At 43.5% G+C, this 71,689-nt stretch overlaps 3 protein-coding genes across 5 annotated transcripts in view; 2 read left to right on the top strand and 1 right to left on the bottom strand.

Annotated features, from left to right (window-relative positions):
- GLRA1 (glycine receptor alpha 1) overlaps positions 1–14,459 on the top strand; it is a 91,818-nt gene extending 77,359 nt beyond the window's left edge. The window contains exons 8-9 of one of the 2 annotated variants that reach the window (XM_083728744.1): positions 1,923–2,069; positions 8,327–14,459. In XM_083728744.1, coding sequence (XP_083584870.1) covers positions 1,923–2,069; positions 8,327–8,617 — 438 coding nt within the window. In that variant the 3' untranslated portion in view covers positions 8,618–14,459. Of the gene's footprint in view, positions 1–1,922; positions 2,070–8,302 lie in introns of both variants that reach the window. The other variant, XM_083728743.1, reaches the window with a different exon arrangement.
- An 11,879-nt stretch (positions 14,460–26,338) lies between these two features.
- Positions 26,339–52,812, bottom strand: G3BP1 (G3BP stress granule assembly factor 1). Of its 2 annotated transcripts, none has more exons than XM_083726104.1 (12): positions 52,602–52,812; positions 39,399–39,512; positions 37,434–37,515; positions 35,825–35,998; positions 34,920–35,010; positions 33,094–33,187; positions 32,403–32,607; positions 31,151–31,252; positions 30,406–30,517; positions 29,891–30,016; positions 29,663–29,793; positions 26,339–29,228 (listed from the first exon to the last, which is right to left on the bottom strand). In XM_083726104.1, exons 2-12 carry the CDS (start codon positions 39,491–39,493, stop codon positions 29,022–29,024), a joined length of 1,419 nt encoding a protein of 472 aa, XP_083582230.1. In that variant the 5' UTR covers positions 39,494–39,512; positions 52,602–52,812; the 3' UTR covers positions 26,339–29,021. The 2 variants fall into 2 exon arrangements, with proteins under 2 accessions (XP_083582230.1, XP_083582231.1); XM_083726105.1 differs by having other exon boundaries at positions 29,663–29,772; positions 52,602–52,795.
- An 8,894-nt stretch (positions 52,813–61,706) lies between these two features.
- ATOX1 (antioxidant 1 copper chaperone) lies at positions 61,707–71,448 on the top strand. Its single transcript, XM_083728767.1, has 4 exons — positions 61,707–61,861; positions 65,810–65,885; positions 68,487–68,657; positions 71,204–71,448. Exons 1-3 carry the CDS (start codon positions 61,856–61,858, stop codon positions 68,609–68,611), a joined length of 207 nt encoding a protein of 68 aa, XP_083584893.1. The 5' UTR covers positions 61,707–61,855; the 3' UTR covers positions 68,612–68,657; positions 71,204–71,448.
- Positions 71,449–71,689: the final 241 nt, after the last annotated feature.

The raw sequence follows: 71,689 nt of genomic DNA, 5'->3' as shown, positions 1-71,689 counted from the left end.
AGCACTGTAATCTGGCTGAATGTTAAGATGGAGGCTAGATCATAAACAATTGACCACCACTAAATTAGATGCAATTGAGATGATAAGTGAGATTGAGGAAAAATCATAAATCTTTGGGAGAACTATTAGATTATATTCTAAATGAATGGGACATAAGAATGTAAACAAGATGATAAATTGCGGGCAAGAATTGACAATGATGTAAGTGGGAGCGGAAGACGTGAGGGAGTCCAAAGAAGTTAAGAAATTATGTTATGATATATGTTACATTGTTTATCATATTTGCATTTATGTTTAAAAATCTTAATAAAAATTTATTTTAAAAAAAAGGGATAGTGCCTAAAGTGAATGTGGGGAACCATTAGCCTCCACAGGTGTTGCTGAACTACAACTCCCATCAGCCTCAGGAAGAAGGGCCAATGGCCAGAGCTAATGGGAGTTGTGGTTCAGCAACGACTGGCGGGTCAAAGGTTCCCCACACATGATCCAAAGAAAAGGGCAGAATCTTGTTCTATAAGACAGTGAGATAAATGGACTGTAAATACTGGAGGATTTCTCAATGCCTGAAGAATGGTGTGTAAGACAGTAGGATACAGTTGTCTTAAGTAAACTAAGACAGGTATTCTGGGTGAAATGGGGTATGAGATGAAAATCTCTTTGAAATGCATGGGGCAACTTATTGTAAGACAAAATACAGGAGTGGGAAGTCCATTTCCATTGACATATTAAGAGTGTGTGTGTGTGTGTGTGTGTGTGTGTGTGTGTTACCAGGCTTTATATTATGTACCAACCAAATACAGTGGTACCTCAGTTTAAGAACAGTCCTGTTTATGAACGATTCAGTTTACAAACTCTACAAAACTGAAAGTAGTGTCCTGGGTTGAGAACTTTACCTTAGTCTAAGAACGGAATCTGAACGGTGTAAGGGCACCGGCGGTGGGAGGCCTCATTAGGGAAAGCACACCTCGGTTTAAGAATGGCTTTGGTTTAAGAACGGACAGATTAAGTTCATAAACCGAGGTACCACTGTATGATGTTTAACATGTTTTATATTCCTTCGTAAACTGCTTAAAGGGCTTCTATGAAGCAAGCACTATATCCATTCTGGTAAATAAATAAATACATTATAGGGCCACCCACCTAGCACTGCATGAAGAAGATGGATCTCCACCCTGTGGGATTGACAATACAGAAAACAGGCCCACCAAGGGAGATAGTAAAGGAAAGGCAGGGTAGTGGAACGAGGAGGAGACATGGGAAGAATCTTTGGCTATTTCAATATCTGTGACTGGTTACACAAGTTGCCAGTCTGTATGCATGGTTGAGTTGTTACAAATTAGGATCCTAATAAGCAAGTAATGGCTTTAACCCATTACTCCTCCCTATGGACCTGATCCAGATTGTAGGAGGGCATGCCTGCAATTTGCATAGGGGGAGGAGTTTCCAGAAAAGCAAATGCGGCGGGGGGGGGGGTCCAATGCAAATTGCAGGTGTGCTGAACAGGAGCAACAGAGGTCTGCATTATGGAAGGTCTTGAAAGATTAAAGCCCCCAACCCATTCCTTCGACTAGAGTCTCAATCCAGATTCACCTCCCCACAAAAAAAAACCTGAATATTAGTGCTTTGGGGAAAAACCCACCTCTTCCTACAATTAAAGGCAAAGCTATGTGGTTAGCAGAATGTGTAGATTGGCTTTTAGTTGTACTAGAGAATGGGTACTAGGGGAAATGAATCAACAAATATTGGGAATGTTGAAAGTGGCTGGGCATTTATGCTAGCTTTGGCCCTCCCTTAAGCAGAGAGCGATGCAACCGAACCAACCCAGCTGGCTAACTTGGAGCAGACTTTGCTAGGCTTGCCGGTCTACCTGGCTGGAGAGCGCCTGGCTCCAGTTGCCAACCTCATCCTCTCTTCTCCCCCAGGTGTCCTATGTGAAGGCCATTGATATATGGATGGCTGTGTGCTTGCTGTTTGTCTTCTCGGCTCTGCTGGAGTATGCCGCTGTCAACTTTGTGTCCCGGCAGCACAAGGAACTGCTCAGGTTTAGAAGGAGAAGGCGGCACCATAAGGTAAGCGATACGCGAGCCGACGCAGCCGTGTAGAAGAGCACAGCTGAAATGGACGGGTCCTGGGGCAAGGCTGGCCTGATCGAGAATGGGCACTGGAGACCATTTCATTTGGGCAGGCAAGATTGGAGCACGTCGGCGATGAGCCAATAAGACGAGCCCGGCAGCCATATTTGAAAGGGAGATTTGCATATCGTTTGGAAGGGGCCAGGAGCTACAGCCAATCAATGCTCTCTGGTGCATGATGGGCAGATGTAGTCATCTATTTCACTCCATCTCCCATCAGTTCCAGCCAACATGGCCAAAGATGGCAGAAGCTGTAGCCCAAAGACATCTGGGTGGCCCTGGTTTGCAGGCAAACACCTTCCCTTCAAATGCTGTGCTGCTCGCCAAAGGTCACCGTTATTGGAATTATAAAGCTGCCCACTGTGTAAAGGGTGAAACCTGGCCCATAATTAAGGTGGCTTGGGAGAAGCATTTGAGAATGGATGGGAAACTACCAAAACAGAAGGCCAGTGCAGTAGCTGCTTCTCTGACATTCAGCTTGCTCTCCCAGTTTTGCAAAAAGTTAACTCTACCGATTCAAAGAGCCTGTGCCTGTAACTGCAGCTCTCCCGGTCATGCTGTCCGCATTGCTTCACGTGCTGCAATATCATTCATGGGTCCATGCTGCTTTCTTTAGCTGGGTTGGGAGGCGAGGAATGGTCTCAGAACTGCACTGCTGAAGTAGCCAGTTTCCCATATAAAGGTAAGTAGAACAAACTCTCTCACCAGTCAAGCTCCCTGTTGGGTTTGCCGAATGATAGAATCATAGAGTTGGGGGGGAACCCCCAAGGGTCATCCAGTCCAACCCCTTGCAGTCCAGGGATCTCAACTGAAGCATCCAGAACAGATGACCAGCCAACCTCTGCTTCAAAACCTCCAAGGAAGGAGGGTTTTTAAGCAGAGGTTGACTGGCCATCTGTAATGATGCTAAGCTGTATGGATGCGCTTTGTCAGTGACTGGCCTCAAGCTGAGTAAGGTGAACCTGGTAGGCCTCCTTGTGCCTCCCCAACTCTGAACCTACTCCAAAGAAATGTTTTGATGGGGCAAGACATATATGAGACAAAAACAGCAAGTGGAGACTACAGCAGAACGTTGCAGTATATCCCCCAGCCCTTAGCATGCTGTAGTTCTACGCCAGTGTGGTGTAGTGGTTAAGAGCGATAGACTCGTAATCTGGTAAACCGGGTTTGCGTCTCGGCTCCTCCACCTGCAGCTGCTGGGTGACCTTGGGCTAGTCATGCTTCTCTGACGTCTCTCAGCCCCACTCACCCCCCAGAGTGTTTGTTGTGGGGGAGGAAGGGAAAGGAGATTGTTAGCCGCTTTGAGACTCCTTAAAGGGAGTGAAAGGCGGGATATCAAATCCAAACTCTTCTTGTTCAGGTTTCCAACCAGCTTGAAACAGGTGCTTTGTAGTCTTGTTCAGGCTTTACCAGAGAGGGCTGCAGGGGAGGTAAATGAAAAAGGATTGGATTTAGACCTCCTCTTTGGGCTTCATAGAAGCTAGAGCTGTGCGCAGAGCTTCCTCTTTATATTGTCATTAGCCCTTGGGCTCCGGTAACTTGCAAAGTATTTTGCAGGAGACAGCTTGTGGGAAAGGGTCGTAACTCAGTAGCAGAGCACCTGCTTTACACAGAGACAATTCAGTCCCCAGCATCTGTAAGTAGGGCCTGGAACATTCGCTGCCTGAAATTCCACAGGACTGCTCCTAGGCAGTGCAGATACTAGTGAGCTAGCTAGGGGCTCTGGCGGATTAAGCGGAGGAAACCAAGAGTGGGTTCAACAATCAAGAAGCCAGTTTCTGCAAGATGGTGCCAAATATATTGCTCTGCTTTCCTTTGGTCCACATCAGCGAAGCCGAGAGAGGGTTCTTGTTGTCTGGGCAGCCCAGGACCTCCATACACACTGCCCATGTTTGCACCCTGGAGAGGTCACTTTGGTGCTGCTAACACAGCAAAAGTAACACAGGAGGCAGCAGTTATGAGTTACCAGTCTCTGCAGCTACAGGAGGCGCTGTGATTCTCTAGTTGTTTTTCTTTCTCCTGGAGGCACACTCTATCGTCTCAAGGCAGATGGATGCCAACACTGGACCAAGGGTGTGACTCTCAGCATAAGGCAGCTTCTTGACGTGTTCCTGCTACCACTCCAGCCATTTGCTATTTGTTTGTTTGCCTGCCTCACTCATGGTGGGTTTGTGAGGCTGACTTCATAACAGCCAAAAGCAAATGGAGAAGAGGGAATAAATAGCCCACTGAGCAGCTGGAAAAGAGTGGGAATCTACTATTTGGCCACAAAAATTCTGTGAAGGTACTTTGCTTCTTCTTTTTTCTGGCGGCCTGTCGCCTTTCTGCAGAGGGAGAAAGGTTGGCTGGAACTACAAAAGAGAAAGAAAAGAAAGAGGCTAGCCTGAAAATGATACTGAGAAATAAAGGGAACTTGTAATGAAATGGAAAGTTGAACAATGTTATTTTTCTGGTATTTTTCTCTCAAATATAATTCAACCATTCTTCTTCCTCAAGGAATATTTCAATCAAAATGCACAGGGACAATTAATTTGAGTTATCATTTCATTAAAGTTCTGTTACTTTTCATTACCATCTTGAGGCTTGCCTCTTTTCTTTTCTTTGTTTTCTTTTCTTTTCTTTTCTTCCTCCCTCTGTCTCTTCCTTTTTCTTTCTCTCTTTCTTCTTTCTGAATAAGGTGGAGATTTAATATCAGTCTGTACACTTAGTCTCCTGAATCTTGTGCCAGAACACTGGACATGGCGGGCAGGCAGGCAGGGAGGCGAGAGAGAAAGCAGTTGTACCAGATCTCCTGGCTGCTTTTTCTTTGAAAAATATCAAAACTGGCTAGTGGGATGACTAGGTGCGTGGGAGTTTAATATTACAATGGGCTTCAATTTTACCTTCCCAAATGTAAATATACCCACCGTTTCCACATAGACTTTTCTAAGTCCTTAGAGCTGAGCTTCTACCCCCGTGAGTTTCAGAAGCCTATCTTTGTGGTATGGCTAAAATGCAGAATGTGACTCTTGGGATACAGATAAGTTTCTTGCTTCACATTGCTGCCACCTCCTGGCCAGAGCAAGATTTTATTCTTTTTTATTATTATTTTTAAAATAGAAAGATAGGCAGACAGCACATTTTTTTAAAAAAAAAACACCTTTGAAAAGCCCCCAAGTCATCTTGAGGTTAAAAGACTGCCTCCCGTCCCAATTCTTAACTCGCCCCTTCTCTTTTAACTGGGTGGTAATTTTCAACGCTTCATCTATCACGTAAATTAAAATAGCAAATTCCATTTAATAACTTGATAACCCACATTTGCCTGTGTCACCATAACCTAAATCTGCCTATTAAATAAATTGGAATCTCTTTTTATAGTTTAGTGCCAAAACTGTAGAAATAATAGTTCTATGAACTCCTGACTTCCTTTTATCTTGGTTCTAATTGAGGACAAATATTATGCATGCATGGAAACTCCCCAGGGGGGAGTAGCAATCAGATCTATTAAAGTACTTGAAAGCAGGCAGCACCTAAACGCAGTGCAGAACATTGGCTAGCACTGAGAGCAGCTGTTCTTGGCAGGCTAATGCTGTGATCTTTCCTATCTCTCTCCTTTCATCCATTAAACCAGCATAAGATCACCTCCCCTTTTCTCTCTTTCCCCAGGAAGAAGGATGAGAGGGTAAGAAAGGGGGGCTTTCTTAGACCCTGGGAATATTTTTTTCATCAGGATACATTCTTTGGACCATCTGGATGTTGAATGCCAGCATGGTTAAACAAGAGGATCAAGGAGGCCACAAAGCACAAGAATGATTCATTTGTGGGGAAAGGAAATCCCCACAAACCTACTAAAACAATAAAAAGTGCCACAAACCTGCAAACCAAATGCAAAGATACAATGAGCTGGGATAGCTCAGTTGCTAGAGCATGAGACTCTTAATCTCAGGGTCATGGGTTCAAGCCCAACGTTGGGCAAAAAGAGGGTTGGACTAAAGGACCTTTGTGGTACCTTCCAAGTCTGTGATTCTAAGGCAAGCCAGTAATAAAATTGTCAATATATGAAGCTGTTAGTGGTTTTTTAAAAATGAAAACAGGAAATGAGCCCAGGAGGGAGCAAAACCTCCAGATAGCAAAGGGGAAAAGACAGGGACATTTCAGAGATTTTCTTCCCTCGCCTAGTGCTGCACATCCATACGGTGTTGGACTTTTTTTTTAATCAACTTGCACAGCAGTTCCCTTTGCTTTTGAAACCCACACTTTCCAAAGCACTTTGTGTTATTTCTGCGCATGGGAGTGAAGGGAGTCTGGAAAAAGTTAAAAAAAAAACCTCAACAGGATAACTCTTTGAATACCACCTTTAGAACATTTCATAGCTGAGAAAGTGCACTGGAAACATCAAAACCAGCCTCTTGCATGGTGTCAGTTCAAGGTGTAAAAGGAGACATTGTGAACAGAGAGCAGGTAGCTAAGGAAGAGACCCCATGCTTTTGGTGTTGACTGTAGAGAGCCAGTGCTATCCCCAGGGAGGGAGGGGGGAGGAAAGGGAAACAGGGATGATGCGCTTACAGATCCAACCTGTTCCTGAGACTAAACGGTTCCATAGGTAAGTCATATGCCTGGCAGCGAACTCCAGACGAAGCAAAACTTCATTCAGTATTACTTGCTCAGATTTGCCAAAGCGCTCTCAACTCCATTCATACTTCCTTGCTGTGAACTTGTGGCGGTACAATTCATCCATACCATGCAAGGCCGCTCTTAAAAGATACTCTGCAAAGACAGGAAAAGGAAAAGCCATGCATAGGGAACTTGGTCTAAATTAAAGTCCATAGGTTAACTGATGGCAAATTTCACCATACCTTTTCCTCCAGCTGCTTCCCAGCATATAACTTGGAAAGGTCCTGCTTCACCCATGATATTGAATGCAGAGTCTTAAACTGGATGCCCTACTCTGTGTGTACTGATATTTAAGAAAGCTTGAAAAACAGAGGCTTCTATATGCTAATATCTAGGCCAGGAGCTCGTGGAATTGCTAAATGACCTTTGTGTTCAGAGCATCATCACAGCTGCTTCATATTCTGAATTAAAGGCCATCAGTTATTTGGCTTCTTTTCCTGGCCCCGACAAGAATTCTTATTTATTTAATTTACCGTATTGGCCCAAATATAAGCCACTCCCTTAAAATTCCGGAGGCACTCACACCCGTTCCATTTTACCAGATATCTGTTTCAGCAGCAATATGATAAAGGCCAATTTTTGTAAGGTCACAAATTTAAGCCGCACTTTAACTTTTAACGGTCGGAGTTTGGGGGGGGGGAGTGAGAATTATATTCAGGCCAATATGGTATTAAATTCGTCTGAGGAGCATAGGGCAGTTTACAGTATAAGATATATTCATACATCCTGTAGGTGATGTCTCACTATCTTTATTTATTATTATTATTATTATTATTATTATTATTATTATTATTTAAAAAAAACGAACTCTTTCGAAAATAGGCAGGTCAGTCTGAATGTAGCCTTTCTCCAGCTCATAGAAGCATAAAATATTCTTTATTGGGTTCTTAAGTTTAGTGAGGATGCCGTGAGCTCCACTCACATTCCCACAAGCCGGCAGAACCCAGTCCCAGAATCCCTTGCGATGACTGTCAGCCCAGTTTGAGCCTGTAGCTGTGCCTCTATGACCTTGAGGATCTCTGCAAGAGACTGGGGGAGGAAACAGAGTGGAAAGGGAAAGCCCCAAAGGGACAGAGAGGAGCATCGGCCATCAAAACTGATGCTATACGCAAGTATCTTTTAAAGGACGAGCCTTTTCTGCTCAAAGTCCATGTAACTCGGTAGAAATCCACATGGAACCACTTTTGCTATATGAGTTACATGGAGCCCACTCCTTCTGGGCAAGCCAAGAATAAAGAAGGTATGGATGGGGAGGAGGGGCAGAAGCAAAACAGGGGATATCTTGTTGAGGACAAGGAATGGTTCCCGAAGGAAAGGCAGGTCAACCCACTTTCCAATGGATCCCCTGCTTTGCATCTGTGCATTGTACTGCACCCATCTATAAGGCTGGTCTCTCCAAGAGGGGGTTGCCCAACTTGAGCAAGGCCTCACAAGAGGGACCTGTCCCAGGGACTTTGGAGCTGTGGTAGGAGAGCCTTATAGCAAGGGTGCACTGTCTATATCTTATTTGTAAGTAGAGCCCTATGTTTAATATATTTCAGGAGGACGACACCGGAGAAGGCAGGTTCAACTTTTCGGCCTACGGGATGGGGCCCGCCTGCCTTCAGGCCAAAGACGGCATCTCGGTCAAGGGAGCCAACAACAACAACACAGCCAACCCAGCACCGCCCCCTTCAAAGTCTGACGCCGAGATGCGCAAGCTCTTCGTCCAGCGGGCCAAGAAGATAGATAAGATCTCGCGGATCGGCTTCCCCATGGCTTTCCTCATCTTCAACATTTTCTACTGGATCATCTACAAGATCGTCCGAAGGGAAGATGTCCACAAGCCATGAGCTGGGGTGCAAGGTTCGTAGGTGGAATTCCAAGAAGATGAGGATGGATGGTGGTTAAAGGCAAGACAGATGGTTACTCTATACACACTACGTGCAATAGCAATGCAGTGATGCATGAATTTAAGAATGTGGCAATATCTATTTTAAAAAACAAAAACAAAGTGGGTGACTTTTAAAACAAAATATATGAACTGAGGAATATTACGGGGGGGTGGGCAGTGGGAAGAAAGCTTTCGAAAACTAGAGTGGGGTAAGATTACGGGAGGGGCAAGTTGTTTTACAGCACTGGGAAGTTTAGGATTGCTACGGCGGCAGTCCAAGCAGTGTAATATATTAAATATATATTCATGCTTAATTATAATGCAAAAATAAATCCTTTTTTAGCCTATTAACAGCTTAGATTCTAAAGCCGATGGAATGATTCATGATTCCATGTGCAAAGAGGATTGCAATTACGCTTAAACCAGACTCTTGCTCTGTAAGGCCATACCGGTTTCTAAGCAAGCACGCAAAAAAAGCAAAAAAAGACAAAAAAAAGACAAGCAAAAGAGAAAAAAGTCATATACTGTATACTGCCCCATGTTGTTCGTGTATGGTTTGAAGATGGAATGAGTTGGGCCAGGGGATTTGTTAAAAAAAGAAAAGAAAGGAAGAGTCAGGGTCCACTGGGAGAGATTGAGGAGTGCCAAAGTTGCATATTAGAAAGCAATCGTTTTATGATCCAAGAAAAAAGAACCTATATTATATAGATATATATTGATAGCTAGATAACAGTCCTATATCCTTTCAGAGAGTGGTGCAAATTCATGGCATTAAATCTAAAATTGTAACTTACATCCTTGAACATCCTTTTGGAGATGTGTCCATAGATTTCAGTGAGAAGCTGGTTGTGCCTCCAATTCTTAAATTGCAAGAGGTAGGAGTTGTGTTTTGGGGACAAAGACACTCAGTCACAACTCATAGCTTCAGCGAGATTCACCTCAGTGTGATCATGGAGTCATGATGCAATGTGGGTTTTTTTAAAAAAAACAAAACCCATTAATCTTAAGACGCTCGCCATGTTTCTTTAAATAACAAAAGCAAATTGTTACTGTGAAAAGCTAAGGCTTTAAAATGAACCCACATAAGGAAGGTATTCTGCACTACAGGAAAGAAGGTGTGTGTGTGTGGTGTGTGTGTGTGTAAATAGAAGTAACAGAAAATTAATTTTAATTGGTACACCTGGGGTGGGCTATGGGAAAGAATGATATATATCTATACAGAAAAGATGACCATTATTTTTTGACATTTCATAGCATTAGTAATTTTCCAGTGGGATTGCTAGCCCAACTATATTTTTGTAACTCTTTGGTGCTGCATTTAGCTTTCATGGCTAGCAAGACACGAACGAGATTTCCATTTGTGCATTTCTTCTCTTAACTCCCCGTATGGCTTCCATCACTGCTACGTTGCAGAGAAGAAGAAAAGGCCATGCACATTTACATGGACTGGGGGGGGGGGGTGACCAGCTCCACAGGGGAGGTTAAAACTGGCAGTGAGGAGCCCTTTGAGGCAGCTGAATGTTTAGTCAGTGTTTGAGGTGAGGACGGGTGAAAGAGAAGAGGAAGGATAGAGATACAGTGTCCTTCAGTACAGATCTTCCAGACACAAGCTTGCTGCTTTTGGATTAATTTCCCCTTTTCTTGCACTTTAGAAAGTTAACATGAAAAAAAGATTCAGTGAGCAGGTTCAGCGGACAATCAATTCGCATTCAGTGTTGGCCCTGTATTGGCAAAGAAGAATAGCCCAAACCAGGGGAGTTCTCCACCTTTCAATTGCTGTAGTAGACAACGCCAGTCTCTTTCTTGCATTGATGTCCCCTGTAGCAAAAGCATAAAGCATGGCCATCATTGACACATATGTGCAACTTGGATCCAGCGAGGGTTCACTGATGTGCTTACATGTGCAGACACATGCAGGAAACTCGAGCGCAAGGCTGGTTTTCCCCACAGCTAACTTAACACATGGAGCTGCTCCTAGAGGCATCTTACACACGGGGTCAAGTCTGCCACACACGGGATGTGTAAGGAAGAGACCCAGGAAACCTGAGTAGCGCACAAGTAAAGCATAGCTTTATTAAAGCATAGCTGAAATTGCTGAGAAATTACAGCCTTTACCCAGAAAGCTCCTTCCCATAAGCATATATTATTGCGAGGCTGGAAGAGGTCATGATGTGGCAAAATCAAGCACTTTGTATTTTCTTATTTTTCTCATGGCAAAGGCAAAATGGGGTGAGGAAGACCCGCTGATGCCCTCTTACTCAAAGAGCAATTAAATGCTGGAATGGGCCCCGTGGCTTGAAAGTGTCTGGTGGGAAATGCCGTTCTATGCAGGAGGGGTAGATTATAAGGGAAACCCAGGGCATTTGCAGGCCTCCCTGAAAGCCTGGTGGCAGGCTGTTCTTTCCTTCCTCTTCATTCAGAAAGCTGTCTTCCCAAAGAAAGCATGTACACATGTGCACACAAACATAAACATGTCCCTTTGAAATCCAAAGCATTATAGCTGAGCTGCTGTTACCATGCAAAGGGCTGCACTCAGAGTCTTGTCTACAGCCCACAATTGCCACTGGCGTTGAGGTTGCTTGCTGAATCTGCTGCAGCACATTGCAGAAGCTCTGGGCTCAGGAAGCCTGCTCGCCCCCTGGTTGTTGTCTGGAGTCTGTGTGCAGATGGAGTTCTCCTTCTTCCTCTCTCTGACATGAGGGCAGTGTGTACAGCTACAGCTACAGCTTCTCGCACACGTGCGACACAAAAACAAAATCCCTTGGTTCCTCCCCCACCGTTTATTCTTTCTCATGTGAACTGGAGTTGATGTTCACCTTGGCACAGACACTACAAACCAAGACACATGAAGCAATGGCTACCTGCCTGCTCTCCGTTCAGACTTGCTTGACTGGGTTTCTCTTTACCGAGCCAATTTTTCTCAGGTGTGACTCTGATGGCTTGACGGAAGGGCAAAGAATCGCTAAATCCTATTCTTTGACTAGTCATTATCTTTTCTTAGAGTTCTGCCACCCCACCCAAACCCCCCGCATTTATTTTGGGCATGGTGGGGTACTATAGTATGTTGCTTCCTTTTCACAGACCTGTTTCATTTTGTAAAATCTCTACTCATGCCAGACCTCCCCTGAGAAGGATGCCCTTTCCTTTTTCTTAATGGCTCCCTTGTCTGTGTAAGCAACTTCAGCATTCTAGACCAAAAGACTTTCTGAATGTCACTTATGCAAATGCCCTTGGATTAGTAGCATCACATTGCAGAAGGCATCCTGTTTCAATATAGCCAAAGCTAGGGATATGGGAGCAATTCAGTTCAGTTCACATCTCAAAGAGATACCCAATTCACACTTCCCAGAGCATTACTCAGGCCATAGAAACCTACTCCCAGGGGTCGTGGGGCTTCGGTCTCCAAAATAAAATATTTGAAGGGACTGCCCCCCCCAAAAAAAGTTGATGGGCATTCCCATTCAAATAGTGTGTGTGCACTGCGTCACATGATCAGTTATGTAGGGTGGGGCTTACCTGGGCCCCCACAATATTTTATTCAAGTTGGCACCCCTGACTCAGGCCAAAACACAGCCATCCTTCAAAATCTGCCCTTCTCTGAATTTTGTGGTACAGTTCTCCAGCCAAGTAATCCATTCAGAAATGTATATACGAGGGTGGGGTATGCATTTAAAAAGTGTTAATGAAAGCAACATACAAGAATGCATAATATTGGACCAATTTGCTTGCACACACACACAAAGTGCATTTGAGGCATATTGCATTCAAACAAATCTCTTAGGAGAAATTCGCTCTGAAATACTGATGAATTTCTATGAAGAAATGTGAAAAAGCTTAATTAAAATTGGAAAAGTGATAAACTGAGACTCACCAGAATGGACAGACTTGCCCATCCTTTGCCAAAGCCCACAAGTACCCCTCATCGCACATCTCTGCTGGACAGATCATTCTGCATTATCAAAGACTTTTTCGTTAATCAATTCAGATTTGGGCTAGGTTGAAATTTCTTAGAAAGGACCTAAAAGGGCAGGATGCGGCTTTATCAAACTCCTAGAAAAGTGGAAAATTCCAGATCTTCCTTGGAGACTGTTCTGGTCAAATGACTCCCCAGTTTCACTATCCACAAACTTTGGGTGCTACTGTGGATCTAATTTTAATATTGTTTACTTTTATTTTAATACTTTTGAAGGAGGCAGTAACCTTTACTCCTCCTCCTTCCAATCCTCCCCTCTTAGCCTATTTCTTTCTTCCATTCACCAATGTGAACTTACAATAGCATTTCATTCCACGTTAGGTGAGACAAAATTCCTTAGAAGAGAATTTTTGGAGGAAAACCTGTTGGATAATTTTACCCATTATCAGCCTCAAAGAATATCTGGCAATATCCCCACCCAATGCCTCAATGTTAGTACCTACAAATAGCTTAGAGAATTTTGGGAGGTCCTATTCACCCATCCTTTATTGAGGTAGAAGTTTGAATGCTGCATCCCATTCCTATGCCCTGAAGGTGGTGCACATAAAATCAGGCTTCAGAGTCTCAGTGGATCTGAAACTTGCCCCCTTACCAGAGTAGCAGCAGTCAGTGACCCTTCTACTTGCTGCTGGTCCCAAGGGAGCAGGTCAATGTGCAGTAAAGTTTTTGCTTGATGCTGCCAATGAAGAAGAGTTGTTATGTTCCACCTATACATGGCTTCCCAGGATCTGTTAGACTGGCCCAGGAACACTGTTATCAATGCAGCATCACACACTAGTTTTGATTATGAGCATCAAGCTGGCATTGCTTTAGCTAACGCATTCGTGCCCAGGACCAAAACGCTATTTGCACTGTGACAGCTCAAGCGGGTGTCTATAATCGAGGTGTTTTTCTTCTTTATTTCACGTCGTTTGCAGTGTTATTATGCCAAGACAGGATCATCCTCTCCAATTCAAATAAGCAACCATTATATGGGAACTTTGCCTAGACTGGAAGATATCCTTCCTAACCTGCTGTTTGTTTACTATTAAAAATCCTTCCTCTTTTTTGGACAGCCTCCATTCTAGCCAAAAATTATTGTCCCACTTTGCTCAACAGTAGCAGGATTAGATGCCCCTCAATGCACAAAGTCCTATTCTTTGGGTGCCCTTACCATTGACTAAAGAGAGTAGACGGGAAGAAGTCAAGGTTTCCACTGCATTTATCAAGCCACTTCATTATTTTGAAAGATAATTATAGCAATCCGTCATCCTTCAGGGTATTACAATTAGCCCTGAGACAGAAATTATTGTGCGGTCTTTTTTTCCTTTTCCTTTTTAGAGTCATTAAGGCATCCCTGGATTCTAGCCTAGGCCCATCATGCTCTCCCTCTTATCAGTAGTGTTTACATTTCTGGGGTTTGGGCATATCTTTTTCTAAACAAAGCCATTGCAAGTCCCATTGGAAACAGTATTCAATTCTTTGCTCATCTTCCTACCCTCACGCCACCAGGGCTGGCATCTATTTCCTTAGACCACTGGTACCAAAATGTACGGGAAACAGCCCTACTAGAAAAGTTAATCAACAAACTTAAACTAGCACAGGAACAAGCAAAGGAGGGCGCCTTCACCCCAGTGTGGCTCCCCTTTATCTCATATGCAGCAGAACAAGACAATTACCTATCCCCCCCTCCAACAGTGTGCAAATCAATATGGCTAGCCTGATCCAACAACACACACACCCCACACACATACAAACAAACAAACCACACTGCAAACAACTGAACTCAACCAACCAAGCTCTGGACCTGCCCCCCCCCCATCCTGTAATGCCAATAAAAATAAATAAATATATAAACAAAGGACCTGCCCACGTGACGCTGACACAAAAACCCTGCACAAACTCTCTACAATGGAACGAAATATCATTCTCCCTCCCTATCTTTCTCCTTCCCTCTTTCTCTCTCTCTTCCCTCTCCTTTCCCAACCACGCAGTGTCTATGACAATAGTGTCTCATACCGAATGTAAACGAACTGTGAAACGACTCTACGAACTGAAAGTGGAGGCTCTATATTTACTTTTCCCTGTTTATTTGTTTGTTTTGTAACACACACACACACAAAGTCATCCCACCCCCTCTTTCTTATCTAGACAGTGGAACCTCAGTTTTCAAACGTAATCCATTCCAGAAGACCGTTCGGCTTCCGAAAAATTCAAAAACTGAAGATCAATGGGCTGGCTGCAAAGTCAATGGGGGAAAATGAAAAATGTATCTCGGAAGCCATTTAACTTCCAAGGCAAATTCAAAAACAGAAGCAATTACTTCCGGGTTTTCGGCATTTGAGTTCCAAATTGTTCAGCTTGTGAGACGCTCGAAAATCTAGGTTCCACTGTATCTATATCCAGTATCCTCAGGCAGTCACTAGGCCCTCCAACACCCTAATAGAGCCTGTCCCTTCCCTCCCCTTCATATTATTTATTGACTTGGGCCCCAAGCAACTGGCACTAACCATTGTTTCAATTTCCCACAGTGTCCCAGAGCAGCCTCCCCCAGCCATGGCCGATGAGAATTGTAGTTCAAAACATCTGAAGGGCACACAGTTGGGGAAGGGGCCCCTTGGGTGATGCCATGCTGGAGGTGGCCCACCAGAGGATACTTTGCTGAGAGCACTCTCAAACATGTAGCTCTACTACCCATAAAAAACTGGCATTGCTCTGTCACAAAGCCATTCCTTCTGTGCCTGAGCCCCCATCTCACTCTTCTGCTTAGAAAAACCTGCAATGAAATTCAAATCAGATGCGTGATTCAGCGCAGCCCGACTATATTCACCTCAGAAAGAGTTCCAAATAGCTAATGACGAGGCTGACAGGACACGCAGCAGCTCCAGCCCATAATGAGCTTTTTTTGTGCATGTCCTTTTTTCATGGCATTACTCGTTATTGACCTTCCTCTTCTCACTGAGCTGTTTTATTGTATCTGTAAATGGTAGGGAACAATTAGATAAGAGTCGGCGGTACAAATGGAAATTGTTGGCAGACAGACAGAAAGGAAATTTCTCCTGTCTGCTAATCAGGTCCCTGGCATAACCATTGGCTTGCTGTCTGCGACTTCTGTTTAAAAGCTGAAAGAAGGACTCATCCTTCAATAGGCCTCAAACAGATCACGTTTTAAGAACAATGCTGATAACACTGGCGGTATACCAGTAGTAGTATGAATTTCCACGAAGAGTGTTTCACATGTTGAAGAAGCAGCAGAGTCGGTCATTGGCTCATAGTCAAATTCATGGAGAATTAGACTGTTAAAAGCTACCAACCATGATGGTTGTGTTCTCCTTTGTCACTGTCAGAGACAATATGTCTCTGAAGGCCAGTTGTTGGAAATCACAAGTGGGGAGAATGCAGTTGTAGGCAGGTTCTGCTTGCAGACTTGTGCTTGGTCACTGTGAAATCAGGATGCTGAAGAAGATGGCCTCTGGACTGATTATGCAGGGCTCTGCTTATGGTTTTAGTCATGACTGAATACTAAGAATAGTCCTTTTGGATTTGAGGAGCGAGAGTTTTGGTGATGACCACATAACTGCTTAAATCAAGTGAACAAAGCTAAAGCAAGACCAGGATTGCTGGTAGGCCATATTTGGCAATTGACTGAAATGAGGGAGTCTGAGGCTATATGTATGTGAAGTTGCAGGCCTAGGAAATCACTATCAAAAGGGCTTTTCCTGGGCAAGAGGTAGACGTGCAATGGGATTGCAAAATGCACTGCACGCAGTAGAGGAGAGGAGGCTACAGTGCATATACAGAAACATTGACACCCTGATCTAAATTTCACTTTTCACGGTCTAGACAATGTCATATTTGTTTCATTTATCTGTGGTGACTCAAAATGCACACTATTGACATTTATAATACAGATTTTTAGCCCTTACCATATATTTGGCCCAGCTTTAACGTGTAGCTCTACCCTTGCAGGAGTCTATCTGCATGAACATAAGGGTGCTGCACACACAAATAGGGGCTAATTCTGGGTCCGGTTCCTGTTTAGATAATCTCATTCAAAAGTTTTTTTTTTTAAATTAAATCAGGTGTGTAGTAATAATTCTCAGGAACCATATATAAATATATATATATATTCTGGGCCTCCTTAAAAGCAGAAATATTTTAAACAAAGATTCTAATGAACATTACTAACAGTATGATTGAAACCAGAACTTTTCTGGACCTTACGCTACTGTAGATCAAAGAAAGGCTTTTCCATCACAAGATGTTAAGAAATCTGTCACCCACCCACGTTCAGAAAATAATGAGTTGCCATTAAAAGCATTGGAGTTATTTTAAATATTTTTCTTTAAAAAAATATAATGTTACAATAGAACATTCTTGCTTTTCATGGGATCTACTGGTAGATCTCTGAGTGGTTTTCTGTAGATCTGGAATATTTCTGACTCCTGATTTTTTAACATGAGCAGCACAACAATCTATCCTCACCAAAATTAGGCTTCTGAAGTGAAGAAAGCTAACTAGGAGTGGAATTTTGTGGGATAGGATTGCGGCCTCAGTTCAGTTCTGATACTGAATAAAATGTCTAGGTTCAGAATATTTCCAGATAGGTGTGCTAGTAAAAAACAACAACAACCCAAAGTCGATCTAACAAGTAAACAGGAGCCCTCCCTCCCCTGGTCTACACTGCCAGCCCAGTCACAATATGGAAGGATTGTGCTTGTGCATGTGGGAAGCTAACCATCTTCCATCTCCTCTACAAATATTGTCAAGACTCTTCAGTCCTTCATTAAAAAATTCCTTCCTCACCAACATTTTTCTTTAAAAATTAGCCAAAGTTTCAATCTACTAATGGCAGTGTTTTTTGGGGGGAAATCTATGACATTTTATGTGTGCTGTAGAGTTATCTAATGTAGTTATTTTATCCAAAACGTAGATCCCATTTCAGAAGGAAAGACTGTGCTTTTCTGACTAATTTTGAGGGCTTAAGGCAGCCTTTCTCAGCCTTGGGTTCCCAGATGTTGATGGACTACAACTCCTATCATTCATAGCCAGCAGGGGCAGCAATCAGGAATGATGAGAGTGGTAGTCCAACCGCATCTGAGCACCCAAGGTTGAGAAAGACTGGCTTAAGGCAATGCTGCCCCATCCTTGGCCTTGAATACTTAGAGAATCTTGTCTGTATCTTTCAATGAAAGTAGAGAGTCAAATTAACTGAATTATTTCTATAGCACCACAACGTACATGGCACTTTGCAGAAACAAAAACAAAAAACGCTCAGTCGTACACAATCTAAATTTCCACAGAAGGAGGAAAAAGAAAGGAGTAACAGGGTAAAAATATGTGTCAATAGTTTCTGGTACTTAGGGTTAGTGTCAGTGGGGTGTCAGTATCAGATGGTGGCCAAGGACTTCAAGGAAGAGATTTTGAAGACAAGCTTGTAGGACAAGAGAGGTGGCATTTATTGGTGGCCATGACAGGTGGCCATAGACTCCCAAATGTTGATTACCATTTCCAAATGTTCATGCGTGAGAATAGGAGGGGGTTAATATCATTACTCTCACAGTTTGGCATAGATCTCTCATGCAGAAGCATGTGCACACTCGCACAGCATGTATCCAGGAAAACACCACTTAGAACAGCAGATCACAGCCATTCACTGCAACATAAAACACAAATTTTGATGCGAACGCCACACTTTGTGCTTAATAATTGAAGGTGTCCAGCCCTCCTCGCTTAAATAAGTTCTCCCTGTTGCTCTGGCCTATTATAGCACTGTCTGTCCTCCAGACAGAATCAATTTTGCTCAAGGCATATTCCCCTCAAGCTATACTTTCAAAGCACTCTGCGGACAGCGTCAGCAGTAACTCAGGCACAGCTCAGAGGCTCACAATTTCAAACTACGGTAATCACTTGGCTTCAGTGAATTGATTTTGTAGCTGTTCCCCTTTGCAGGCAGCTCTACCCTTTTTGTTAAACAACAGCAAGTATTCTGACTGAGTAGCTCCTGAAGAACTGAGAAAGGCGGGGGGGGGGGGAATTACCTGCCAGTTTCAAAAGAAACTAAGGGGAAAGAGAGTGATGCAGTAGACATACTCAGATAACGCCAGGCAGGGTGAGTCTGTAATTCTGTGTCACAGAACCTGCCTTTACCACAACTGACTTGCCCCATATCTGGATTTTGTGTGGCAAGCATCTCCAGATGAATCAGGAACTTTCTGGCCCTCCAGGTGTTGCTGAACTACAACTCCCATTAGCTCTGACCATTGGCCACGATTTCTGGGGCTGGTGGGAGTTGTAGTTCATCAACAGCTGGAGGGCCAATGACTCCCCACATCTGTGTTAAATCCCATATTTCCTAAACATAAATGACTTGCCTTCCATCCCCTCCGTATCCTTTTCCTGTTTCTCCTTTATGCAGCACTTAGCTGTGGTTCCTGCAATGCAAAGCATTGGACTATATGACTCTAAAATTCTGCAATTCTACTTACACAAAAAAGTATGGGGTTGGGAGTACTGGGGCCTGGAAGGCATCTTAGTAACAGCACAAGCCTGTACATATCTGCTCAGATATAAGTTCCGTTGAGATCAGTGAGCCTTGCTCCAAGGTAGGCAGATGCAGGATTGCAGTCTTAGTGAACCTTTTTCCGTGTCATCTACCTTGCTGCAACAGCGAGAATGAACCAGTAGAGGCTGCTCCACTAGGGTGAATGGAATACTGCCCAAGCAATCGCAGCTTGGCTTTGGTCATTCCCCACCTATCTGTCTTTGTCCAGTCACGTTCCTCCTTTGCAGTCTTCATATCATCCTTGCATTAATTCAGGAGGTAGATGGGGAGAAAACTAGAATGAGTTGGCTCTGCCTGTGACTGGCTCTGTCTCTGTCTCCTGTTGGCTTCTCTGCCTTCTACCCTATCAGTCCTAATAGACACTGGCCACAATTAGGCATCCAAGCACAGTATTGCATGATGTGCTCTACAAGTCCTGTTACTCCTAAACCAATCACACGCTTGCTTAGGGCATGTTTACATTGCACCATTCATCTGGTTTCATTGTCATGGCCTCCCCCTCCAAAAACATATGTAATCTGTGGGCACTGTTTTGTTAAGGTGCTGAGAATACTGTTAGAAATCTCCTGATCCCTTTATATAGCACCAGCACTCAGGGCTTCTTGAGTACAGAAGCTTGCTTTGAAATTGGTTTAGATTGCATGAATTGAGGCCATGCAAGGCAGCCTGCCTTTGCTAAGGAAGAAGGCAGATCCGAGAGGCAATGCAGTTTCATGGATTACAATCCCATCCACTTGCACCCTCTTGGTGATCTATCTATAAACTAGTTATATTAAGCTACTTTGTTTGTTTATTGTACTACCCATCTGACTGGGTTGCCACAGCCACTCTGGGCATATTCAGTTGAGTTACAGTCCAGGGCTGGCTCCACTATTAGGCAGAGTGAGGCAGATGTTAAAGGGCATGGAGTAGATACTGCTTTGAAAATCACGTGGCTTGCCTCGCACCTCCCAAGCTAGCATGCTTCCAGCAAAATATAGACACACAATAAAACATTAACAACTTTGCTATACAGGGCTGCCTATGTATAGAACTGTTTCAGAAGAGCTGTGAAATGAGACAGATAGGGCCAACTTTAGAAAGTGCAGTGTCTCCAGTAGGGCTCTCATCCAGGTACAGATAAGGTCCTTGTCTGCTTACTTTGAGTGATGCCAGTGCTTTTTTTTTCAACAGGTGTACTTTTTTTTTCTCAGGTGGGTACTATTGCCACTCTAAGAGAACAAAGGGGGCATTCATGGTTAGTTCTGGCACCTCTTTTTCTAAAAAAAAAATAGCACTACAGAGTAGTGACTGGGGCAACCCAGTCAGATGGGCAACATTAGAAATATTTTTTATATTATTATTATTATTATTATTATTATTATTATTATTATTATTATTATTCCCCACTGAATTAATTGAGGTTCAATTTGGAACAGGCACCCAGAAGGCTTGTTACTTGATTTATTGCTTGATTTAGGGGTTAACTTTTTATTTCCTGTTCATACCATACCTATTCAGTTATGGCATACTCCCGGCATAGGCAAACTCAGCCCTCCAGATGTTTTGGGACTACAATTCCAATCATCCCTAGCTAACAGGACCAGTGGTCAGGGATGATGGGAATTGTAGTCTCAAAACTCTGGAGAGCCGAGTTTGCCTATGCCTGGCATACTCAAAAGCTTTCAGGAGGAATTTACAGAGTTGAGAAACTCTCACAGCTGACTGGAGACAACTTTGATACCAAAAGGTAGGACAGTTCCAGTCAGCCCATCAAAAAAACCCAGCAACATAGGTCGCAATCTACAGTGGCATTGCATGAGTAAAGTTGTTGAGCTTTTTTATTTTTATTGGGGGGGGGTCAACCAAGATCAACCAGAGGCGCTCCGCAATCATTAGATCACAATCAACCTGTTGGACAGCCCTTAGAGGATTCTTATATTGGCTGGATGGTTTTGTTTTGCTTCCTTGTATGTTTATTCCAAATGCATTCACAGCACCCCTCCTTTACTCAAGCAACCTTTAAGACTCTAACCCCATGCACTTCAGGACCAATTCCATCTTGCAGCAAAATACGCAAGTCAGTTATGCAGAAACATACCCCTGCAAGGTACTGTCAGGAGCTCGTCCCACTCTCAAGTAGCATTACTCATTGTGCAGGATTACAGACTTGCAAGTTGTGCACTTTACAAGGCGTTTTGTTTATTTAGTGAACTGAAGCGGAGGGGAGTGGGGAGAAAACCCTCTTTCAATTTAACAGCTTTTTTCCTGATACTCAACCTCAACCTGAACTAGTTCTACTGCAGAGGAACTGTTAAGGTTCTGGGAAGAAGAGTGTGTTACACACCAATGTGAGACCTGAAATTAGTTTGTTAAGCAGTGCCAAATGTATAGCTTGGGAAAAGATCTCTTCCCTCTAGCACCATGTTTCCTCCCCTCAAATGAAGTGCCATATTTTATATAAACAAACTCCCCCTACTGATACTTCCATAATACATGGCCCAAGTCATTCATAAAAGAGGAGATCCAGTTTACTGAACAGGAACACATCACTGGGAATCCATAGCATAGAAGTGGTAAAGTTATCATGTGCCCCAAAGGCTAGGAAAACATTACAAAGCCTTTGCTGGGCAGTGTGGGGAAGCTGTGGCCCTCACAGATGTTGCTGGACTCCAACTCCCATCATCCCATCATCCAACTCCCATCATCCCATGCTGGCTGGTGCAGATGGGAGTTTGAGTCCACAGCAGCCAGGGGCCACCAGACTGGGGAAGTCGGGTCTCGAATGAAATGAAGTAGTTCAGCCCAGCTTTCTTATATCAAACTCCAGATTAGGTCTCCTACACACAAACAACACAGAGAAACATAGGAGCTCTTTCTCCTTGAGCCTGTCCACACAATGGAACCGCCACATGGACTGAGAAAACCACACAGATCCTTCTCACTCAGCCAGGACACAATTGGGTAAGAAAGATCCATGCAATGGTCCCCACCCACATAGCTATGATATGCACATTCTTACTCAGGCCACAGGGAATCTGCTCCCATGTATCTCTCTCTCCGTATGTGTGAAGTGCACCTTAGTCAATCCTATAGTCACGTTTAATCCATTAAAGTAATAGCAAATTGACAGTGCCAGTACACAAGTCCTGCCTATGATAAGTTAGCACTAGGCCAACTATCAGTTGCACCCAAAAATACGACTCAGGTGGGAAATAAAGCAGTGGGGGGGAAGTTTGTTTTTAATGCCAATATTTTCAATCTAGAATTGTTTGAACACTGAAAACATGCACTTTAGGAGGTATTTCCTCAACTGAAGGACCTTCCAAAAAAATGAAATCAAGTCAATGTGAAACACAGTCTGAGTAAACGATGTGGCTTATCGTTTTATAAGGAAGTGAAGGACTGCCCTGCCTTTTCTATGTGAAATTTGTAATGTATGTGTCCCATTGGTATGGCCTTAATGCTCCATTAAGGATGTGTTTTGCTACATCGGACCCAGAGAACAAAGCAACTGCTTCCTTAAGAGTAAACATTTTTACATCATGATAACCTGTAACTTATATGAAGTACAGCTTGCATGAACACACACAAGGAGAAAAAGAAAACATTCAGATATCAATGGCAGATTATTTTTTTGGCTTGTAAAAATAAATTTTAAGAGAAAAAAAATCTATTTCAGCAGTTTGAAGATGGAATGTAAATTTCTGTTAAGTGTATATAAAAAGTATATTTATTCAACCATACATTCATGCCAATTCCAATTAAAAACAAAAATAAACATTTTCTGACATTTTTGTTTGTTGTGTGTTACTGGCTGTGGTGGCGTCAGCCCAAGACCTAACTATGGTTCTTAAGCAATGTTCTTCTGACTTTTATAAATATGCTGCCTCACTCTCCACACTGGCAATCTCTATCCTGCCTTTTCAGCAGACAAAATAAGCATAAGGTTTGTGTTTGCTGCTCAACTTCAGACTTTCTTGAAGAAGACCCATTCCAGTCAGGCTTTCAGCCTGGATGCGGGACCAAACTGGCCCTGGTTGCCCTAACAGATTGTCTCCTCCAGGAGAGGTGGAGATGGGCTGAGACAGGGGATTGTCCTAAACCACTTTTGATACCATTGACAATGGTATCTTATTGGACAAGACCTGGTAGTTGAAAGCAGAGTTACAGTGGTTCTTACCTACAAGGCCAGTTCCAGAAGATTGCATTGCAAACATGTGTTCAACTCTGTGTCGGTTGATCATGGGGTCCCAGAGGATTCAGTTCTGCCCACAGTGCTGTTCAATCAATGTCTGTATGAAGCTGCTGGGCAAACACAACTAGGCTTTGGGAGCTGGGTGTTACCAGTATGCAGGTGCCACCTCACCTGAGGACATCAGGTTGTGGACCAGTGTCTGGCTGCTATAATGGACTGGATGAGGACTAATAAATTGAAACTGAATCCAGATAAAGAAGCAGAGATGTTGTGTCTCTTAGGTCTGGGAATCAGGTGAATGATTGTTCTTGACAAGGTTGCACTCTCCTTGAAGGAGCAAGTTCATAGGCCAAGACTGCTCCTGACTTCTACTGTTACTGGAGCCTCAAGTTTCTTCAATGGCATGAAGAAACTTTTTGCCAGTTTCCCAGCCTGGCCTCAGTAATTTATGCTCCAATTCCTGGCTGGATAGCTGCAATAATAGGATCTCCAGTATGGCACCCATGGCGCAACACCCTTAGACGTTTCCTGATGTCCACAAAGTCTCCGTGATCCTCTCACCACTCCCCCATTTATCATGTGGGGGTGAGGGTAATTATCTTCCCCACTCCTCTTTAAAAATACATGGAACTGAAGTCCAAAGAACGACACTCAGATTTCCCAATTTCTGTTTTGTGACTTCCGTGCTTCTCAAGGCTCAAATCGGAAGTGGAGTAACCAAAAGTGGAAAGGGGCAGAGACTAGAGGGTATGGAGCAACTAAGAGAGGGGAGTGGGGTGCTTCAGGGGGTGGGCCATGAAAATCTGAGCATCTATGCCTTGATTTGTGGTGCTGGCAAGTACCAGAAGTGATTTTTACAGAGCAGTGCCGTATAAAATCATGCAGATTCAAGTGGATCCATTTTAGTGCCACTGGATCACTTTGACTCAGACCCCATGGAAAGCCCAAGTGTGCACATGTGAGCACACTTTCTCACCGCAGGTGGATGGGGAGCGAAGAAACCATAGATAATGGTGCACATGGTACTTGCTCAAATTTCCCAGTTCCCACAGTATCAAAAACTGGTGACCCTTGCAATGTGCTCTAGAGACTACTTGGAAAATGCAGCTAATGCAATATGCAGCAGCACATAGAACCACTAGTAAAGAGTTGTACTACAGTAGTGCTTCAAGGATAGCACTTTGTGCCCGTATGTTTCCAGTCCAAAGTCACGGCTTTGTGAGTGACACAGAAAAGCCTGAACAAGTTGGGACCTTCTTACCTGAAGGAGTACCCCACTTTGGCTGAACGTTAAGCAGCTCCACAGTATAGAGGATGCATCACACAGGTGGGCCTTCCCCATGGCAACCAGTCTTTGAACCCCCCAAATCCTTGAATTCACACTGGCCTCTTATGTTGCTGTTGAACAGAGGCTTTTGGAAATTGGTGTTCAGTTAAGAATTATGTATCCTGTTCTACTTGTTCGTGTGATTTTTATTCTGCGGTACTGTTTTATTGAAGTGACTGTTCCCCAGAGATCGTGAGATTAAGGGGCACAATATAAGTATTTTAAATCAATATTTAAAGATGCCGTTAGGAGCACAGACACAGATACGGAGAAAAAACAGTTATGCACCTACGATGGGACGGCATCAAAGCAAAACAATTCTGCATTGCGGTGTTGGGGCTAGTCAGCCAGCTTTTGGTCCCAGACCTGAAGTTAACATTGCTCTCAGCTTAAAACAATTGGAATCCCTTGTTGCACCATAAAGAACTAGCATCAGTATTGCCAACAGCAGTTCGGATGGAGGCAGCTAGACGGTAGAAGGCAGCAGAAAGGCCCCAAAAAGAAGGGTGGTGGGTCAAATTATACAACGTAGCTTCCTTGGAACACTTAATCCATCAGAAATGTAGCTGAACAGGGTAATGTTTGATACGGTTGTCATTCATCAGCTTTAATTAACAGAATTAACACCTCCTATCTGTGCCCAATGGGACGCGAGTGGCGCTGTGGTTTAAACCACAGAGCCTAGGACTTGTCAATCAGGTCGGTGGTTCAATTCCCCATGACAGGGTGAGCTCCCATTGCTCGGTCCCTGCTCCTGCCAACCTAGCAGTTTGAAAGCATGTCAAATTGCAAGTAGATAAATAGGTACTGCTTCAGTGGGAAGGTAAACGACGTTTCCGTGCGCTGCTCTGGTTCGCCAGAAGCGGCTTAGTCATGCTGGCCTCATGACCCGGAATCTGTACGCCGGCTCCCTCGGCCAATAAAGCGAGAGGAGAGCTGCAACCCAAGTCGGTCACGACTGGACCTAATGGTCAGGGGTCCCTTTACCTTTTTATCGGTGCCCAGTGACTCACATTGTGCTATAGCGGGGATGGCTCTCGGTGAGACCATTGTAGTATTGTTATGAAAAGTATATACTTGGCAATTTCCAGTTGTGCCAAAGCTGGAAATCTTGGTAAGAATTCTGCCATGCTGCTGTTTTCTTAAAGTTTTGGCAAAAAAACCCAACCCTGATATAACTTTGGGGGGAAAGAAAACACAAAACTAAACAACAGAAAACCTTTTTGTTGCTTGTATGCTGCTTCTGTATTGAAACCAAGTGGCTTATGTTAAAACAGACAAGATAAAAAGTTAATATATCTAATATAATAAAGCCTGGCAGGAATTAGTGCAATTAAAATGACAGCAACAGGAAACGAACAATTCCAGCCAATGGAGCTAAACCCAACTGCCGGTGTTATGATGACTGAAACTGGAATAGATGCAGCCTTTGATAAAGCAGTGATCATAAGTCTCTAAGACCCTGTGTAGCACAGGTAGTTCCACTGGAGACAGGTCCCATGGTCCCTTATTATTTTTGGAGCCTCAAAATACAACCACGGTCAAACATTCTGGGTCAAAGCAGTCACTACATATTGGTGTGGTTTTGTTTTATTTTCAGAGGGGGCTTGTAATGTGTATCAGTTTGCAAATTTAGTACACAATTATTAAACAACGCCCTGAGATTTAAACATTTTTATTGACTAGTTAAAAGCATTTTGTTAATCCATCATTGTATTGTAAACACTGATAGTTCAAAACTGTCCTCTCTTATCACTAATCACATCCCATTAACTGAATGTACTAGATCAGATCCAAGATTATGAATGTCCTGTGCTGTAAGAAGCTAGAATAATTAACTACCGAGAGCAACTTTTCCGCTGTCTCACACCTTCCATATACTCTCAGGAACTAGCCAAACTCAGAATAGTACAGCTGGATTATATGCACTATACTGAACAGCTTATTAGATACAAAAGCTTTAAAGCTGGAGGAGGAAGTGATTAAGCATCTCCTGGAATAGTACTCTCAGCTTTGCAGAGTGAAATGCAAGAGAGACTATAGAGAAATTCAGATTCAGATAATCTCTTGAATCACACATTACGCTAGCAGAGTGAAGCTAGTGACCAAGAAGAAGTTATTTATGAGAGATCTCCAAAGCCAGAGGAAGTGGCTCAATAAATTTAGTTAACCCAAAACAATGCAAAGTTGGACTATTGGTCCATCCAGCGTATCATCAAAACTGAATGGCAGTGGCTGTTGGGTTTCAGACAGGACACTTTCCCCGCCATACCCGATATACAGGAGACTGAACCTGGAACCTAATGCATGCCAAGCACACATCCTACTCCTGACCAAAGGACCTTTCACAGCATAATAATAAAGCCCAACTGCGGCTTCAAGGTGGACTCATGAAGATTTATAAAAGTATTACTTCGTTTAATGAATTCAAGCTGAATTGGGATTAGCTATTCTGTATCAGCAGAACAGCTCGAAACACTGAAACCCACGCACATTTGTATAGCACATTGAAAAAACAAGTTACTTACCTTAACTGATGTTTGGGCACATTTGATAGTCCATGGTATCCACAAGTTAGTTATTTGAACTTTATAGTCAATTTATTAAGCAATAAAATACTCTAAACAAACTTTTGGGTTTATTCAAATCACACAGACCCTAATTTCCCATTTAAAAAATTCTAGTCCTTAAGTTACAGAGATGCTTGAAACAGTTTAACAAAAAGCTAAAAGGTTGACTTTTAACAGAAATGGCTTAAAAGTCTTCTGAGGTTTGGCATTTCTTCACATTATCAATTGCAGAATGCAAACACTGCATAATTCAACTGCAGCACACCACAACTGTGCCATCATATTTGTGTGAAATAGGCAAGTTTGGATTAAATGCAATTTAAAATTGTGGCCCACAACACTGACCCAATTCCTACCTACATCACAGCCAGAGTGCTCCTAAACTGAGAATCCCAGTTGTTCACCTAGATGCCTTGCACATTGCCTTGTTCTCATTAAATTGTGCGCAAGACCATCAGCAACTCCAACAGCTGCAATGATGTTTCTACATTTTATTTTATTCTGTATATACATTCAACAAAAACAGATGTTTTAGCTTATGCAATACCATGAATATATCACAGTGATAAAGGTTATCATCAGAACCAGGGTTTAATCATTTCACCCTTATTTGAATGGCATTTTAAAGCCAATGATGAGTAACATCATCGCAACATACTACATATACTGCATATGTGCATACTGTAAAAATAACGCACTGTAAAGATTTAGGGTGTCGTTTCCCAGTCACATATGGAAGGCACTCGCTTCAGAGCTAATGACAGTATCAATACATAGTTGGGAAGTCCTCAGAAAGTATTATAAAATGTTACAGAATTCCATGAGGCTATTAAAAAACAAAACGTGCAACTCTAGAAAACATATATACCCATGAGGAGACATGAAGGACAAACAGATCTCTTGAAAGACTTCAACATACTCCAAAAACTGGATAAAGCAAATCTAGACTTTTTTATTTTTTTTAACAATTTGCCAAGACTGGAATGAGAGATAAATAGAAGGCACAACAATTTTGTTTTCGTTTTAATACAAATACAAACTAAACATGAAAAAAACTTCCCTATTTCAATAAAAAAAAAATCACAAGTTCAGGAACAGTGTTTTAAAGAGTCAAGTTCTAGACATTTAAAACCTATCCCGCAATCCTTGTAAGTGGTAAAACAGTAGTGAGAATTCCTTTTCGTGATCATGTACCAAAAGAGAGCATTCTATTGATACCCTTTATTCCACTTTTACAGCGCCACAGAGAAAGGGTAATGTCAATTTTCAAGCGGCAACATCTCCAGACCAAGGTCCAACAGGTCATGTGACCCCACCTCCCCAAAGGGGTGACGGATTTCCCTGCCCTTGAAACGTTTGTCACGTGCTAGTTTTTCCTATAGGTTCCTGAACACATGCAGCTGAAAAGGTTAATTCCACTGACTGAAGCGCACCCCATTTCAGTAAGGAGGAAAAAAAAGCGCCACACATTCCATTAGGAAAAACAACAGGTACAAAAAAAAAATCCAGTCCACATGTCTGCAGCAAGCAAGGATTCAGTTCTTTTCTTTTTTAAAAAAATCCACTTTTCCCCGAAATATTGTTCCACAAAGCTGGAATCTGGGACAAAGACTAGAAAAAAATAAATCACGAAACCAAACACAAACAAAATGGGCCAAAATAGTATCAAACGTAGCAGTCTATAACAGGGTAGGGCCACATTCCAAGATACCCAAGGCTGAAATTCACAAATCTGCAGGAAGAAGGGTTTGTCTCATCATGTCATCCATTAATCACTGGCGTTGCCCGATGCCCCTTCCAGTGCCAAATCCTGGTTTCTGAGACATTCCTCCACGTGGAGGCCCTCGGATCCCACCTCCCAGCCCCCCACGGGGGCCACCAGGCCCACGGGGTCTGTTGTCTCGGCGATCACCCTCCCTGGCTGCTCGCGTTTTTTTCTCTTCCACATTTAAACGCACTTCTCCTCTGAACATGATCGGCTGGAAGAGAAAAAGTGGTAAAGTGGAATCAATGAACAGGTAAGTGCTAAATACGTACAATAATTCATTGAAGTGAGTTATGGATGGAACGGACATTGCAGAAAAATAGATCCTGATCTCCCAAAATGCAGTGTCTTTGTTTACTCAAGTTGTGAATTCTTTCAACCCTCCACCCCACCCATATTTGGCAAGGATAGTTGAGAACTGTTGTGTAGGCCATTATTTTTAACTGTAACTGCAAATTAATATTGTACTCTAGCCAAGAGCACCAACAGCTTTGTCTATCTATTCCCACTTCAGCTGCCACCCCCAAGTTAAACAAAGAAGCCATTCTAATTGGCTTCTCTTGGTTTTTTGTGTTTGCTTTATTTCAAAACATCAGTTTTTAGTACACTTCAGTATAACCTTTATCACTTAAATATCATTTAATGTACCCTATTGGCAAGGATCTTCTGAACGGGCTCTGGATCATCAAACACCACAAATCCAAAATTAGGGAGCTTTCCTCCACTGTTGATACGTAGTTCCACAACATTCCCATAACCTGCAAAAGAATTTCCAATTTCTTTGATCACACATTAGACTGTTCTGTAGAAATAGGCATGTACTTTTAGACACAACCCTGAAGCCCCACCACTAGGCAAGCAATATTCGAGACTTACGTTGGAAGAAATCCTTTAGTTCTGCCTTATCCACATCATGAGGGAGATTCCCAACAAACAGCTGGTGACTGTCTGGGTACCTCACAATACGCCTAGTTTCCATGTCACCTGGCTCTCCTTCCCGCACTTAAATTAAAAAAAGATAGATATAACTCATTCATCATCTTTTGCTTTCTATAAACACCATCATAAGCTTTGCCTACTGGAATAATGACAGAAGTCAATAGACAATAAAGCTTCAAATAAAAAACAAGAAATGAGTGAACTTGGTGCTCCCATTCAAAAGCCTGTAAGCAGACTGAAGTGTCCACTTAAGATTAAACTGTGGCACTTCAGATTTTGAAAGCATCTGGTTTAATTTATTCCCAAATTCTTTCCAACTCTTACAACACACTCTTATTGTATATAGTTTAGCATCTTTTGATTATCACCACAAGAGTTGACTTTATCTGTTCCAACAGTGAGCGCTGCTTTAGTAGCTATATTGTTATTACCAAGTACACCAGATTTCTTACTTGGTCTAGGGCCTCTTTGTGGTGGGATATTTGTCCGTTGTTCTCTCACCCTCTGGTCTCGCTGAGGTCTCTGCGGTGGAGTCTGGGATTCAGGCTTTGATTCAGTACGGGGCTGCAAAAATGTACCAGCACAAATGTAATGCATCTAAGTCATGGGTAGGCAAACTAAGGCCCGGGGGCCAGATTCAGCCCAATTGCCTTCTAAATCCGACCCACAGACGGTCCAGGAACCAGCGTGTTTTTATATAAATAGAATGTGTCCTTTTATTTAAAATGCATCTCTGGGTTATTTGTGGGGCACAGGAATTCATTCATTTATTTATTTTTCAAAATATAGTCCAGCCCCCCACAAGGTCTGAGGGACAGTGGACCGGCCCCACTGCTGAAAAAGTTTGCTGACCCCTGATCTAAGTCAAGCAAAGCTTTGTGTCAGCATCCTCATACCCTAACCATTTTAAACCTGGGAACCCCAAGGAAAAGGAAAAACACAAATTTAGATGCCAGAATAGAGGAAGATTTATCGGCCCTTTCACTTGAAATCACATGCCAAGCAACAAATTTCAAGAACATTTCCCCTGAAAAGGATGCTTTTGCAGAGAAAGAGATGACTGCATCATCAACAAAAAACGAGCATGTCCTAAAAAGTAAAAATAATGCTCTACTGCTTGAAATACTATCAATTTGCAATTAATCTGACAGTTGTTGATCCTGGTTCAAGTTCATTAGTTGGCTGGTATATTTTTACCTGTGATGCAGGTAATTTGACAACGTGAGGTGGTATGCCTGAAACTGGAACAGCTCCACTAGGTGGGAGATTCTTACTGGTTACAGATGCCCATGAAGATGTCTAACAGGAAAAAACAAGATTTCATTATTTCTGAGTAACATCAGGTATCTGTGCTCTTCAAAATTACAAAGTTTCTTGCACACGTACAAATTTTGACATCTTTCTTCAAATAATTCTACAGCCACAAATGTTTATGTTAGAGACAGCATGTGGGCAGATTGCACCTTACTTAAAGGCTTTCAGCAGATTTTGCTGTGACTGCTGAAACTGCACCCCCCCCCATCAAATTCATGCCACCAAATTGTGCCCCTCACTTGCATGGCAGGCTGAAGGGAGCACTGCTTTCACAGGATGGATCTCTCTGCATGCCTTAGGAAACTACATTTTTCTAAGCCCGAACGGGTTTTTGGTGGCCAGGGGGAGTGTGATTATGTCCGTGAGGGATATCCCTGATGTGTTCCTATCCTTGGAAACTGCACTCCCTCAACCATACTATTTGGCATGCTAAGGAAAACCCCATATCCATGGGTGGTTGGAGCACAAAGAGCCCCCAAAAGCCCACGGCCCGTGGCTACTAGAAGAAAAAAAGATTGCCCATTCATTTTTATGTCTTTAAAATATTTATAAACTGAACTCACACAAAAATAATTAGAAATGTACAAAAAAAAATCAAGAAAGCAGAGAGGCTATTTATAGAGAGCCTTTATATAAATAGCATTTCATCCTTGGAAATTAAGGTTCCTTTCAATATCTGGAATGCAAACTTAAGGTGTGTCTTACAAACTGTCCTAAAGGTCTACAAATGGCTAAACCTACACAATTTATGAATGGCTGCTATTGTCAGGCTCTTTTTGCCAGCAAGATACCCAACAGACAGAGTATTCTTCTAGATACTACTTAGAGCAGTTATGGGGAACAAAAATAGAGAGAGGCTTTTTGGACTTATACAATTCTTATGCTACAATGTGATATAGGGAATGCTGTAAAGACTGAAGCTCTACAACTACAGTACAGTCTGATAACCTTCTTGTTATCAAGATAGCAGCCACTGACTTTATGCTAAGATACAACTGCCTTTTCTTCAACCAAATGTGAGTACACAGGAATTATCTTGAACGTCTTGACAGCTCTTGTAATCATTCTCACTTCAAACTTAAAAATACACATGAGTAAATGTGAAAGGGGATATCATTAAAATCATGCATGTTACCCTTGAGTCCTCTTGCACTACAGGAGCAGGGTCCACAGGGACTGGAGAAGGACTCTTCTCTACAGTCTCTTCAGGTGCTGCTTCCTCCAGCGCTGGCTCAGTTTTTTCTTCCTGAGCCTCTGGTTCAGGCTCCTGTTCAGGTTCAGGTTCAACTTCTTGTTCCGGCTCTGCAACTGGTTCCTCCAAATGTTCCTCCAAGTCATTGCTGTTGGTGGAAAAATATTTTCATTATGGTAACAATGCATTTGCAGAGCTCAAGCACCAGGACCATAAATGGAATCCCAATATTGTGCTACTTCAGTACCAAGGTTACAAACATCCATCCAATCTGAACCCTCATGCAACAATACTTTGTTAAGTCAGCAATGTTCCCTTTTTAATCAGTATGGATTATACTCATTCACGTCCTCTCTCACGCACACACACTCCCCTAGAAATCTGAACTTCAATGCTCCCACCTCAGGAAATTTTAAGAAAGGGCTGGTGGACTTTTAATTATGCAAAAAGACTGCAGCATTGTTGAGTTTTTTGCAGTAAAGTCAGCACTGATTCTGCAGGAGACCATTAGGTTTAGCCTGAAAAATTAGTATTCTGCAGAATACCTGACTCCTTCCTACATTTCAGCCAGCAGTTATAGGCAAACTGGTTAGAAGCAGTGGCAGAGTTATGATTGCAACCGTGTCTGAGTTACCTGACAGACTGCTCATAGTAGGCTGCTGAATCATCAGCAACTGCCTCAGGAGTCTGTTGCCTATCCTCAGGTTCCTCTGCTTCCTCCTCAGATTCTGGTGAGGGGGGAAAAAATAGATTTTACACTGATTAAGTACAGGACAAATTTCCACATTGCAGTCAGAATGTACACACAGTGGCTGCATTCTCATGTTATAGTAAGCCGTGCTAATGGTTGACCACGAACATGCAGACTGCTTCTATCTCGCTCCTCTCCACTAGCAAACAGGACATCACTAGCACACCACAATGCTTACCTTCATGTTTTGTCAAAACGGGAGACTGTTGCTTGTTTCAATCAAACAAATTATGACTGGTAAGCCAAGAACAAGCCTTGGCTTCAGATTTGGTTTGGAGTGAAACAAACTGAAGCCCCCAATCTGGACATTAACACTAGGCCAAGAATTTTGATTCGTTGCTCCTGCTCGCTAGCAAGGAGCATAGGAGGGACAAATTCTGCATTCCTGGTCAGCCACTTGCAAATATACTCAATGCTTTACATATTAGGCATGGGGAAATTTGATTTTAGTTAGCTGAAATATCCCCTTACCTTGACATTAATTAAATATTTAAGATTTATAGCCTGCCCCCCTCCAACTATGCTAATACCAGGCCAGGTACATTATAAAACAGAGTACGCAACCAAATATATACATAAGCAATAGTAGAATGCTAATAATCTAGTTGTTCACATCATTGCACAAACAGCTGATCAATGCTCAACACATATTTCAGAGGCACAGTTTTGACTGAAGCTTCTAAACTTCAAGCAAGTACACAGCACAGGGTTACAAAAGGTATGAATGACAGCTGCTAAAGTTAAGAACTGGTTTTAGCCCCTTAAACCAGCAAATATGCTTCTATGTCTTGGCATGGCAATTACAGGAGACTGAAATGCTGAAGAGAGTAGTGAATCCCAGTAGTAAGCCTAAACCATAACCAGCAAAGGCCATACCTCCAGTGACGTATTCACTATTTTTCCCCCTGTTTTGCCATACAACTTATCAGTCTCTTCATATACAGCTCCCACCAGGAGCCATCTTAGATAAGGCGAGTGACAATTTATGGATGGGATTGAAATTACATAAAAATGGCAGTGAAACTTCTCAAGACTGGTCTTAATCAGTTATTGATGAAGATCAAATTCCTACATTTGGTAACATTAAAAACTCTTAAGGTAAAGGTAAAGGTACCCCTGCCCGTACGGGCCAGTCTTGCCAGACTCTGGGGTTGTGCGCCCATCTCACTTAAGAGGCCAGGGGCCAGCGCTGTCCGGAGACACTTCCGGGTCACGTGGCCAGCGTGACATCGCTGCTCTGGCGAGCCAGAGCCGCACACGGAAACGCCGTTTACCTTCCCGCTGGTAAGCGGTCCCTATTTATCTACTTGCACCCGGAGGTGCTTTCAAACTGCTAGGTTGGCAGGCGCTGGGACCGAGCAGCGGGAGCGCACCCCGCCGCAGGGATTCGAACCGCCGACCTTTCGATCGGCAAGTCCTAGGCGCTGAGGCTTTAACCCACAGCGCCACCTGCGTCCCGTTAAAAAAAACTCTTATATAGATGTAAATAAAATTTGTCTGGCTCAAGTTTTCGCACTGCTGCTATTAAGGTTTTAACGTGTTCTGATGTTGGCTCCCAGTCTGGGGAAAAGGTGGGATATAAATATATTAATAATACTAAGTTTATTATTTGTAAGCAACTTGAATTAGACTGGGCAAATCGTGTTATCATTTTTTCATCACAGAGAACTAATTTAGGAGGAAAACACATTGACAGTCTTGGTACTTACCCTCTGGAGGTTCAGCATCTAAATCACCAAAAACTTCATCCTGATAACGGAATATGTCATTATGGACATAAAACTTGTTCGCAACAGAACCCTGAAGACAACACAAGGAGAAAAGGAAGTTTAGTCTACTGCATTCAGTACCAGTGTACTATGAACACGGTGTTCATGTTTAATCTGGCAGCACAAACCCACTTTGCTTATGTTTGAAACAATCTAACCCTGCTTTACCTACTTGCACTATGCTACAAATAAAGAGGGACACTTCAATTGTTACATGAACATTACTTCCTGAAGCATCTCAGAAGTACGCTCTACTCAACTAAAAAGCATTCATTCAAAGTATCAATGATCAGAAGAAAGCTAAAAAAGTTTTTTTTAAAAAAAACATAATAGCTATTAATGGATAATTTATTTATTATGGTTTACTAAATTTATACACATCATGATAAAGGATTATTATGGAAGCAGAGATTTTTAGTAACCAACTAAACAGTGAGACCTCAGTATTAAGACAATGAGTCAAGGCCAGCAAAAATTTAAGGAGCCGTCACACTCATACATTTAGAGATTTCTTATTTATAAATTATTGGAACCAGGCCTTATGACAAATAGTGCTTTTCAGTTATGAACGCTGATAATGATCCCTTTGCCTATGGTATGCAACAAGAACAGAAAAAGGACTTAACACATACACAAATGCTAGGCTTATTCTGGCAGAGCCACATATCCAAATACAAGTGCATCACAGTTGTTAATGACTCTAAAGTAAAGAAGTTCTACAGCCAATGACAGAGGGGAGCCAACTGAACCTTCCTGGCATCCCCAATCCCACTGCACTGATATAAAGTCACACACTGATGTTGGGCATACTGGTTCACAGACTAAGATTCCCACAGGCCACATACCTCAGGAGCAAGGACAAAAGTCTGCATGAATCTCCGCATTGGCTGTGTGTTATTGGAGAGCTCACCCATGACCTGTACAACAACACCATCATTCAGAGTGGCATGAGCATCCACGTGGTGGATCTTCGTGCGGCAATCCTTAAAATTCAGCGACAAGACCTTCTTGTGGATATCCTACAGAAATCATATTGAAATATGTATGAGCTACTTTAAGGATTCAAGCAGAGATGAATTAGAAGTGTCATGAGTTTAGTACTGTAAAGCAAAGAATTTTTTAAAAAACAAAAACCTGAAACATTAACAGGCCCAGACTACCTGCAGTCTGACTTAACTGAAGTCTTGCCCTTCTTACAACAAATAGTCTTCTATTTTATGAAAGCTTTCTTCATTTAAAAAGGGACTTAATTATTAAGAACATAAGAAGAGCCTGCTAGATCAGGCCAATAGCCCGTGTATACTAGTATCCTGTTCTCACAGTGGCCAAACAGGAAGCGGAGCATAGCCATCATGGCTAAAAGCCATTGACAGACCTCTCTTTTAGGTCTAATCCTCTTTTAAAGCCATCCAAGTAGGTGGCTATCATCGGCTTCTGTAGGAGCGAGTCCCATTGTTTAACTATGCACTGCATGAAGAAGTACTTTCTTTTATCTGCCCTGACTCTTTCAACATTCAGCTTCATTAAATGTCCTCAAGTTCTAGTGTTATGAAGAAGAAAAAACTTTTCTCTATCGACTTTCTCCATGCCGCATCACTCCTTACTCGCATTTTCTCTAAACTAAGAAGTCCCAAAAGCTTCAACCTTTCTTCACAGGGAAGTTGCTCCATCCCCTTGATCATTTTGGTTGCCCTCATCTGAATCTTTTCCAACCCTGAAATATTCTTTTTGAGGTGAGGCGACACAGTATTCCAAATGTGGTTGCACCATAGATTTGTATCATGGCATTATGCTACTGGCAGTTTTACTTTCAATTCCTTTTCTGATTATACCTAGCATGGAATTTGCCTTTTTCACAGCCGCTGCACACTGGGTCGACATCTTCATCAAACTATCTACGATGACCTCCCATTCTATGACTGCTAAGCTTACTCATGAGTCTTTGTTAAGGCACCTTGTCCAAAGCTTTTTGAAAGTCAAGGTACACAATAACAACTGGATCACCTCTATTTATAAGTTTGTTGATACTCTCAGAGAATTCTAATAGGTTCATGAGACAGGACCTGCTGTTGCAGAAGCCATGCTGTCTCCCACTTCAACAAGGTTTGTACTTCTATATGCTTGATTATCCTATCTGCAACAAAACTTTCCACCAGTTTTCCTGGGGCACATATTAAGCTAACCAACATATACATTCCAGCATCCGTTCTTAAAGACTCATGCCACCTTACCTGAAAATACATGACCTATAGAAATCTAGCAAATATCTACTTCAATCAAAGTCCATCCACTGAATATCTTAGGACTAAGAATTCAGATAGCTGGAACAGAAATCTGATGCTAGTTGCCCACCTCCTCAAATTCTATTTTCTAATTTGAAGGTATTTTTCCTCACTTTACACTGCATCTTGACTGTGCCTCAGTCAATCATAAAACAATTTTGCAAATGCTTACGGACTGCCCGTGGACTGCATCAGCTGGTTTTCCATTCGAATCCAAGCCACCATGGACATAAGAAGAATTCTTTCCATAGAACCTGTGAAAGAGCAATTTACATCCATTTCATCAATGTACAATTCCATCACATGGTCCTTTTCAGCACTAAAATGTTAGCCATATTGTTGACTTTAGGCGTAAGCAATCTTTTGTTTTGATGTGGGCTGATGGAAAGCCAGCAAGTGATCAAACCAGTTTCTGCAGCTGCTCGTTGTCAAAAACAAGTCTTTTAACTGTCTGTCTCCAAGGAACACAATCCCAACTTTATCACGATTATCTGGCCACCACTGGTAACTAGAAGTTCCCTGCAGGTAACAATCTACATACTGGGGGCACTCAGCTCCAAATCACTCCTGGTGACCTTATTCCCCAGTGCCATAATATTGATGTTAAAAAGCATGGGGGACAAGATGAAACCCTGCAGTATACTACAGCCAACTGCTAAGGAGTTGAGTAGCAGTCCTCTGATGCCTCTTCTCTGGTAAAGGTCCTAAAGGTCATCAGCCTGTGCCTCAAGGCTCTTTCGGTTCTGATTTTAGGCCCGAAGTCAGATTGAAATGAGGCCAGATAATCCTTTTCCTCCAAGCACATCTGAAGCTGACCACCACTCAACAACCTTGCCCACCCACCCCACATGGTTTTCTCAATGTATAGTTCCGTGCAAGTGTCAATAGTTTGCATAGTCACTTAGGCTTCCATCCACTGCAGTATTGCAAAACAATGCGTTTGATAACAAATGGATTTGCTGTACCCTGTTGGTTGTTGTTCTGAAGTAAGGTTCCATGTGATTGTGAAGCACCGTGGCAACACTATGAGCTATGACTTGCTTACTGAATTGTACTGTTTTGATTAATTTGTTGCTGTTGTTTGCTTTATTTATATGCTATACTGTTTATTATAATGAATGCAATGTTTAGAGTTTTAAAAAATGTTATTGTGATTAATGTGAGCCACTTTGAGCTCAACATTTGTTGTTGGAAAAATGGAATACAAATATTAAATCAAATAAAAAACCAGGTTTTGAGATTGCTTAAATTTGCCACCTGAGTCCCTTGTTTTGTTAGCAGCACTTTCACATTAGAAGCCTCTTGTTGTTTGCATAAGAGCTCTGTTGTATGTAGAAAAGAGCTCTGCTTTTTGTGTAGTTCACTGTTCAATAAATTAAGATGATGCAGTCCACATATTGCCTGTAGCCTGATGTGGTCTTCACAAGGAATTCTCATCTCAGGCATAGGCAAACTCGGCCCTCCAGATGTTTTGGGACTACAACTCCCATCATCCCTGACTTTTTAGCTAGGGATGATAGGAGCTGTAGTCCCAAAACACCTGGAGGGCCGAGTTTGCCTATGCATGTCTTATCTCTTTATATTTGCATTTCATTTGCCCGGAGGCTGGGTTATAGGGGAAGATAAGACTGAGGTTTTGCTGATCCTCCAGGAGCTACAACTTCCATGGAAGAAACCAACCTGGAAACTACTTTTGTATGTAGTTTTATTATTACTATTTTAGGGCAATGCAAGAATAGTGATTGACGAGAAGAATGTTAAAACTCCAAAGATTATAGGCAATATCCAACTAAATCATATTCAGAGAAGACTCAATGAGATCAATAGGCTCAAGACCACTGATTTCAAGGAGTCTTTTCTGAATATTACTAACACTGAATATCAACTTATTACTTTACAGTGGTGATAGAAGAGGGAATCTGGTCCAGGAGCATATACAACTCCGGCTCAAATTTAAACTGCGGGGAGGACAGAGAACAGAAGAGATGTAGAAGTTTATCTGCAAAGTCTTCATTGCACCCATAATTTTTGTTTTGCTTTTGACAAATTAAACTTGTGAAGAGGAGCCAGTATTTCTGCACAACAGTGCCCCTGATTCTGAAATATTATTTTAATTAATTCAAATAGGAGACTTTACCTGTGCAAGAAGTCTGGTGCTTGGTTCAGCAGAATATAATACTGTCTTACGAACTCCCGCCCAACCAGCAGGGGACTTGGCTTCTCCATCACCATTTCTTTGGTCAACTGAAAACTGAAGACCAAAACATTTGTGAAAATATATCCAATACTCATCCTCGCCAAGGAAAGCTTATATAAACTATAACCAATTTCTCACACAGTTGCCAATTTACTGCACACACTGTTAAATTACTTGAAATATTTCAATGGTAGGGAAAAGAAACAAGACAATAATCCAAATATAGCTTTTTGAAGTGATTATATAAAAAAATACAAGTGCCCAAAATTTCAAGTATAGCAGCAGAAAATTAGTGGTGAGCAAGTAAATCTTCTTGTAGAATTTAAGAGGCTATATATGGCTGTACTAATTCCCATTAACCTTGTCTGACTTCAGTAGCTGAACTGAAAGGCTTCAAGAAAAGGTGCAATGACCTTTAAGTTTACATACAGTAAGTCATCTAAGCAATAAGCTGGGACATGATACCTCTTATCCAGGAACCCAATTTTTTACTTGACTGGCTCTCCACCCACCCATTTTGCCAAACTCTTCGCGCGCATACACACACCTCACAAACAACCCCCCACAAGAAAACAGTGGAGTCCAGAGCAGAGTAGGGTAAGGTGCACAAAAAGGTTTTTGCAGTAGCAAAATTTGGGCACCATCATTCCTTCACCCACCTTTCAGTAAGCTGGAATGTTGTATTTTTTGTACACAAACAATGCTCTTCACTTGAAAACACATTATTTTATAGGAATGATCATTCCCCTCCATAACAGTACATCTGTTAAAGTCAACTATTCAATTATTTTCCATTGAAAAACAGTAACTTCACAATACAGTAAAAAGGTAAAGGGACCCCTGAGCATTAGGTCCAGTCATGGCTGACTCTGCGGTTGGGGCGCTCATCTCACTTTACTGGCCAAGGGATCCGGCGTACAGCTTCCGGGTCATGTAGCCAGCATGACTAAGCTTACCTTCCCGCCAGAGCGGTACCTATTTATCTACCTGCACTTTGACATGCTTTCAAACTGCTAGGTTGGCAGGAGCAGGGACCAAGCAACAGGAGCTCACCCCGTCGCGGGGATTCAAACCGCCGACCTTCTGATTGGCAAGTCCTAGGCTCTGTGGTTTAACCCACAGCTCCACCTGCGTCCCTCACAATACAGTACACATATCCTAATGCATAAATTTGAATCCTATGCTCTTTCAGCCCATGTGTAGTATGAACGCAGAGGGAAACTTGATCACTCACTAGCCCATCCCACTGCACATTCATAAGAAGCCTAGCAAGGGCAAATGTATTCCTGCAGACCATGTTCTTATCTTCATCCAGCACAGAAGGAACCTGACCAGCCAAAAGTGAGAAACAGGGCTTTCCTTTGTCAGGAGTGGGGTGGGTCTTTAAAAGCTGAACTGCCATTGGAGCTTTGTCTGTAAGAAGGTACTCTTGATGACTGAACTGGAAAGACAATAATACATTCACCTTCATGATATTTGGCTGCAGGAGTTGCTGGAAGGAGGTGTACAAGGTGCCATACAACAGTCTTAAGGACCCCACTCCGTATTTGCGTAGGGTTTGCTCCTTAGCCTTTTCTTCTCCCAAAGACAAGGCAGCTGCTGTTTAGGATCAGTGTTTCCCTTCTCCTAGATGGGCTACCTTTCCAGGTTGACAAGCCCCATCTGTCCCTCACTTCCCTGTACAGCAAATGCAGAAACCCCCTGTTGACAGCTAGACCCACTATTTGTCTGATCCACTCAATCTGCCACAGCCTTTATTTACATGCAGAGCTGAGTGCATTGTGGGGACCAAAGGTTGGTGAACTACTTCGAAGGAGCAGTGTCCCCCACCAGAGGTACTACCCCCTCCCCTAACATCCCATACATCAGTAAGACAAATACCAGTAAAACAATTAAAGTTGATGTTTTATTGTCTTATGGCTGTATTGGGAGAAACCCTGTGATCCTACTTGGATACAAAGCAGTCTAAAAGTGGGGGGGGGGGGAATAAACTGGCTAAAATAAAATGAAGATTGAACCTTTATCTCTCAGCTACCAGCTAAGCAATATATCACAAACTTGGGGAAAATAGTGGATATAAATACATCAAATAAATAGATATCACACACAGATGTTGTGGGAAGAGTCAGAGTGGCCTAGTAGACAAGGCCTTAAATTTGGGCACACCTTCCATGTTCCAAGAAATATAAACATATTGGTGGTCTTAGAAAACTACAAGTCTGAGTTTTTAAAATGGAAACAATCATCTACCACACTGAGTTATCGCAAGGAGTGATATTAGTCTGTGCGCATATTAGCAGCACAACAAAGGTCTGTGACCGATAGAGCAGAGCATGTCATTTACTTCCAATACATTACTCAACACTTTCACACAGCAGTCCAAGGCATGCTGGTTGTGGTGGTGATGGGCAGGAGGGGGGATTTTTTCAAGATAAAATATTGCAGACTTGACTACTGCAGTGGAATCAGAATATTAAGCCTTCCGGATTTCTGGATTTTTCAATGGCCTGGTCTCGTCTTTACAAAACAGTCAATATGTATGTTAAGTTTCTCTTTTGTTGAAGAAGAGTTATCCAGGTTTGGTGACTGTTTAATGTTTTTATATGTCTGGAATTATTAACACAAGCAACTCAGAATTGTGGAAAACTAGTATAATCTCTTGCAGCAAGGAAATAACACCTATACAAAAACACATTTAAAGGGAAGGGCACGCTTTTAAAGAAAAGCACATGCTTTCATAAAATACAGTAGGTTCTTGGTTCAATACCTGAATCTCCAGCTTGGGAAGGAATCCCATGAGTGGGCCAATGGGATGGACCATCATCTGACTCAATTAAGTTAATTTCCTATGTACCTACTATGATTCCCAACTATAAAGAGCCATAAATAAAAGCAGAGTAAGAAAAATGTGTATTGCTGTATGTGGCTTCACAAAACAGTGGCAAATATCAAGCTCAGCGAATCCACTGACACCCTAATGCTTGTTTCCTCAGTCCCCATTGCACATCTGCCAAAGTCACCTTACAAAGACCTTTTTTCCAGGCTAAAAGAGGTCCAGCCATTTAAGCCCTTCCTATTATAGACTGAGGAAGGGGAATCATGTGATTGAAGCTGCTATATTTGAGCTCATCTCCTTAAAGGGAGATGAGCAAAGTCTACAACTCTTCTTGTACAGTATAGCCATTTTATACCCAAATTACCCTACTACAAACTCAACAAAAAACCCTGGAAGCATTCATTTGTTTCACAGCTACATTTCATTTCAGTCATGTTGCAAACCGAGAAATATCCAAGAATCCTTTATTTCTGTCACCTATTAATGAATGAATCAGCTGGAAGCTATAGAGGGTTCTTATGACCATGCACACTTTGTACGATTAAATTTCACCCTACATGTAAGTTACAGAATAGGGCTGGGCGATATCTGGTTTTCCACATTGTGATATATCACCAGCTAAACATCACGATATACTGAAATGTCACGATGCCTGAAATAAGGATGGAACTATGTAGTCATTGGCTGGCTTCATGGGTTTTGCATTTGATTTTTGCATAGTGCGTGCGCACACGCGCGCACACACACACACACACACACACACACACATTAAGGCTTGGCAACGTATTGATACATAGTCAACAAATCGGTTTAAAGTCCACATTATGGTAACAGTTTCATAATATTCAACATAGTGATATATTGTTAATCACGATGTGTGTGCTATGTAAAAAAAATTGTGATGTGGGAAAAACCGTGAAGCCAATCACTGCTTCTCTCATGATTCCTGTCACTTTGTACTGTACTATAAAATAAGTTGTAACAATGTTACAGGTAAGTAAAAATGTATCAATTTTAGACTCCTAAATAGTAGCAGTTGTCAGGACATTACCTCGTGCACCTCTACCTAGTTAGAGCCTTATTTCAGACATCGTGATATATCGGTATATTACAATAAGGCTGGTGATATTTCACAATGCTGAAAGCAAAACGTTGTTCAGCCCTAACACACATCATGATTCGCAATACGCGAGGTCAAAAATTATGAAACTGATATATGGACTTCAAATTGGCTTTGGATATATCAACATATTGCCCAATGCTACCAACCTGTCCTACTACAGCTACCTTTCCTAACCACATAATAACGGAAGACCTCCTCTCAGGGACACACAGAGGTTAAGTGCCCATGCTGTTTTTGGCAGCATAAGTACCACTTTACACTTAGGTGCTCACATGGCACAACTGGTCATCATCTCTTGCATTCAACCAACTACAATTTGTCTAAAATTTGTGTAACATATACTTATCTACAAAGCAAGAGAGATATGACTTCCCATATTCAGCTACTTCTCATTCATTCTGCTTTTCCAATCTCCCACTATTAAGACAGACACTATGAGCAACCCCAGCCAATATGAATAATTCTGGAGATCTCTTGATTTGGACCTACTTCTGGAAGCTGGAACAAACTGTTTCAGTTCTGCCTCCCTTTTACCACTCTTGCACCTTGGGCTAAATGAAGGACACTGGCTGATGTACAGAAATTCAATCTTTACGTGCTCTGTAACTCACTAACCTGGCTCCAACAGATACTCAGAACTGAAGGTCACCCTTTTTTATGACGAGCCTGATTGAGAGAACATTTCACAGTCTAGCAATTACTGCATACTCAAGACCTATTATATTTCAAAGACTTACAAACTAAATTGCTTAATATCAAATAATGATGCTATAACCACATTAAACATTTCTTACTGCCTGATTCTCTGCATGTTTACTCAAAATGAAGGCCCACTGTGTTGGATGAGGCTTACTCCCTTGTAAGTATATGTAGGACTAATCTCAGGCTGCAGTTGAATACTCACCCAAGAATTAGCCCCCTTTAAGTCAATGTAGCTGAGTAGACGTGTACAGGGATGGCACTCCTAATCTCTGTGTTTGTGCCTGAGACTTACACCATCTCAAACACCAGAACTGATTTTAATTCATTGGAAATATTGTCTATTTTCTCCAGAGTAAAAATATTGTCATTTAAATATTGTCGAATCACTGTACACCAACTTGGACTAGTTGCACTCAGAAAATAAAGCCCTGTTTTATGTCCCCTTCATTACCTGAGGTATGATATCCTGCAGCTAGAAGCAGAGCACTTGCAGCAGTGGCTGTGCATGTATGGAGCCAAGTTCACATTCAGACCTGCTAAGACTAAGTAGTGTATCTGTCCTGATCTTTGTATGACTAATCTTCTGGCAGGCTTTTGAATGAGTTTAGCTGCCATTATATAATGGTTGAACTGTGGATTTCTGGATTTTCAGTGGCTGTAAGCATCTTCAGCTGCACATATCAGTATTGCACTCAAAGTAAAAACCTCTCTTAAGCCAGGGTTAGCTTAAACAATTGCTACCTAATAAAAACAAGAAAGGAAGCAATACAACTGGATTCTTTTGCTAGCTCAGACCTTGATGACCAGAAATATGTAGTCATAAAGCAGCACATATTTACGTAATAAAGAAAATGTTTGCACATAGAATTCTAGGTGCTGTCTTTTGGGGGGGGGGGGGAGAAGCCAAACAAGTCCCAAGGATTGAACAAAGGGGAATGCATCGCCCCAAAGCTGCTGCTTTTGTAGCCAATTTCGCAGCCACCTTATTTCAAGGATAACTTGCACAAGTTAAACCAACATTTTCCCTCCAGAAAACTTTACATGTACCGCTGGAAAGAAAACATATATGGGAAGAGGAGGCACATGTCCATATGTTCAGCTGGTATGATTTCATGTACAGTACTTTGGTTCAACTATTATTTCTGTAGCACTGACCCAAGCCCTCCCATGTGCTTAGTATACACAGTGAAACTAAAAGTACTGTATCAGGACCAGTTTAAACAAAATCCTATCAAACTATTTTATTATATTTGAGAAGCAATTCTACACCACAAGCTTCATCCTCTCTTCTCCTACATGTTGAAATAGCAGCATCCTATTGAATGCAAAGAGATGGGTGGTGCTGTGGTGTAAACAGATGGCGCTGTGGGCTTGCCAATCGGAAGGTCGGCGCTTAGAATCCCCGCGACAGGGTGAGCTCCCGTTGCTTGGTCCCACCTCTTGCCAATCTAGCAGTTCAAAAGCTCATCAAAGTGCAAATAGATAAATAGGTACCGCTCCAGCAGGAAGGTAAACAGTGTTTCTGTGTGCTGCTCTGCTTTCACCAGAAGCGGCTTAGTCATGCTGGTCACATGACCCGGAAAAACTGTCTGCAGACAAATGTTGGCTCCCTCGGCCAGTAAAGCAAGATGAGCATCGCAACCCGAGTTGTCCGCGACTGGACTTATGAGGGGTCCTTTACCTTTTTATTGAATGCAAACTAGGAAACTGTAGCTTAATCTCAGGCTACAAGATATCAAACCAGGATCAGATTATGGTTTGAAAACAGATTAAGCCAGTTTCCCAGTTCAGATATAATGGAAGACTATGATTTAACAAACCCCAGACATTGTCAGCTGCGACACACAAGAGAAAGGAGAGCAGAACAGAAGCACAAGGCTCTCAGTCAAATAAACCATGGTTTACTGGGCAGAGATCATTAGAAAGCTAACTGGGCATCAGTTGTTCCCTTCATGTCTGAAGAAAATCAGAAGATAGATGGGGCTTGTTAACCTGGAAAGGTAGGCCATGTAAAGACCTTAAACTCTGACCTCAAACCTCTGCCGCCATGTGGCTATACTCATTCATGAGAAAGGCTTCAGGAGTAAACTCCCAAGGAAAAATCCTTATACACTACCTTGTGGGACATCTCCAGGAGAAGGAAAGGCTAAGGACTAAACCCTACACAAATCCAGAGTCCCCAAGGCAGTAGGATGGCACTTTGCTCGCCTCATTCTGGCAATTCCTGCAGCCAAGCTAGTGCCACACGTACAGTTTTGCTTTCCTTTGAACTACATCAGCAAGGCTGGGAGTGGCAGAGGTGGCGTTGTCATCTGGACAGCTGAGAACTTCCATATACGCTGCCAAGACTTCTACACAGGAGTTTTTCAGATGGTGCACTTTACTGTCTCTCAAGACAGATGGATGCCAACAACGTGTCTTACTGCTTCCCATCTTTCACACATATTAGCAGAATAAAAAAATACATACATACCCTATTTATTCACAAGTACTAGAAAACTAACAGAAGGATTTGTCCTACATCTTCTATCCATCCCAGGCACAGTAATTCTCAACAATGGGCAGCACTGATGTAGTTCTTTATTTTTCTATGGCAAGTGTTCTAGCCCTAGGCCGGTGGTTTTCAACCAGTGTATTGTGGCACCCGCGGAAAACACTGGCCTCTGTCCCTCTTTCCTTCCCTCGTTCCTATGATGCCCTCTCGTGTGCCTGCCTCACAAAGGCTTGTACAGCTGTTTATTGCAACAGCCCTGGCTACAGGCTCTGCAGGCAAATGGTGCCTCTGGGAAGCACTGGGGGGGGGGGGCGGGCAGTTCAGAAACCAGGGACAGCAGCAGCAGCTGTCTGGAGGACTCCCAAGGAGAAGGGAGAGGAGAGGACTGAGGGAACACTCCACCAAGGAGGGTGTTCGAAAAAGGGTGAGAGGCTGCCAGCTCTGCAGGCAAGATGTGACACAACTGGACTTCTGAGCCCCACGGGGGTGTCACAGAAAGAATGTAGTTGGTTAAGGGAGCCATGGACTTAAAAAGTTTGAAAACCTCTGCCCTAGGCATCAGAAAACTTTCCAGCAAACCCACATCACTGTTGTGCAGAGAATCTTGAACTTCCCGTTGGGTATCAAGACTGAGCTACTACCAGCATGCTTTCATCCCATACTCACCTTTAAGTCTAGAAATGGGCTCACATCAAAGAAAGCCATTTGTCAAAGTTCGTGTGCAAATACGAATGTTTTATTATTCTGGCATACCAATCTTGATGCCACAGCAGGTGCAGTGTTTGGAACTCCCATTGTTCTAGGCGCATTTTGAGACAGGGAATTTCATTAGCACGAGCAGTTTCTGAGCGCAGTATTGTGCCTATGATTTCAGATTAAAACTGCATAGTGGAAGGGAAGGTGGAGCTTTTTCTGCCTCCCCACTTCCAGCTACTCTCTGAAGACTGGAGGAGACCCTCTTAAGAATATTAGGGAGGGTAGGCAGGGGGAGGACTAAACCATGTGAAAAATGAACATATTTTAGCTGAAGTTCATTTTTAGCTTTGTATTCTTGATATTAAAAAAAACCTATACGCGCCTATTACCTAGGTTTAAGGCGCCATTTAGCTCCTAGCTTTCATCTCTGTTTCTAACACTGAGCAGATGTGATAGATATGCAGCAGTACAGATGTTAGAGACTGCAACTCTCACCATCCCCAATAACTTTCTGGCTGGGGATGATGGAAGTCACAGTTCACAAACACCTGGAGGACCACAGGTCCCACCCCCGGGGGCTTGCAAGGTTGTAAAGATGTTGATGTAACATGTAAGAAATACTTTAAACGTTAAATGTAACTTTCCTTAGGTAATGTTAACATTTAAGGTGCTGAAAACATTCAATCCTTAAAATTCCTTATTTTACCTAAATGTAAATAATAGAGGTTTTCAAATAGTCAGAAGTGAAATGCAACTGCTAAGCTGATTTGCACCTTCTGGATTTCACTCAAGACTTATTTTATAGCGTGCATAAGACCCAGTAAAGTGTTTAAACTGCCCAGTCTGTACTTAAGTGTGGTTTTGACTTAAACATCACTGAAGGTGGGTGATATCACATTTAAAACACAGAATAACATTTCAGAAATGAAACTGAATCCAGAACTATGAATTTGAATAACTGTCACATGCAAACTGTTTGGCATGTGGGGAGAGGTAAAAATGTAGTTAATCCTAAACAGTTTTATGTAAAAGCTTTTTCAAACTCATATTTCACAATTATTTCTTCAACAGCAGGTTTGCCGTTTGGGGGTGCTTCTGGATCCAGCTCTATCTCTGGAGGCTTAGGTAGCCTCAGTGGCTAGAAGTGCCTTTTACCAACCGCGGCTGGTTTGACAGGTACAGCCATTCCTGGACCAGGAAAGTCTTGCCACAATAGTTCATGTGTTGGTTACTTCAAGACTGGATTACTGCAATGCGCTCTATATGTGGGGCTTCCCTTGTGCTTGATCTAGAAGCTGCTGCTGGTGCAGAATGCTGCACCATGACTACAGAGTGACGCCTTGTCAGCATATAACACCTATGCTCAGAAATCTGCACTGGTTGCCAATTTGCTACTGGGCAAAGTTCAAGGTGCTACTATTAGTACATAAAGCCCTCAACAACTTGGGACCAGTTTACCTACAAGATCACCTTATCCCCATGTGCCACCCAACCTCTTCAGTCAGCAGAATTGACACTACTACAGGTGTCGCATAATGCCCATTCCACATTTGTAAGAACTTGGTCACTTAATGTGACACTCCCTGCACTTTGGAATTCACTGCATATTGAGATCAAGCCGACACCTTCACTGTACTCTTTTCAATGCCTGCTAAAAACATTCTTGTTTAGACATGTCTACCCAAATCCTTAGAAGGTTGAGGTAATTTTAATCTGTTTTAGTATTTTAACTTTTGTATGTTTTAAAGTATGGTTGTGAATTTTATTTTACTGTTTAATCGTTTGTATATCACTTTCGAGATTTTTTTGCAATCAAGCGGTGTATAAATTTATTAAATATTTCCTCAGCAGCTTAAAGTATACTAATAAATTTATGTATGTATAATCAAGAACATGTATGTATAATTAAATGTATATGTTGTTTTCTAGTTTGAACAGGAGTATAATTTTCAAACCTACTGTAATTTTGTAGCTGCTTTTCCAGGCTATCTATGGATTAGCTATCGATCACTACAACCCTACATTTCCCCCAATCTTAAAAAGCCAATGTCAGTTTAGTGAAGGGATAGGAAACCTTATGCCCTTCAAATGCTGATAGAACTTCAATCCCCATCGGTTCCAGTTAAGTATTACCAGCGCTCAGAGTTCTGCAGTGTAGAGGGTAGGGTCACAATTTTATTTACAGTGGTACCTCAGGTTACATAGGGCTTCAGGTTACAGACTCCGCTAACCCAGAAATAGTGCTTCAGGTTAAGAACTTTGCTTCAGGATGAGAACAGAAATCATGCTCTGGTGGCGCGGTGGCGGCAGGAGGCCCCATTAGCTAAAATGGTGCTTCAGGTTAAGAACAGTTTCAGGTTAAGTACGGACCTCTGGAACGAATTAAGTACTTAACCTGAGGTACCACTGTACTTTATATAGAAGATCTCAGGGCAAATTACAATTTAAAAATAATAGGCCAATAACACACAGTTCAAATTTTCCAGTACAATTCAACAATACAAGGATCTGAGATGGGATAGTAGAATGTAGTTATACGTAACTTGGATGGCCTGGAAGAATATAAAAGTTCACTCCAGTGGTTCCTATCCAAACCTCAAGGGAAAGGATGCTCTATAATGGAGCTGCGTTGCCAAAAAGGCCTTCCTGGCCACCTTATGTATCCTCTGACCTCAACTCAGTGATGGCACTGCCAGAAGAGCCTCCTCTGATCTGAAAGCCCATACACTTTGAGGAAAGTAGCTTCTTCAGGTAACCTGAGCCTAAGCTATTCAGATCTTTATTTGTCAAAACCAGTATCTTGGTCTGGAATGGTTTGAGTCCTGGTTCAGCAACATCTGGAGTACGACAAGTTTGTCACCCCCTAGTTTAGAGCATCACAACTCTAAAATTCTACTACAACTTTCAAGCAGCAGACTATGAGTGGGTAAATTTAGCGAGCATTAATCCACCACTAAATGGCCCATCAAGGCATTTCTCTTGTCTTCATGCTTGTTTTATTCCTGGACTTTTAAAGTCTAGGTGAGTAAGCAGAAGTACATCATAAGGAAATTTATCCGACTACCTTATTTTCTTAGTTTGTCTTTGTTAAGGTATCCTTAGCTTAAATGTCAATAAGCCAGTAGCATCATATCTGAAATATGTAAGTCTTCTCCATATAAAAGAAAGCAGAAGTTTGTTTCATGTAGTTTGTCTTTAAAAATGACCTGTAGGGAATACCTATTATTAACTCCTTTAAATTATTAGCGTATGAACAACCAAAAAAGGAATCTGTTAAATCCAACATTTCATTACCCAAGACCCTATTGATTATACATATACAATCTAAAACTCCTGAGATTGTTTTATTCAATACAAAAAGTTCAGTACACCAGGTGAATATTTTAGTCTAAAATGGATTCTACCACCAGGGTCTGCTATTTTTAGATATAATAGTTCAAGCAGCACTTCCAGTTAAGTACACAGAAGAGCATGTCTGGACAGCACAATGCAAACTTTACCATTGCTGTTTTGGCTGCTACAAACAGAAGTGCAAAAAAGATTTGATGCCAAGCAATTGATAAATTCATTTAAGTCTCATTTATGGATTTAGCAAATTTGAAATGGTTGGCATCTTTGTGAAACCTTATGGGAACACATGATGGTATTTTTCCACTTAACCATACAGAACACCTTAGCAGTGGAATTATCTTTTACTCAATGACTGACCAGAGCCCTGCAAGTGCCCCCAAAACAGTAGCTCTTAATGGGCATTTTTCTATAGCTTAGTAGTCTGCCTGCGTTTCCTAAACCTAGCACTATGTCCATGGGAGAGGCAGACAAAAATAGCACCAACTGGAAACATGGCTACTTGCTACAAATACTCCGCAATAGATTATGACACGACCAGATTTCAATTATCAGAAAAACATGCCCGTGAACGATTCCCATTAAAGCTATTTCAATAGTTTTTAGTAAGATCCTGGAAATTACTAGAAGCTCCAGGCATGCTTAATCTAGTTTCTATGAACACGTCGAGACTGACCTTGAGAAAGTGTCCTTACTTTTCTGCCTTTATTACTTTATTTTTTACAGGCAAAAACTTGTTGGGAGGGCTTTGTTTTTTGGCTTTTAGGCGTCCACAGCACAGGGTTGTTTAAAACACTGCCGCTCTCATCTCTCAAGTGAAAGGCTACGCCACTTTAAAACAAAGCTACTTAGCTCTCTATATTCCAGCCTAGCCTTTTTTCCCCCTGCGCACTAAGGAAAAGCAGGCTGCGTGCGGCAAGGGACAAAAGCTTGCAGCTCCGTCTGCCTAGGCTTGCACAATGAAGCACAGCTCACTTCCGCGGCCCCTTTGCACAAGCGTCTGCCCCACTGAAAAGGAGCACCATTATGCCCCGGTTCCTACGCAGCTACTCCCGCGGACAAGTGAACGGAGCGGCGTCTCGCACCTCCCGTCGCTTTCCTCCTCCTCCTCCACCCCCTACACCGGTGGAACGAGCACCGTTCGTGCATTTCCGCTCTTTCACAAAGCTCGCGGGTTTTTGTTTGGTGGGGTGGGTGGGAGGTTCTGGAGGCGCGAGAGAAGCGCGGGGAGGGCGGCAACGGCGCTTCAAGAGGGTCCCGTTACCCCCGCCCACCCTTTTGTAGGCCCCTTTACAGGCACGATCAGGAACCTTCCTGGTTAGTTATTCATAGCGCGGGGCGAGCAATCGAGTAGGGAGGGAGAGGACCGCGCGGGGGCCAGGCTGGGCGCCGCCTCCTCCGCATGTCAGAAAGGAGACCCTCGTCGTTAAGCCAGCACCGAGTTCCCTTCGCAGGCCAGCGCAGCGACCCGTTAACAGCCGCCCAGCCGCTCCTCTCTCTGCTCACTTCTTCTAGATCACGCACTTCCCCGCACGGGCGGGTCCAACTCGCCTCGCTTTTGCTACCCAGAGGGCTTGTTAACGACTCAGGCTCGGCCACGCAGAGGGAGCCCCGCTCGCCGCTCCCCGTTATGCCCCAACCTCCCCTTTCTCCCCCCTCCTCAATATACCGCCAGGCCGGCCAGGCAAACGCCCGCCAGCCCCGAGCGCCCCCTCGGCTCAGCGGACACCCCCATCGCCTGCCCACCCGCCACCGGCGTCCCGCTCCCGTCCCGAGGCTGAAGGCCGCGGGGCGAAAAGCGGCGCGCGACAAGGAGGGGGAGGAGCGCCGCCGGGACCCCGCGTGTCTATGGCGACGGTGGCGGCGGCGGAGACGCCACAGGGGTACGAAGCCCCCTCGACCCCCGTGAAGGACGTGACCCCTCTGCGCCCCTCCCGCACCAACCTGCGGGCGAGGCGGAGCTGGACGCGGAGGAGGAGGAGGCGGTTTCACTCCGTACGAGGCGGGCAGGCAGGCCGAAGGGGACGAGAAGCACCTCACGCAACAGCGTGCTCAGCCACCGGCTAAATATACCCGGCGCGCAACCTAACGTTATGGCATGCCCGCAGCCAGTTAGGAGCCGGCTCGATGCCCAGCTCGGAGAACGATAGGCCGTAAGGGAGGGAGGGGAGGCGGTTGACATCCAGAGAGGCCAATCGCGGCACAGCAAGCGCAAAGCCGGTTAGTAGGACTGACGTCCGTATTAGTCAATAGCTGTTGCGGAAAGACTTCTGAAGGCGGAGATGGTCATCGCCGATTCGGACGAAGACCAATGAGGCGACGCTCCTTTCGTTATTAGGAGAAAGGTTCTGTGGAGGTGTGGCTACTTTGCCCGCCAAGGATAGGTGCGCTGCACAGTAGAAACCCTGGAAGCTGAGGCCTAGAAACCCCGTGTGAGGAAAGGCGTGGCTCCAAGAGCGGCACCGGGCAAACAGTCCAATTACGAAGGACGTTACCCTATGACGGGCAGGCGAGGAGCTCGGGCTTGTTAAAGAAACACACCTTGCCTTAAAAGAAACAAAAACCCCTTTCTTCAAGATTCCTCTTAAACCTCTCAAAGCCGCATTGCCCACTATAATCCCCCTCACCAAACACCACTAATTACCCAAAACACACACACTCTAAAAATAAGTACTTGAAATCAGCTGCCTTCCTTAATAATCCCATAATTAGCTCCCATAAAGGAGATGAGCCCTGCAACCCCAGAGTCGTCTGCAACTGGACTTAACTGTCAGGGGTCTTTTACCTTTACCTTTTAATTGTCATAACATGAGTATCTTCAGTCACATTGGATTAGATCAGTACAATGCACTGTATGTGGGGGCTACGATTGAATACATTTTGGAAACTGCAACCACTATTGGCACGTTTACATTGGCTGCCTTTATCAATCAATCAATCAATAATTTCATTTGTGTGTCTCCTTTCCAAAATCAATACCTTGCTCAAAACAGCTTACAACATATGTTTGTAGTTATGTTTAATAAAACAACACAAAAGTAGTCATAATAAACAAAACACCAAAAAGAACACAACTGAACAATTTCCACATAAATCATAAGATACAAAATAAAGACACAAAAAATTGACCGCAACAACAACCCTTTCCCAACAAAAACCTCTAAATAATACCCCAGCCCAGGATTCTGGTCAAGAGCCTCAGCTTTTGTAGCTGGAGTCAGTCAGGGCCTCACCCTCCCAGACCAGGTGGAAAAGGTGCTACTTTACTGAAATTTGGCAGGATTCATCCCCTCAGAAGGAGATGCTCTGCTTGTAAATTGGATCTAATTCTGCTAAAAACAAGAAAGTGAGATTGTTCTTTTGTTAGAAGAGGTATAAATTTTGGAAGGTGTCCATTAGAAAAAAACACCCTCTGGATCTATTTGTCTATAATTTGGCAGGTCTTACCTACTAAGGAGATGTCTGTATACCTGCTAACCTCATCCACTTGTGTCAAAAGGAAAACAAGGGATGGGGATATTTTTTTTCAGGATAAGAGTTAGAGGTTGTTCCTACGGAACCTCAATAATATAGATTTAAAACAGTGAGCACTGAATCCCAGATAAAGGCAGCCTGTAGGATGGAAATATTGAAGCCCTTTTACAGTACTTTCCCTTTTATCCTGGAGTAGCTCTCTAAAGGCGCCTTCTCCCTGTGTCAAGAGAACTGCAGTCACTAAACTGGCATTTTGGCATTCTCAGATTTTAGTCCTCCCCTCTGCCTAGCTATTTAGGAAAGTGGAACCACTGTGCAAGCTGCCAACTCATAAATCAGCGGCTTAGGCAAAGCTTTTGTAGAACTGATATGAAATAAATGACCAAACAAGAGAGATTCTTTTTCAGTAAGCCAACTCCCACACCCAGCTAGTCTTCCAGGAAGAAACTTATTGCACCCAGCCTGAAACAACAGCCATGGTGACGCACACAACACATTCCCTGCTCTTGAACTAGTCATCCATAATTCCAGGGAAACAGTATCTCCCTACACCTCTCTTTAGCGGTAGTGCAGCTAAACTGGGAGAGGGAGGAAGAGATCTGGATGGCTTTATGAATTAGCTGAGCTAGCAAAGGCTAGCAGAGAAAGAAAATACTGATCCCTGCCTGTTCATTATGCTTCTCCCTACCCTGCAGATGAAAATGATTTTCCTTCTAAGGGAAAGTTGTTACAGCAGGAAAACTGGGGGGCTCACTAACAATTCATTTCAGGCCAGGTCAGAATCCAATCTCAAGGCCCTCTGAACTAACACAATGCTAACACAATGGCTCCAGGTTAAATATAAGAGGTGCCTCCCTTTCATGGAGAGCTGTTTTACTGGGGTGGGGGGAAGCACACACGAAACTGTCCCTGGCACTTTTGCCGGGGGGGGGGGGGGAGCATGACATAGATTTCTGCCTGTCACGCAGAAGTCACAATTTCTCTGAGCGAAGATGGTGGCAAGCCTAGACACTAGAGTCAGCAATGTCTCTCATGCAAAATGAGAGACTCTTAGGGAGTCTGGAACTACCATTTAGAAGACAGAGAAGCAAGGAACAAAATTGATATTTTTGTTGTATGCGTCTGCCTGTACTGTGTTCTGTTCTGGTCGCCTCATCTCAAAAAAGGATGTTGGGGAGCAGGAAAGGATAAAGAAAATGAGAACTCAAACTATCAGGGGGCTCAGCCATCTCCTGTAAGAGGTTACAGGTTACAATGTTGAGGCTTCTTAGCGTAGAAAAAAAAATGAATTTAGGTGGGGGGCATAACAGAAGTTTATATAACTGTCTATGGCAGAAAGAATGGGGATAGGGAGAACTTTTCTCTTTCATAAAATTTTTACCAACTGGAGCTATCCTGTGAAGGGTGAGAGATTCAGGACAAACAAAGGGAAGAACTTACAACAGTACATACATAGGACTTGTCCACATCTGAGCATTATTTAGCTATAAATCCCGTCCCCCCCCCCTTCAAATTCGACTGGAGTAGAACACACCAACACATTATTTTGTGTATGAGGAACAACTTTGGTATTTCCTATTCATACTAGTAGCTTTCCCTTTTGTGTTTGTCCATGCCTTCTAATTTGTTGAATCTATGATACCAACTGAATACCAACTGTGTATGGGACCAGATAGGTGCGTGTGCACTTTGTTTTTTAAAAGTTTCGATTCTACCAAAAATAAATAAAATTGAGAACAGTAGAACAGCTCAAACATGCAAACTGGTCATAATATAATATATATGAATGTTGGCATCTTTCTTGAGAGACAATAGAATGAGCCTTTGGGAATGAGGTCAAACTGCTGTGCTAGCAGCACTGAAGTGACCTTCCTAGGGCACAAGCTTGGGTGGTGTGTATGGAGGGGCTGGGCTGCCCAGACAAGAACCCCCTCTTGGCCTCACTGATGTGGACCAAAGGAAAGCAGAGCAATACATTTGGCACCAGCCTGGCTGCAGGAGTTGCCAGAAGGAGGCATGTAAGATGCCATCCAACCATCTTAGGGACTGCACTCTGGATTTGTGCAGGGTTTACTCCTTAGCCTTTACTTCTCCAGAAGATGTCCTGCAAGGCAATGGAGGTTTAAGATCAGAAATTTCCTTCTCGTAGATGGGCTACCTTCCCAGGTTGATGAGCCCCACCTGCCCCTCAGAATGAATGAAGAAGAAAACTTACACACCCAACATGTTAATTCCCCAGGTTTCTACCATCACTCGCTTACAGCAACTGAAGCTGTACTACCCAGGACAGGATGGGGTTTTGCAGAGTTGTTAAGGCAGCAGAGAGCATTGTTGGCTGCCCACTCTCCACCTTAGAGCAGATTTATGCCACAAGGTGCCATAGGAAGGCACTGGACATAGTAAAAGATCCATCGCATCCTGGTCACTGTCTCTTCGAGCTCCTGCCTTCGGGACGGAGATACAGGACGATGAAGACAAGAACGAGCCGTCTTAAGAACAGCTTCTTCTCCAGAGCGATCTCGGCCCTGAATGGGAAGCCTGGACTTTGAAAGTCATCTAATCTTCCTTGCTGTATTATATTGTATTGTTTTAATTAGTGTTTTATAGTTGTTTTGATTTTGTGTGGAGTGCCCTACCTGGGTGGATGGAGCAGCCAAGTAATTTCGTTGTCCCCAAGAGGGGGCAATGACAATAAAGATATTATTATTATTATTATTATTATTACAGATCTAGAGTTAGTGAATGTTAAAAATTAGTAAAATGGTAGAATTTAGATAATACTGTATTTAGGACATTGAAGGGAAACTACAGGCTGCAGCAGCTCTCCTGAACTGTGCCAAACATGGGAATTCCTGGGGTTAACCTATGCAAACTAACCTGGCAGGGCTAGCTGAGTGCAAGCCATTATGAAACAATGGTCAGTCATTAACACATTAAAGAAGCACCTTTGGGACTGGGCAAAACAGAGTTGCCTTGGTTACTGTGGAGGGAGAAAGGTTGGGAGGAGGCAGGCAATGCCCACAAGGAGAAAAAATGTCCTTTTACACAAGAGCAATGCAACTGACTTCAATGATATCACTCCTAGTACACCATTAATTACGGTAACTATGAAGTCTGTTTTTCCTTAGCATAATTTTGAAATGTAACACCCCCCAAAATAAATATTATGCAGGAAACATAACCAAACAATATAAGAATAGTCAGAAAATAAGGAAGGACAAAAATTTCAGGAGTTCACTTTCGAACCATTGGCATATCAGGCAAAAGAAAATAAGGATACATTACAAAATGCAATGTTATATTATAAAGCATAATAACCAATATTTCAATCTCTAATGAAACCAACCACCTGTCTCATTGATCCTTGCCCATCCTAGCTTATAAAAGCTAGCCGGGAAGGGCTGGGCGATGGGCTTCGCGGGGTGGTGAATGCCTCTGTCTATGAGGGAGCCTTCCCAGACCCGCTGAAAGAGGCAGTTATCAAACCGCTTCTTAAAAAAACATCTTTAGATGCGGCCACAATGGCCAATTATCGCCCAGTCTCAAACCTTCCATTCTTGGGCAAGGTGATTGAGCGAGTGGTTGCTGAACAACTCCAGGCACGCCTGGAAGAAGCGGACCTGGAAGAAGCTGGATCTCTCAGCGGCTTTTGACACCATAACATCCTTCTGGACCGACTAGAGGGGCTGGGAGCTGGGGGCACTGTTATACAGTGGTTCCACTCCTTCCTCCTGGGCCATGTTCAAAAAGTGGAGGGGGGGTGAGTGTTCAGACCCCTGGGCTCTCACTTGTGGGGTGCCTCAGGGTTCTGGCCTCTCCCCCATGCTTTTCAACATCTACATGCAGCTGCTGAGAGAGATCATCAGGGGGTTTGGGCTGGGTGTTCATCAGTATGTGGATGATACCCAGCTCTACCTCTCTTCCAAATCAGAACCAGTGAAGGTGGTGAAGGTCCTGTGTGAGTGTCTGGAGGTGGTTGGTGGATGGATGGTGGCTAACAGATTGAGGTTGAATCCTGACAAGACAGAAGTACTGTTTTGGGGGGGATATGAGGCGGGAGGGTGTGGAGGATTCCCTGGTGCTAAATGAGGTAACTGTGCCCCTGAATGACCAGATGCGCAGCCTGGGAATCATTCTGGGCTCACAGCTGTCCATGGAGGCACAGGTCAATTCTGTGTCCAGGGCAGCTGTTTATCAGCTCCATCTGGTACGCAGGCTGAGACCCTACCTGCCCGCAGACTGTCTTGCCAGAGTGGTGCATGCTCTAGTTATCTCTTGCTTGGACTACTGCAATGCGCTCTATGTGGGGCTACCTTTGAAGGTCACCCGGAAACTACAACTAATCCAGAATGTGGCAGCTAGACTGGTGACTGGGAGCGGCCGCCGAGACCATATAACACCGGTCTTGAAAGACCTACACTGGCTCCCAGTACATTTCCAAGCACAATTCAAAGTGTTGGTGCTGACCTTTAAAGCCCTAAACGGCCTCCATCCAGTATACCTGAAGGAGTGTCTCCACCTCCATCGTTCTGCCCGGACACTGAGGAGGTCCAGCACCAAGGGCCTTCTGGCGATTCCCTCGCTGCGAGAAGCCAAGTTACAGGGAACCAGGCAGAGGGCCTTCTCGGTAGTGGCACCCGCCCTGTGGAATGCCCTACCACCAGATGTCAAAGAGAAAAACAACTACCAAACATTTAGAAGACATCTGAAGGCAGCCCTCTTTAGGGAAGCTTTTAATGTTTAATAGGTTACTGTATTTTAGTGTTTTGTTGGAAGCGGCCCAGAGTGGCTGGGGAAACCCAGCCAGATGGGCGGGGTATAAATAATAAATTGTTGTTGTTGTTGTTGTCGTCGTCGTCATGTGCCTTTGACAGCTGTGTGAATGGCAGAATTCAACAACTGCAATTTCCCCTGGCATACAAATACAATGATGGAGTAAACCACTTCTTGAGGATCTGCTGTTAAGGACATAGGTGTTGGGTCAGAAAAAAATGTGGTAACCTTAACAGAGTCTTCTGTCAGTAAAGTTGATACTTTTTCATTTGTCCTGCCCCTATATACCTCAAATAAAAGCCTGCAACTTACAAAGCCAGGAGGTAAAGCTTTTCCTGGGAAGGATATTACAGTCATATCTCGGGTTAAATGTGCTTCAGGTTGAGCATTTTCAGGTTACGCTCTCCGGTGACCCAGAAGTAATGGAGAGTGTTACTTCCGGGTCTTGATGCTCACGCATGTGCAGATGCTCAAAATGACGTCACGTGCATGTGTGGAAATGGCGAATCGTGACCCGCGCACACGCAGATGCGGGTTGCGTTCGCTTCAGGATGTGAACAGGGCTCCGGAACGGATCCCGTTTGCATCCAGAGGTACCACTGAAATGGCTGAAAAAGTTTCACTTTTGTAGAGCGTGATACTGGACATGTGTGTTCCAAAATCAATCCCATGGAGTCTAAACAAACTTGCTCACAGAGTCATAGAGTTGGAGGGGGCCTTGTTTGCTATCATCTAGTTCAAGGTTTCCCAAGCTTTGAGTTCATTGACCCCTTGATGAGCTTATAAAGTTGTCATCAACCCCAAACTAAAAAAAATTTGGAATATCAGGAAATATCAATATATAATCAACATTCATTAATCACTATTAGTCACCATGACCAGATATCATTTTTAAAAATAAAATAAAAACAGGAATTTGTGAGATGCATACTTTTTCCAGGAATGATCAAAGGAGAAGATGTGGCAAGTATTAAAGCTCCAGCAGATGGCACCAGATACCTGTCCTTAAACACTGTGGCATTGGTAGTAGCATCTCTCCCTATAAAGAATAAAGCCTTGCGGTACCAAAAAACATTTATTTAATCAGTTTTGCAAACTGTGCGTGGGTGTGAATATCCAGGTATCACAACCCAGCAAAGTGGAAAAAAATTAAATCAGCAAGGCTGACTGGGGTAACTGTTTCCCTGAAGGACCAGGTGTGCAGCCTGGGAGTCATTTTGGACTCACAGCTGTCCTGCTGGGTGACCTTGGGCCAGTCACACTTCTTTGAAGTCTCTCAGCCCCACTCACCTCACAGAGTGTTTGTTGTGGGGGAGGAAGGGAAAGGAGAATGTTAGCCGCTTTGAGACTCCTTAAAGGGAGTGAAAGGCGGGATATCAAATCCAATCTCTTCTTCTTCTTCTAGGTCAATTCTAGTTACAGATAGGTAGCCGTGTTGGTCTGCCATAGTCAAAACAAAAAAAATTCCTTCCAGTAGCACCTTAAAGACCAACTAAGTTAGTTCTTGGTATGAGCTTTCGTGTGCATGCACACTTCTTCAGATACAAGTGTGCATGCACACAAAAGCTCATACCAAGAACTAACTTAGTTGGTCTTTAAGGTGCTACTGGAAGGAATTTTTTTTGTTTAGGTCAATTCTGTATGCCTGAAGGAGCCTCTCCACCCACATCATTCAGCCCGGAAACTGAGATCCAGCTCCAAGGGCATTCAGGCGGTTCCCTCACTGTGAGAAGGGAGGTTACAGGGAACCAGGCAGAGGGCCTTCTTGGTAGTGGCACCCGCCCTGTGGAACACCCTCCTATCAGATGTCAAGGAATAAACAATTATCTGACTTTTGGAAGACATCTGAAGGCAGCCCCGTTTAGGGAAGTTTTTAATGCTTGATGTTTTATCGTGTTTTTAATATTCTGTTGGGAGCCACCCAGAGTGGCTGGGGAAACCCAGCCAGATGGGTGGGGTATAAATATATTATTATTGTTGTTGTTGTTGTTGTTGTTATATTATTATATTATTATTATTATTATTATCATCATCATCATTATTTCTTTTTTCTGGGGAGACACAAGGGTACACATACCCTTAAACATTTTGTGAATCTAAGTTTGGCCTCTTTGAGGGGCAGTATTTCAATATGCGTAGGAAAATTAGAGTGTCCCTAAACACTGAGCCTAATTTGCTTTCCCCTGTGTGGGTGGCGCTGTGGGTTAAACCACAGAGCCTAGGACTTGCCGATCAGAAGGTCGGCGGTTTGAATCCCCACGATGGGGTGAGCTCCCGTTGCTCGGTCAATGCTCCTGCCACCCTAGCAGTTCGAAAGCACGTCAAAGTGCAAGTAGATAAATAGGTACTGCTCCGGCGGGAAGGTAAACGGCGTTTCCGTGCGCTGCTCTGGTTCCCCATGCTGGCCACATGATGCGGAAGCTGTACGCCGGCTCCCTCGGCCAGTAAAGCGAGATAAGCACCGCAACCCCAGAGTTGGCCACGACTGGACCTAATGGTCAGGGGTCCCTTACCTTTACCTTTACCTAAACATTTTCTTAGAAAAAAGCACTGGAAAAATCAGGAAGCTTTTAATCTCAGAGTCGTGGGTTCCTGCCCCAGGCTGGGTCAAAGATTCCTCCTGCCTTGCAGGGGATTGGACTAGATGACCCTTCGTGGTCCCTTTCTCCCTCTTAAAATTCTAAGATGCTACAGACTGGTGGAATTTCTCCTCCTAGTGGCGCAAAGTGCGAAGAGCGCGCGCGTCCCCGGCTTCCCCCCGCCTTCCCGACGCCGACTCCGCCGGAGAAGGCTTAGCGCAGGAGGGGTGGCCGGCGAGTGGGAGGGGCGCGAGCTGGTTTGGTGGCCTTTCATTTCGCGGAGGTTGCGGAGGGAGCCGCGTCGTTCCGCTGAGCAGCAGCCAGGAAGGCTTCGGAGGAAGAAGAGGAGGAGCAGCCGCAGCAGCAGCAGCCATGCCGGTGGGTGGTGATCTGGGCAGTCGCGCCGTTGCCCTTTTCGGACACAGCATCAGCCTTTCCCCACATCCATCGGCCGTTGTCGTTTCTACTGCCGGGGAAAGAAGGAGATGGACTCGCCTTCCGGGGATTCCTAACGATCGGGCCCAGTTTGAAAGACGCCCGCCCTCGGCCCCGTTGCGACTCGGGAGGCGCCCCTCCCGCAAAACGGGGTGACGATGTGGAAGGGTGCTGCTCAAGGCGCGGGGTGCTCTGAGCTGGGATCGGGGCGTTACCGGATCTACGGCTTGGCACAGGCTTCCCTTGGCGGCCTTGGTCATGTCACTGAAGAAATGCTGGTTGTAAAGGGATTGTCATCATTATTACTATTATTATTATTATTACTATTATTATTAGTTTGCTAGCGTTTATAAAGCGCTTGATCGCAGGAAAAACAACCTCCAAGTAGTTTTAGGGTACTGTGAGGTACAGTATGGGCATAGTCAGGATGGTGCAGGGGGGCAGCTGCCCCTCCCCAAAAATCAAGTAAATAAATAAAAATACCAAACTGATCAGTTGTGTTGCAGATACTGTAACTTGGTTCTGCACCCAACCCCCTAACATAAGGCCTGCTCCCCGCCCCCCCCCCCAAATCCTGGCTTACACCCATACAGTGGTACCTTGGGTTAAGTACTTAATTCGTTCCGGAGGTCTGTTCTTAACCTGAAACTGTTCTTAACCCGAAGCACCACTTTAGCTAATGGGGCCTTCCGCTGCTGCCGCGCCGCCAGAGCACAAATTCTGTTCTCACCCTGAAGCAAAGTTCTTAACCTGAGGTAATATTTCTGGGTTAGCAGAGTCTGTAACCTGAAGCGCACGTAGCCTGAAGTGTATGTAACCCAAGGTACCACTGTACTGTGAAGTGGTGTTGGCACCAGATTTGCAACCTGGTTTTGCCACACACACATTATAGCAGTTCTTAAACTTCTGCTCCCTGCTGCTGTGTGTACCACCTCTCTTGATCCAGTTGTATGTGTTCCATGAGGGCCCACGGTTTGCCAAGCTAGGTAGATCACACTGATGAGCTGTGAGTTTTAAATCAAGTTAAAAGGTAAAGGGACCCCTGACCATTAGGTCCAGTCATGACTGACTCTGGGTTGTGGCGCTCATCTCGCTTTATTGGCCGAGGGAGCCGGCGTACAGCTTCCGGGTCATGTGGCCAGCATGGCTAAGCCACTTCTGGCAAACCAGAGCAGCACACGGAAACGCCGTTTACCTTCCCGCCAGAGCAATACCTATTTATCTACTTGCACTTTGACGTGCTTTCAAACTGCTAGGTTGGCAGGAGCAGGGACCGAGCAACAGGAGCTCACCCCATCGCGGGGATTCGAACTGCCAACCTTCTGATCGGCAAGTCCTAGGCTCTGTGGTTTAACCCACAGTGCCACCCACACAGGGGAAAGCAAATTAGGAGGCTCCCAATAGCAAAGAAATGGGAGCCAAAGCTGTATGTTTTGCTTCACCTGTGGGGCTGAAGGTTTAAAGTGTTTTTATCCCTCTCTTAAGCACAAAAAAGTCTCTCAAAGCCTCTTACACATATCAGTGATAAGACCAACCTTTGCCAACCTGTCACCATCCAGATGTTTTGGACCACAATTCCCACCAGCAGTCTGGTTGTCTCTGAGTAATATCTGTGCTTTAGAGGAAGGGCGGTATAGAAATTTAAATAATTATAATATAATATAAACCCTAAGCCTGAAGCCTTGACCATCATCCCCTGTTGTTTTTCTTCATCGCAACCCCAATGGGTAACCTCTGATGGCAGCAACCCATTGCCTCTGAGACTGCAGTTATGAAAAACCAAAAGCCAACCCCTGTATTCCACCCTCACAGGATCACGTTGGGAATTGATCCCTAGGAGCTGATGTTACAACAGGACTGCTAATTTGTGTATTGCTTGGTTGTGAGTGCCTCCTTCCTTGAACAAGGCCTGATAGTGGTATAGGATCCTGCACACAGTGCCCCTCACATGCAAGGACAAGAATACATTTTAAACGGAGCGTGAGGATTCCTTCAAGAACATTTTGTGATCTTCAAGTGACGCATTAAAGAACAAGTTGTATTAAGGTCTCCCACAGAGCCTAGGACTTGCCAATCAGAAGGTCAGTGGTTCGAATCCCTGCGACGGGGTGAACTCCCGTTGCTCGGTCCCTGCCACTGCTCCTGCCAACCTAGCAGTTTGAAAGCACATCAAAGTGCAAGTAGATAAATAGGTAGCGCTCCGGCAGGAAGGTAAACGGCGTTTCCATGTGCTGCTCTGGTTTGCCAGAAGCGGCTTAGCCATGCTGGTCACATGGTCCATCTTATGTCATCCAGTTCCGTTTGGCCCATCCCTGATATAGAACAGATTATGTGGCTTGGATTTCAGGCCTCTCTCCAGTTTTTAGAGGTGCCAGGAAAAACTGGTTAGTAATGCAAGATCTGGCTCTTTTTTCTCCTCCCTCTTCTCCCTGCCCTCCCCCAGTAGACTCCAGTAATATTACACAATTAGCCACAGGGACATACAACTCTCTCAGGGCTGGGCTGTTTACGAAGGATGCAAGTTCTGCCACAACTTTTAAACATCCTGGGTTGGGTACATGCTTCATACTATGAAGAGAAAAAGTACTGTTAACCTGTCTACTGAGGGGTTTTGTTGTTGTTTACTATAAAATGGCTATTTTATAACTCAGTGTTGTAAATGTCTCTTTAAAAAAGATAGTCTAGTTAAAATTGAAGTACAAATTAAACACACAAATGTTTTTAGACTGAAGGAACGGCCCTCTATAAAGCAGATAGTTTAAAACTGTTCTTTTGCATAAGCAGAAAAGCAGGAAAAATAAATATGTTGAGGCCAAATATTAATATGGCACAATAAACGTTATTATGGCCTTGATTCTAGGACCAATGAAGTATCTAGTCATCTCTGAACTTCATTCCAGACCCAGAAAATGCCATCCTGGCTGATCATCAACTGCATCAACCCGAATTATCTCTTGTAACTGTGTTAGCTCTGCAATTTGCTCTGTAGTATTTGTTTTCTATCAATAAGGGCATTTCCTTTTCGTCTTATGAAAAGAAGCTGTTTGCTTTTTTTGCAGGGTGGGGAGAATGGGTCCTTTTTTGTCTTTAAATAGACATTACAGGTCAAGTGTGTTTTTGATTGTAACAGATTTTAGCTACTTTCTGTTCTTGTTTGGAAATACTTTCTGTTTCTGGTGTGGGGCAAGGCAGGAAAGAAAGCAAAAGTAAAAAAAGACACACCCCGCCCCCAAGAAAGAGTCCTGTTGGATCAGACAAATGCCTATTTAATCTAGTACCTTGTTGCTTGCATTGACTATTCAGATACCTACCCCATGAGTAGGACTCAAAGGCAATAACTATCTCCTACTGTTCCAGTAAATAACATTCAGAAAGCAGCAATACTATAAAATAGTAGTGTAAATGTTCCATGTAGATGTAGTGTTAATTACCTAATTGTTTAGGAAATGCATGAAGTACCAATAGAATTTCCTAAATCAGCCTTCCCCCACCCCCCTTGGTGATTTAAATTGCCTTGATTTAAATTAATTCACCCTGACGGAAGGAAAGGAGAACATCATTTTGGCTGACAATGTATTCTTAAAGAAAGTACATCTACAACTTGATCCCAACATTTAAACAAAGTCTCAGCAAGTTATGTTCATGTGCATACGCTCAAAGACTATGGAGCACAGGTTTATGGGTGCTCCAGTTGACATCAACCTGAAATTTATTTCTTTATTGCATAAATTTCAACTTTTTAACAAGATATCCAAACACAAGCAGTTAAGGTCAAGCTTTGATACTAACTTTTATTATTGTTTAATAAACTAGTTTTTATAACATCATTGTGCAGTTGCTCAGCGAGAGATATTTCAATGTCCTCTCCATTCTTTCTCCTTGCAATTTCAGAAACATGAATTCTTTGTAGACATGACCTGTGAAGGGTGCTCTAATGCCGTCACCCGTGTTCTCAACAAGCTGGGAGGTGAGTGGTACCTGGCAGACCACAAGACTGAACACTCAAGGCTTCTTCTTGCACTTAGCGTTACGCTTAAAGTATTCCTGCTTGCATTGTTTGAGGCTCCTCACAGGGTCTCTGCCATGGGAGCATATTCACTCAGTGCTTTTCCAGCTGTACTGGCTCCCAGTGGAGTACAGGGTCAGATTTAAGGTGCTGGTTTTGACCTTTAAAGCCCTTCACGGCCTAGGACCCTCGTACCTACAGGACCACCTCTCCTGCTATGCCCTGTGGAGGACCTTAAGGTCCATAAATAGCAACACCCAAGAGGTCCCGGGCTCTAAGGAAGTTAGATTAGCCTCAACCAGAGCCAGGGCCTTCTAACTTGGTTTGCAGTTGTCAGTGCAGCATGCTAGAAAATGTTCCAACTCACAGTGTATTCATCTTTGCATATCATATTTTCATTGCAGGGTTTTAAAAAGATTAAATGAGCCACTTAAATGATGTGCAGCTTTTGCTTCATTCTTTGCCCTAGCTGAAGTAGCAAGCAACTTCTAGAGGGCTTGCTACTTTGCTCCTAATACAGTGGTACCTCCATTTACGAACTTAATTCATTCCGGAGATCCGTTCTTAACCCGAAACCGTGATTAACCTGAGGCACGCTTTCGCTAATGGGGCCTCCCGCTGCTGCCGTACCGCTGGCGCACGACTTCCGCTCGCATCCCGGGGCAAAGTTCGCTACCAGGAGACCTACTTCTGGGTTAGTGGAGCTCATTACCCAAAGCGTTTGTAAGGAGGACAGTACGTAACCCAAGGTTCCACTGTAGAGGTAGTTAGTCAGTAACTAAATATTGATTGTTGCTGGAATGTTTAACTTTCATCCCGTGTCCCTTAGGACTGCGTAATTTCCTCTTCTAGACAGTTGTCCAGTCATTCTGTTTTCAAGATCAAAGGCTTACTCCAAAACTCATTTAAATCATTGACGCATAACTCTGGTTGCTTCTGTTCTGCAGTAGGAGAGCTGAATCTGCTGCTGTCTTTACCTCCTTAGCAAGCGTCTAATCTCCTGTCCTCCATTGTTGTTGGTGTCAGCATAACTGTTGCAAGACATTGAAGGCTGCCCCCACACAAAGGATTTGCTACACATAAATTTCTTCCACGTTGGGACAGAAATGAACCTCATGTGCCTCACAGTCATCTGCATTTCATTCTCTCGGCATATATACTGAGAAGCCGCATGGTGCCTTTTTGTGTATATGTAACGTGGGGTGTGCCTGAAGTCCCCATATGTGGTTCCATGCAGTTTCCTACCCCGATGTTACTTCCCCGTAGGAAACCACCAGCCTTGATAATGTTCCTCCTTATAAAATGTTCCCTTGGTATAGAAAGCTAGCATGTGCAAGGTGTTCTTCTTTCACGAGAACACCTTTCAGCTGCAGACAACTGATGTTGCAGCCAGGGAGAATCCAGCTCCCAACCATCTTGGATTCAAAGCATATGGCCCTTCCTAAGGGAAGATAGTCTAATAGAAGGAGAAGTAAGGGTGAAATTCTAAAGGAAACATCTGTCTCGCTACAAAAGCCCAATACAGAGAAGCCCTTGGTCCATCTCGCTCAGTATTGACTGGCAATGGCTCTTCAGGGTCCTAAAAAGTAAAGGTAAAGGGGCCCCCTGACCATTAGTTCCAGTCGTGACTGACTCTGGGGTTGTAGCGCTCATCTCGCTTTATTGGCCAAGGGAGCCGGCGTACAGCTTCTGGGTCATGTCGCACGGAAACGCCGTTTACCTTCCCACCAAAGTGGTACTTATTGATCTACTTGCACTTTGATGTGCTTTCGAACTGCTAGGTTGGCAGGAGCTGGGACCGAACAACGGGAGCTCACCCCGTTGCGGGGATTCGAATCACTGACCTTCTGATCGGCAAATCCTAGGCTCTGTGGTTTAACCCACAGCACCACCCACGTCCCTCTTCAGGGTCTTAGGCAGGGCTTTTTCACATCACATCTTTGCTACCTGGAGAGGAATATGGGAAACTCCTTTTACACAGAGTCAGACCATTGGTCAGTCTCTCAGTATTTTCTTAAGCTGACCGGCAGTTGCTCTCCAGGATTTCTGACAGAGGTCTTTCCCAGCCCTATCTGGAGATCCTGGGGATTGAAGCTGAGGCCTTTTTACATGAATGCTCTACCAGAGTTTCCCTAACTTGATTCTCCAGCAGTTGGTGGACTACAATTCCCATCAACCCTAGTTGCCAGGACCAGTGGTCAGGGATGGGAGTTGTAGTCCAACAACAGCTGGAGGCCCAAGTTTGTGAAACCTTGTGCTCTACCATCAGACTAAACCATCTTTTACTCATTTTTCAATGCTTAAGATGTTTTCATGGCTCTTTTGATGATTTTATCCCTATACTCCATCTTACTATAGCTTTCTCATAGTGAAGATGAAAAATCTGTAAACAAATAAGCACAAGATAAAGTACAGCCCCGCCTCAGCTGATGGATGTATTGCAAGTTAATATAGACTATCCATTTGCATTGCCACTCATTCAAGAAGGTGGGAGAATAAATTGTGGGGAGGAGACTTCAAATTTCCAATGCTGCTTCTGTACGCTGTGTCCTTTCTTTTCAGGTGTTCAGTTTGAAATCGACCTGCCCAACAAGAAGGTGAATATAGAGTCAGAGCACAGTGTTGACACCTTACTGAACACCCTGAAGAAGACTGGGAAGGATGCCTCCTACCTTGGAGACAAGTAGCCACACAGGCATGCTTGGCTGCTGGGGCTACTGTGCTTCAGGAAAGGTCAGTTGCTAGGAATACTCTTAAGCCACTCAGGGCAGAATGCTCAAGATGAAAAGTGTGCTGAAAACAGCAACCCCCACATTGTATAAGAAACAAAATGTATGATGTGGCAGAAATCTTGCTAAGAGTTTCCCACCTCCAGTGACTTCATAGACTGGACTGAAGTGAGGGCAAGGAAACTCTTAACTGGATGACTTCATGCCATGTGTTCTCGTTTATATATAATATCAGAGGAGGAGATAGATCCTGTGTCATATGTAAAAACTTTCCCTGCAAGCCCTGATATTTTATGTCCATTGAAGCCGGCCTCTTCTTTTGAAGTAGAGGAGCTGGTGCCGTATACAAGCTAGGACTCAAATCCAGCAAACTGCGCGTAAATCATCTGTGACTGTGTGTGCCAGGCATTTTGAAACCCCACAAACCAGCTGTTTGGCAAGGACAGGGGCAACTGAATCCTGCGACTCCCAAGCATCTTATCAGTGGGATTTCAGCCTTGTTTAAAGGAGGGATGTTTCTGGGCTCTGCTCCCATTGGACCCAAACCAGCATGGCCAGCAATAAAAGATGATGGAAACTATTACTTGACAATATCTGGAAGGTCACAGGTTCCTCACCTGGCTTCATAGTCTATACACATGGATCCATTTGTGGAACTGATTTTACAGTGCCTGTTTATTCTAGCTCATCTGGGTGTGTATATCTTGATTGGGCCATGAAGCTTTGCAAAGCCATGGAGGCCACAAGCTGTGGCCTTCAGTTGCCATCACCTGATGCTCATTTTTCTGTCTTGCTGTGGTGTCTCGTAAAACTTGATTTTTTTTCCAAGTTGCATTGCTTCGTAAGAAAGGGGGACCCAAGATTACCCCAGCAGTGTGCTGCAGGAGATATGCATGCGCTGTGGTCTGGTGTGAAACTGATAACCCTGTCGCATAGTTTTTTGTAATGGGCAGAGCTCTGTCCTTCCCCAAAGGTTCACTCTTTCTCAAGGTTGGGAACCTGTTTTTAAACTCTTTAAAATACTTCATTCTTGGTTATGTGAAATAAGAAATACATATCAGCATATAAAGAGAGAGGGAAACAAGATAAGAGCTCCCTTCTTTTTGAACACTTCCTTAACTTTTCCTAAGAATGACATTGCCTAGTCCAGAAATATCTTCTGAGCTTATCTGGTTACTTTCACACCATTGATTGGCCCTGAATTACCAGAAGTGAATTACATTTAGCACTGGGGTAGGAATTAACGGGCTTCTCCACCATCAGCAGCACCTACAAGGGTGCCCCATTAAGTTTGTAGGGTTAGCGAACTACCAGTTTGGTTCTGTTGCCACCGTGGCACTAAGGAGAAAATAGCTTCAGAAATTATCCTCTGCACGCTGCCAGTGTTTTGGCAGAACTGTTGGCTTCCCTGTGGTTCCATCAGTGTGGGAGCAATAACAGCGAGTTGGGGGTTTTTTTGAGGAATGTTCCTTGTGCACTGTGAAAATTTAAGTCTTCATTGAACGTACCGGTTGTTCACACAAAAACACTTTATAGTAGTAGGATTGAGTGGGGCATGTTTGCATGAGAGCAGCAGAACCTAATAACTTCAAGTCCTTCCAAAGTACACAGGGAACATCGGTCCGACTCACATTAAATGGACAAGATTTTTATTTTGGCTATATTTAGGCCTAGTTCTGCATGCCTTTTTCTCTTAAAAAAATTCTGCACACTAAAAAAAATCAAAATCCTGTGCCACAATAATGATTCTGTACACAGCAAAACTGAAGTATTTGATGCACAATCTGCTTTGCACAACACAGCTGCTGCTCATCATGAGAACCAGGGTGGAGAGAAATAGATCTGTAAAATATTATTTGCCTATCTGCTTTTACTACTGAAGATTCTGTTCTGCCCTCCTACCACTCCAGGTTCTGAGTTTTTAGTAGGCATTTGCTGCGCACTAGAATGCAGGCATGCTAATGCCACATCCGCACCATACCTTTAAAGCACCATGATGCCACTTTAAACAGTCACTTGGTTTCCACAAAAAGAATTCTGGGAGGTGTAGTTTGTTAAGGGTGCCAAGAGTTATTAGGAGACCCCTAGTCTCCTCACAGAGCTACTATTGCCAGAGTGGTTTAACAATCAATCCCTCTTCACAGGAAACTCTGGGAACTGCAGTTTTGTGAGGGGAATAGGGGCCTTCTAACAAGGTGTGGAAGGAATTGTAAACACACAAGTCAGGTAGGTAGGTAGGTAACCCACCAATCCATATACAGCCAAACTGCTTGTGAAGGCCAGCACACCAAGGACCTTCCTTCCCGCCACCTTTTGTATGACAGGAACTGCAGCGATGGGTAGCAGGAGCAGAACATCAAGCACATTATAGGCCGCAAGAAAAGATTTCTGCCTGCTTTCCACACACCAGGGGGAGCAGCAGTTGTAGTAGCCTGCAGTAACCGGCTGAGGGCCCCCCAAAGCAGCCTTTGTTTAAAATGGATGTTCCTTCTAGGTCCCACCAGCAGATGCTGCCCTTGCCTAACTCTCCACCCTTCCTTTATTTTGCAGCAACGCTTAACATGGCTTCAGTCCGAAGGCGGCTGTTTACACTTCTATCAATCTTCCTTTGACCACAGTTGCTCTGCCAGATGTTGGAGAAGAGGGGAAGGGTGGGAAGAAGAAGAAGAAGGCCTTTGGTGGGGGAAGGACTATGAGAAATTTTGACCGCAGATGTCCCACATACTGTCCTACAGCTGTAGTGTTTCTTCTCTTTGGCTTTGTAATAAAACTTGGATCTGCTATATTCAAGTAAACACCGTGGCTCTTAGTATATATCTTTTAAGCCCTGTTTTCTTTTTGGTGGGGCAGGGGGTAACTTTTAAAAATAAGTACCAATCGTGAGATAATTTATTTCAGTCCACCAATGAGATAATATTCTAAAGAGATGAACTGAGCATTGCTAGGATACATCATTGGGTGCCAAGGAGCGTAGCTCAGACCTAGAGCATCTGCTTTGCATGCAAAAGGTCCCAGGTTTATTCCCTGGCATCTCCA

The sequence above is a fragment of the Podarcis gaigeae genome (genome assembly GCF_964106915.1).
Source record: "Podarcis gaigeae genome assembly, chromosome: 2".
NCBI lineage: Eukaryota > Metazoa > Chordata > Lepidosauria > Squamata > Lacertidae > Podarcis > Podarcis gaigeae.
This window is presented reverse-complemented; position numbering and strand designations above follow the sequence as displayed.

Excerpts from the sequence above, each read along its gene's own strand:
- G3BP1 (XM_083726104.1), bottom strand. The coding sequence starts at position 39,493 with ATGGTGATGGAGAAGCCAAGTCCCCTGCTGGTTGGGCGGGAGTTCGTA. Across the intron at positions 35,011-35,824 it reads CTTTTGTCCTTGCTCCTGAG|GGTTCTGTTGCGAACAAGTT; the intron begins GTATGTGGCCTG and ends TGTTGTCTTCAG. Across the intron at positions 30,518-31,150 it reads TCAAATTACCTGCATCACAG|CCCCGTACTGAATCAAAGCC; the intron begins GTAAAAATATAC and ends ACATTTTTGCAG.
- ATOX1 (XM_083728767.1), top strand. Across the intron at positions 65,886-68,486 it reads TGTTCTCAACAAGCTGGGAG|GTGTTCAGTTTGAAATCGAC; the intron begins GTGAGTGGTACC and ends CTTTCTTTTCAG.